The 70207-nt window shown below is 44.5% G+C and overlaps 4 protein-coding genes across 10 annotated transcripts; 2 read left to right on the forward strand and 2 right to left on the reverse strand.

Annotated features, from left to right (window-relative positions):
- Positions 1-727: 727 nt before the first annotated feature.
- LOC136943053 (polyribonucleotide nucleotidyltransferase 1, mitochondrial) lies at positions 728-7557 on the forward strand. The gene is made up of 28 exons (XM_067236198.1): positions 728-866; positions 1273-1333; positions 1455-1529; positions 1653-1758; positions 1865-1914; positions 2033-2096; positions 2224-2271; positions 2412-2525; positions 2730-2916; positions 3011-3062; positions 3212-3269; positions 3398-3494; positions 3618-3720; positions 4267-4337; positions 4428-4464; positions 4557-4623; positions 4733-4822; positions 5004-5057; positions 5175-5284; positions 5388-5459; positions 5546-5609; positions 5702-5785; positions 5898-5981; positions 6146-6252; positions 6386-6441; positions 6746-6824; positions 6992-7039; positions 7145-7557. Exons 1-28 carry the CDS (start codon positions 748-750, stop codon positions 7298-7300), a joined length of 2313 nt encoding a protein of 770 aa, XP_067092299.1. The 5' UTR covers positions 728-747; the 3' UTR covers positions 7301-7557.
- Positions 7558-7942: 385 nt separating this feature from the next.
- On the forward strand, positions 7943-15898 carry LOC136942808 (serine/threonine-protein phosphatase 4 regulatory subunit 3-A-like). Of its 4 annotated transcripts, none has more exons than XM_067235799.1 (15): positions 7943-8373; positions 9076-9131; positions 9313-9411; positions 9618-10241; positions 11236-11313; positions 11467-11583; positions 11809-11925; positions 12022-12153; positions 12277-12379; positions 12736-12777; positions 13058-13216; positions 13379-13688; positions 13905-14056; positions 14402-14607; positions 14813-15898. In XM_067235799.1, the coding sequence occupies exons 1-15, from the start codon at positions 8232-8234 to the stop codon at positions 14909-14911; spliced, it is 2436 nt and encodes an 811-aa protein (XP_067091900.1). In that variant the 5' UTR covers positions 7943-8231; the 3' UTR covers positions 14912-15898. The 4 variants fall into 4 exon arrangements, with proteins under 4 accessions (XP_067091900.1, XP_067091901.1, XP_067091898.1 ...); XM_067235800.1 differs by having other exon boundaries at positions 14483-14607; XM_067235797.1 differs by having other exon boundaries at positions 11809-12153.
- A 746-nt stretch (positions 15899-16644) lies between these two features.
- Positions 16645-25284, reverse strand: cfap36 (cilia and flagella associated protein 36). 4 transcript variants are annotated; one of them, XM_067235802.1, is made up of 11 exons: positions 24968-25284; positions 24184-24248; positions 23916-24017; positions 22222-22336; positions 22042-22129; positions 20496-20649; positions 18463-18538; positions 18182-18354; positions 17916-18071; positions 17594-17686; positions 16645-17083 (listed from the first exon to the last, which is right to left on the reverse strand). In XM_067235802.1, exons 1-11 carry the CDS (start codon positions 25068-25070, stop codon positions 17000-17002), a joined length of 1209 nt encoding a protein of 402 aa, XP_067091903.1. In that variant the 5' UTR covers positions 25071-25284; the 3' UTR covers positions 16645-16999. The 4 variants fall into 4 exon arrangements, with proteins under 4 accessions (XP_067091903.1, XP_067091902.1, XP_067091906.1 ...); XM_067235801.1 differs by having other exon boundaries at positions 18436-18538; XM_067235805.1 differs by lacking the exon at positions 17594-17686.
- A 1655-nt stretch (positions 25285-26939) lies between these two features.
- Positions 26940-47493, reverse strand: LOC136942811 (inactive phospholipase D5-like). The gene is made up of 10 exons (XM_067235806.1): positions 47384-47493; positions 36479-36612; positions 32311-32497; positions 31625-31733; positions 31228-31355; positions 30283-30480; positions 28886-29022; positions 28609-28774; positions 28368-28458; positions 26940-28216 (listed from the first exon to the last, which is right to left on the reverse strand). Exons 1-10 carry the CDS (start codon positions 47387-47389, stop codon positions 27900-27902), a joined length of 1473 nt encoding a protein of 490 aa, XP_067091907.1. The 5' UTR covers positions 47390-47493; the 3' UTR covers positions 26940-27899.
- Positions 47494-70207: the final 22714 nt, after the last annotated feature.

Below are 70207 nucleotides of genomic sequence, written 5' to 3' on the forward strand. Positions count from 1 at the left end.
GAGAGAAATGTGCTGACACTAATCTGTTGCCATAACAACTGCAGTCTCCCTTCCATGGTTGTATCATCACTTCCTCTGCTCATCCACAACCCTGCTGCTCACACACACCTCTGACTGTCACACACACCTCTCCTGGCCCGTTAGGTGTCTATGTGAAGGACAGCGAGGAGATGGTTCTGACACAACGGACAAGCCGTATTAAACAGTGTGAAATGCAAACCCCGTTACAGAGATTATACTGATGTGTCAAATTACAATGTCAAGATGTTATGATACCCAAGTGTTTGCACCCTGGTATCTGAGAGAATACTCATGTAATGCACAGAAAACCATTAATGACTGCACCAAGTGACCATCTAGGAGAGAACACACGAGTGAGTTACACAGCTAAAGCTGGTGAATGCATGCTGGCATGTGAGACTTTATGATGGCGCCCCCTTGTGTACCTGTAGCTACTTGCATGTTCACAAAATTGACCAAAAAACACGGTAGGACCACAGCAACAAATGTGACTTTTTCTAAAAGTATGTCTCGAGTCTAGACATAATGATAAAGCATTAAGTCATTTTAAATAACTTTTTTCTTTATTTTGGCGATCCACCGGGATTGTCCAATCATAGGGCACATGGCAACGTGGTTCCGCACATGTGATGAACTGTCATGGAAGCCCCCATGCGCAAAAATATTGTGTGAAAGCTAGCTGTAGCTAATTGTTCAATCGAATATTGTTTTTAACACTTCCTAGATATGAGATATTTACTTAGACTTGGACCTTCGTTAGCCCGTCTAAATGTACGGTTATGTCACCAAAGTGTGTGGAGCAGTCACGGAACGATACGAAAAGTGGGAGTGGATTTGGGGGAGAAGTAAGTTCACACTATCTTGCCAGGCTGGCATCATTGCTATTTTAGTAAAAATGCCAATAGCGTTATCTAGCTAGCTAGCTAAAATCGGTTAGGCACTGATATTGAAGACAAGAGAGACGAATTGTTACAGGACTCTTTCAATTTCATTTACTTTTTGCGATTGTCCTTCACGTATGTGTACAAAACTAACGTCACCCAGATTGAGGTGAGTAGGCTGGCCATAGTTCTGAAGGTGAGCGAGGCAACGGTTAATAACATGAAGGCAGTCTCTATTTCAGAGAGTATCCCAGTCCCTGCAGGCTGAGTATCAGTGTCAGACTGTCAGAAGATGGTATTAAGGCGTTTAGCTTTAGATTTACTGACTAATGTATTGTCTCTAGTTAATCATATTTCTTCCCCTGTGAAGGAAACTTGAGATCTCCACTGGTAAATTTGCCAGATTTGCAGATGGGTCTGCAGTGGTTCAGGTACATTGCAATCCTTGTGATCCTTTATAGACATTTGACAATGTGCATACTACCACATAAAATCGGCCATGTTTGAATTTTAATGATGCGGTATGCTTTAACCCACATTTCTCTCCACCAGCTTGGAGACACTTCTGTGATGGTGACAGCCGTCAGCAAAACCAAACCGTCCCCTTCCCAGTTCATGCCTCTTGTTGTAAGTTAATGTTCCCAGCAAAGGTTGTGATATATAGGGTACATGACACGTGTCTCTCTCATGAAGATTTATCCCTTAATGATTCAGTTCCCTTGACTAGAGCTTTAACTTTGTGATTGACAGGTGGACTACAGACAGAAAGCAGCTGCTGCTGGTAGAATCCCCACTAACCATCTAAGACGCGAGTTGGGCACCACTGAAAATGAGATTCTGACCAGTAGGCTTATTGGTGAGCGTGCAACAACCAAAGCCAAATACTGTAAATAAGCCCAACAGATGCATCAATGCTGTTTTGACTTAAAGTTGTGTTCCTTTTCTTCATTGTCTTATCTTAGACAGATCAATAAGACCCCTTTTTCCTGCTGGGTATTTCTACGATACTCAGGTGAGGCTTTAAATGTTTAAATGTTAAACCTGTGTTCAAGCTTAGTATGTGATGTAGTATGTTTATTTGTGTGAACTGCAGGCCCTGGATTGTGTCTCTCCGTGTGTTGGAACTCTAGGTGGTGTGTAACCTGTTGGCTGTGGATGGTGTCAATGATCCAGACATATTAGCTATTAATGGAGGTGAGGAGACTGACTCATTTATTAAATAAATTAAATAAATGAATAATAGAAAAATAAGAAATAATTAGTAGGCTACTTCATTTGTTTTTGTCATAAAAGGATTAAAAACCTTATTTCTTCCCTGCAGCCTCTGCTGCTCTGGCCCTGTCTGATATTCCTTGGAATGGACCCATTGGTAAGCTTCTGGCACAGGAACAACATTCGGGCTTCTTAGATAACCTGTGTGAGGGCGGGACGGTAATTTAAATCATTGATTGGGATATCATTACAAATGTCAGAGTCTAATAGTATGGTCTGTGATCTCCGGTTGTTCAGGTGCGGTGCGTGTTGGCCTGGTGGAAGGAGAGTTCTTGGTCAACCCTACACGGAAGCAGATGTCCTCCAGCACCCTGAACCTTATTGTGGCAGGAGGACCCCTCAGCCAAGTGGGTTAGTCCAACCACGTCACCTATACACCCCCTGCAGTACGCCCTGTGCTTCTTTTAGTGGATTTTATGAGTGAGATCTATATTGCTGTGTATCCTGAATGGCACATACCACATATTAAACACATCTTAACTACCATTATACTCGGAGGTCATGCCGTATTGAGTGTCTAAGCGTCTGATCTCTATCCACTGATGTGTGTGACAGTTATGATCGAGGCGTCGGGTGAAAACGTGTTGCAGCAGGATTTCTGTCACGGGGTCAAGATTGGGGTCAAGCACACCCAGCAGATCATCCTGGCCATCCAGCAACTGGTACGAGAGCAGAAAGTGACCAAGCGCACCCCTCCCAAGATGTTCTCCGCTCCCCCAGAGATGGTGGAGCTTGCACGACAGTAAGACCCTTTATATGACGTGCTACCACTGATATCCAAATCAAATATGTCTGAAGTGATGGTTATCTGACACATAAACTGTTTGGGCTTTCAGATTAGCTTATGAAAAGATACGTGCTGTTTTCACAGATGCTGAATATGATAAGGTAAGTCTTAATGTCTATTCCACTTTTAAAAAATCGATTAGGCCCAATGCTAGACGACACAGGATCAGTGGAGAGCCAGTCACTGATCCTGTTGTTATGAATAATTACATTTTTTATGATCAGTAATTGATTTCGAAACATACTTTCAGATTGCTAGAGATGAAGCCATCAACAAAGTCCGTCTAGAAACAGAGGAGCAGATTAAAGGTACTCTCCGTCCCAATGACTACTTTCCACATTGTATAGAAGGTGCCATTTCACCGAACAATGAGACTAGATTGAACTGTTTTCTAATTCCAGAACTAAACATTTGTATTGTCGTCTTCCCTCTGCAGAGAAGTTTCCTCAGGCAGATAACTTTGAAGTCATGGAGTCCTTCAACACGGTCTCCAAGGATGCGTTCCGTAACCTGGTGTTGAATGAGTACAAGAGGTAAGCAGTTTCGAATCACATTATGCTTTTTTGTGTGGCAAACATATGAGAGCAAAACACATTGTTGTTTGTAACATGGAGGTGAGTGTTGTTGTTGATGCTGCTCACCTATGTATGTTGCAGGTGTGATGGTAGAGACCTGACTTCATTGAGGAACATCTCCTGTGAGGTGGATATCTTCAAGCCTCTCCACGGATCAGCATTGTTCCAGAGAGGACAAACACAGGTAAGCAGTGTTTCCCACAGAATATGATTATATTTGTGGCGGTAGGCAACCCCTGCCAAAAAACGTAGAGCCCAAAATGTTTTGATTGCAACATCCGGGAATACCAAAGATTGTTTGCCTCAGACCGGACCTCTCTTCTAAGACTGGACCTCTCTTCTCAACTGATCTGCATGAATACATGTATGACTGCCTGCAGCTACACCTGGATGAGAGGGTCTGAGGAGAGAGGTCTGCAGTTGGACCCTACACGGAGAAGTTACATGGTTTGATTGCATTCAGGCTCAATTGCCTTACCTATCCTTGGTATTCCGGATGTTGCAAACCAGAATCTATTCGGCTAGAATCTTTTCGGATTGAATCTATTCGGATAGAATCTTTTTGGAAGCTTGATTTTTGTCTTTTGATTTTTTCACTTGTGTCCACTCCTGCTCTGCTAATTATCAAATGCTGATTTTACTCTTATGTGTTTCCACACATAAGAGTACAATTATCCAACAACATGTCTGACTGGTTACAGCCATCTTAATAATGCTTTTGACTTTGCAGGTGCTGTGCGGTGTGACATTTGACTCGCTTGAATCCAGTGTTAAAACTGATATAATCACTACAGCTTTAAGGTAAGGTTGAGATTAATTCATGACACCATAAAACGCTCATTTGTTGAACACTTTACATTATGTTGCTGTGATTCTCTCTTTTCAAAATAGTGGAATCAAAGACAAAAACTTCATGCTCCATTATGAGGTGAGTATTACTTGCGCTCTGTACGATTTTACCACTGTTACTAACAAACAGCGATCTGTGGTATGATGGAAACCGATCCTTGTTTGTTTCAGTTCCCTCCATATGCAACCAATGAGATTGGAAAGATGAGTGGAATGAACAGGAGAGAGCTGGGTCATGGTTAGTGCTCTGAAAGCAGAAGTTCATGTGTGGAACCTTGTGTAGCGGTGTAGTTCGTGGGTTGCCATGGGCACACTCCTACAGCGTTCTGTCCTCTGTGTGATCCCAGGGGCTCTGGCAGAGAAGGCCCTTAGACCGGTCATCCCTAAAGACTTCCCCTTCACCATCAGAGTCACCTCAGAAGTACTGGAGTCCAATGGTAAGTTTCATTGGGGCTGTCAGAACCTGTTTTGAAGTTGCTGTTATCAGATTGGTGTGTGCCCCATCTCTCCCTCTTACCTTTGACTTCAACCGATCTCCCTCGCTCCCTTTCTATCTTCCTTCTACCTCGCGTCTCTCCTCCCTATATCTCCATCTGCCCTCTCCTGGATGCTCCTCAGGATCCTCATCTATGGCATCTGCCTGTGGAGGCAGTCTGGCCCTCATGGATGCAGGTATGACTGGACTCTAGATGTGTTTAATTCGATTGGGTTCTGGATTGGATCTTGATGTAGCTATTGCGACTCATTAGCGTTTATAGTCAGACCAACGTGTACACATCTTTGTTTCAGGCGTGCCTATCTCGTCAGCCGTGGCGGGTGTAGCTATAGGGCTCATCTCCAAACATAACCCTGAGAAGCCTGCAGAGATCCAGGACTATAGAATATTAACAGACATTCTGGTGCCCTACATCTCAAGTTTTCCTACATTTTGCTTGTGTGTCCGATTTGTGTTTTTAAGTATGGGTGTCTCATTTAATTGACTTGTCTTCTGTATCATAACAGGGAATAGAAGATTACCTAGGAGACATGGACTTCAAGTTGGCAGGAACGAGCAAGGGCATCACTGCCTTACAGGTACTTTTGATCCTGGGGCTGATCGCTCTTGTCCTCTCAACAGTGGGTTCATTTCACTGCAATCTTTACATCTGTTTATTTCCTAGGCTGATGTGAAAATCCCAGGCTTACCTCTGAAAGTGGTTATGGAAGCTATTCAGCAAGGAACAGGTCAAAGGCTGTCACAATTTGAATAATTTCTGGATAAGGGCCATCTTCACTTTTCACCAGACATTGAGGCTATCAATTTAATTGTGTTACAGTGGCCAAGAAAGAGATTTTAGCCATCATGAACCGTGCCATTGCCAAACCAAGGGATACCAGGAAGAGTAATGGCCCTGTTATAGGTAAGACAGACTGGCTACAGCCTTGACACCTTATTTGTTATTTGTGTGGTCAGATAAATTGTTATTTCTTGTATTTTTTCCTGGTCATGTATTTTTTTGTGCGTTGTTATAGAGAATGTCCGGGTTCCTGTTTCAAGAAGAGCCCGTTTTGTTGGACCAGGGGGCTATAACCTCCGCAGGTTACAAGCCCAGACAGGTAACTTTTTTTTTTTTTACAAATTTCTGACCTAAACCACACAAATACCTCTATCCAGTACAGTACTTTCCATTATTTCATTTCAAATCAGTACAATCATAAAGTAGGTACGTAGTTATTACAACCATCAACCTTTTGTCACTTGATTGTGTCCTCTTGGCCAGGTGTGACGATAAGCCAGGTGGATGAGGAGACCTTCTCTGTGTTTGCCCCGACGCCGGGGGCCATGAGCGAAGCCCAGGAGTTCATCACAGAAATCTGCAAGGATGACGTGAGTCACAACGCCACCTGCTGTGATGGAGGAGCTACAGCACCGTCACGTGACTGCATTGGCTGGATTTTCACAGCCATCAACATTTCTGATTGACATTCATTAATATCATTATGTATGTTTCCCTTGCTAGCAAGAGCAACAGCTGGAGTTTGGAGCTGTTTACACTGCGACTATCACAGAGATAAGGTAAACAATTGGTTGTAGTACTTTTACATTTAGTCATTTAGCAGACACTCTTATCCAGAGTGACTTACAGTAAGTACAGGGACATTCTCCCCGAGGCAAGTAGGGTAAAGTGCCTTGCCCAAGGACACAACGTCATTTTGCGTGGCCGGTAATCGAACCAACAACCTTCTGATTAATAGCCCAACTCCCTAACCGCTCAGCCATCTGACCCCCCATACATACATCTGACCCCCCATAGTACTGAGTACTTGATAATGTGATATAGCACATTCTACAAGTTTACAACCCCGTCTCTCTCTCACAGGGACATTGGTGTGATGGTCAAGCTGTACCCCAACATGAGTGCTGTCCTGCTCCATAACTCCCAGCTGGACCACAAACGGGTAAGACTCCACTCTCAGTTCTACCAGTAGCACAGGCTGCATGGGTTAGGTTGATCTTGGTGTAATTTCATTCTTCTTCGTCTATTCACATAAGGGTAAGAATGGCATTTTGGTGTTTCAATCTCTACTTTTTGGTCATACAATTATGACTTTTTCTATATTTTCAGATAAAACATCCGAGTGCTCTAGGGTTAGATGTTGGCCAGCAGATACAGGTATGTGTCACTGTAGAAAATTGTAAAACATACTCAGACTTGAAGCTGTTTACATTCCATTTCACCTGTTGAACACTGAAACTTCTTTCATGACACCGCCAACAGGTAAAATACTTTGGACGAGACCCAACAGACGGACGAATGAGGCTTTCACGGAAGGTGTTGCAGTCCCCCGCGGCAACCATTGTTAAGACGCTGAGTGAGAAACAAAGCATCTCCATGGGAACAGAGAGTGACGAAGCTGCCAACCCCTCCTCGTGACTCACCACCTTCTCTGAATCAGAGTAGCCTACTTATGTATATAGATACATTTTAGGATTTGGACTGAATGGTTAATACATGGTATTAACTGAATGGTTGAGACATGACCTAATCTTCCTCTCTGCCGAGACTAACTGTATCACTGTTTTTACACACAAACTGTATCCTTACAAGGTTTACACTCAATTATGTTGAACCCAGCATCAATCGATTGAGCATCGATTGAGCTGACTTGCCTAAAACACAGTTTTGAGTTGTCTGGGGGGGGGGGGGGGGGGAGTCCATAGACATGTATTTTTGTTTGCAGAAGTTTGTGAAATCTTTTCAAGTTCTTTGTTTGTACCTTATGTATGTATTTTATACAAAAATATAAAAAAAATCTGTAAAATCGTGTACCATTTCTTGGCTGTTCAGATTGTTTCAGTGAATTTGATAAAAAATACAGAAGGGAATTGTTTATATGCACCAATACGTAATAACTAAAGAACAAGCTTGAGTTGTTTGAAACGGGGATACATTTTGCAACATCAGTCCATCCAGCCACACTCATCGGCTTCCGTAGCCCCTCAGAGGAGACCCCGCGGCGGTTGCGGCTTGATTGACGTTGAGGAAGAAAAAGACACAAGATCGGATTACAAGATGGCGCTCTGTGGACGCTAGTGAAGAGGCCGACGTAGTTGTTGTGTCCTCACTGTGAATTTTACTGTCAGATATCCGGCCTTCTGCGGGAATAGTTAAACATTTTCACTATAGTATGCTCGCGAATTAGGGTGAAGTTTTCTCTTATTATCGTGAATAACGTTCTCATACATATGTCTGGAACATGCGGGTAGAAACAAAGTTTACAGCTCGAGGATAAAACACTATTTTAGAGAGAGGGTGAAGTAGCTCTTCAGCTAGCTCGCTAGCGTCTCCTCTCTACTAGGCAACCATGTCGGATACTCGGCGGCGAGTGAAAGTATACACTCTGAATGAAGACCGACAGTGGGATGACAGGGGCACTGGACATGTATCGTCAACATTTGTGGAACGACTGAAGGGAATATCATTATTAGTTCGGGCTGAATCTGACGGTGAGTTTCCAACTGCTAACATGGCTAGCTAGCCAATGTAGCTACTGTTAGCATTTAGCAACTTGATAGCCATTCTAGGCTAACTCATATTAGCTAGCTTTTTGCTAAATAGTTGACTAACGTTAGGTGTCGTGTGACTTGTAAAGTATAGCGCTTGTTTTGTTCTACACGGAACATTTACTAGTTAACTAGCTAGGTAGTAGTTCGTTTCTACCTTGCTACGTTATCTAGCTTCATCTAGTGACTAGTTGTCACTACAATCCTGCCGTTAGCTAACACGCAGGCCTCAAATTTACCAGCCATCGTTAGCGAGCCTACTTGCTAGTTAGCTCTAGCTAAGTTCTTGTAGTTTAGCTCACTCACTTTGTCTTAGGTTATGGCTAATTAGGTTGCTAGACTGTTCAGATGGACAACTCAATGTTGTGCTACTTGGATATGTGTAGCTCGGTAGTGTAGAACTGTTCCACACATTTCTACAACCTAGTTACAGTACCCCTTTAGCATTCTACTATGGGCATCCGTTTTGTTGCATTTTTTTGTTGAAGCTTTGTGTTTTGTGTCTATAATGAAAGCATCATCGTTGATTGTCTATAACAAGCTAAGCTACGTGCATATTTTTTTGGTTACAATAGCAAGCTTGGGTCGTGAGCATATCCGTTGTTCCAGTAGCTGAATCCACTCCATCTTACTCTTATCTTTCAGGCTCACTTCTTTTGGAGTCTAAAATCAGCCCAAATACTGCATATCAGAAACAACAAGTGAGTACTCACTCTTTTATGGTACATATATCATAAAAGTGACTATGTCACTTCTATGATCCAAGACTTGCCTTAAAAGACAGAATGATGGGTATGTTACAATAACAAGACAAGAGCCCTTGTTGTAGGTTCTTTGAGAAATGCGTGGCTTATAAGGGTTCTAATTTGTCTTCTATTTCAGGACACCCTCATTGTTTGGTCAGAAGCAGAGAACTACGATTTGGCTCTCAGTTTTCAGGAAAAGGCTGGCTGCGATGAAATCTGGGAGAAAATTTGTCAGGTAAGAAGGGAGATTTATTATTTCTTTATGGTATTTTTATGATACTTGTGGCTGAGCGATTACATAGGCCTTGAAAGAATGACAATCAAGGTATTATACATTTTTCCTGTCTTTAAAATTTTCACTAGATCTTTCTATACTGTCTATTCTCCCAGTCAGTTGAATTGATCTAATCCGTGAGTTATTGTGTTTCTTGTGCTTTCCAGGTGCAGGGAAAGGACCCTGCCCTGGAAATCACCCAGGACCCCATCGACGAGTCAGAGGAGGAGCGCTTCGAGGAGATGCCAGAGACGAGCCACCTGGTGGAGTTGCCCGTGTGCGAGCTGACCCGCCTGGAGGAGATTGCAGACCTGGTGACCTCGGTCCTCTCCTCACCCATCCGCAGGGAGAAGCTGGCCCTGGCTCTGATGAGCGAGGGCTACATCAAGAAGCTGCTCCAACTCTTCCAGGTGTGCGAGGACTTGGACAACCGGGAGGGACTCCACCACCTTTATGAGATTGTGCGTGGGGTGCTGTTCCTCAACAAAGCGGCACTGTTCGAGGTGATGTTCTCAGATGACTGCATCATGGACGTGGTAGGCTGCCTGGAGTATGACCCAGCACTGGTGCAGCCTAAACGTCACCGCGAGTTCCTCACAAAGACGGCCAAGTTCAAGGAGGTGATCCCCATAACGGACTCAGAACTGCGGCAGAAGATCCACCAGACGTACCGGGTGCAGTACATCCAGGACATCATCCTGCCCACGCCGTCCGTCTTCGAGGAGAACTTCCTGTCTACCCTCACCTCCTTCATTTTCTTCAACAAGGTGGAGATTGTCAGCATGCTGCAGGTGAGATTAGCGGAACCTAATATCCGTATCATTAACCTTTGACAGCTCTGATATCTTTTTACAAGAATTTGATCGTATGCAATGTGGTAGTGAGTGGCCTGTTTGTTTTTGATTGTTTGTTTTTGAATGTTTGAGTATTAAAAAAATGTATGTATAATGTCCTTGCAAAACCCAAGTTCTCTGCAATTTTGATTGACAGTTGTAAGTGATAAGACACTGTAAAATGTGAAGTCATATTACAGAACACTTGCAGCAGTAATCCACTTTCTAAATTGCTACTTAAGTATGATAAGAACACCTTGGTCAGTACCATTGATTTATCCCAACTACAAATGATTGAGCACAAAGCAATCAACAGTCTGATCTCTTGCAAATGTTAATGTGGCTTAAAGACTGATAACACAAATGGATCTTTGTTAGACAGTCATAGTAAGCATTTTGTGGTTCAGGTCAAAGGCCTTCCTTATAACATGTTTTGCCATCTGTTGCTTTATAGTGGTGATAAGGTGTTTTGTAGTAGCCTAGTGATTGTGGTAAATACTGTAACCATTTGTTGTGAAGGGGATTTATGTAGTAGTCAGCGTGGACTATAACCAGCAGTACCTCATTGATATTAGGTTGAAATGTTAACGCAACCAGTGATATTAGGTTTACAGTGATGATGTGGTCTGACTGACATAGCTACTTCTACACCAACACCAGTTATTAAGGATCATGACACTGATCTCCAACTGTGATGAATATATTATTCTGCATTAAAAAACGCTATAGCCACTCATCTGGCTACTGTCTCTGGATTCTGATCGTAACTTGACCGTAAGAACATTAAACGGTTTCAGTAATAATGAACTAAAGACTAACATGGCCTCTGTATTGTTCTGTGGAATTGTATGTCTTGGTAACCTCTCACAACACCAGGTCCTTCACAGCCTGTACGTTGGAGACCAGAAGGGCCAGCGACGGTAGTTTAACCCCCCTTTTCCTTGTGCCACAGGAGGATGAGAAGTTCTTAACGGAGGTCTTTGCGCAGCTAACAGACGAAGCCACAGAAGACAGTAAAAGGAGGGAGCTCGTAAGTCCAACCATGTCTGACTGGAGACTCCAGTCCTGGTCTTAAACAATTTAAAGGGTGTATGAGTAATGAATGATACAATACTGTAGAGTGACAGTACATTTTCTGTTCATGAATGTTTCCCCAGCTAACCTTTTTCTTTCTTGTGTACAGGTGAACTTTTTCAAAGAATTCTGTGCTTTCTCACAAACTTTGCAACCGCAAAATAGGGATGTTTTCTTCAAGACTCTGGCAAACCTGGGCATACTTCCTGCTCTTGAAATAGTCATGGTATGTGAATATGCGAGGAACCGTATCAGTTAAATCATTGTGTAGCTGCACGTTGTTCCCACTAAATTTAACCTGTTTATTTAATGGGTCTAAACCAGATTGACTAAAAACGGTCACGTTGCAAACCACTTACCAGTGACGGCATGTGACTCACTAACCCTCTCACTCGTTTTTTTCTTTTCCTGATTCCCTCTTTCCTGCTCTCTCGCTCCTCCCCTCCCCCAGGGCATGGATGATCTGCAGGTGAGGGCGGCCGCAACAGACATCTTCTCCTACCTGGTGGAGTTCAGCCCCTCCATGGTCCGAGAGTTTGTCATGCAGGAGCCTCAGCAGACAGACGACGTGAGTAGAGACATGGCTGCTGTTTGTGTCGACACACAAACCAGGGTTTCTTTAACATCTGGATGTGGCCTGACTGATGGCATGTGTGTTCCTCAGGACGTGCTGCTGATAAACGTGGTGATCAAGCAGATGATCTGTGACTCTGACCCTGAGCTGGGAGGAGCTGTGCAGCTGATGGGGCTGCTTAGAACCCTGATCGACCCAGAGAACATGCTGGCCCCCACCAACGTGAGGACACCCCCCGAAACACACACACCCACACCTACTTTCTGTCTCGGTTTCTTTTCTATATCTCTCTTTTGAAAGACCAATCGATTTCTAAACCATGGTGTTACGGCTCTATCCTAACAGAAAACAGAGAAGACTGAGTTTCTGAGTTTCTTCTACAAGTACTGCATGCAGGTCCTCACGGCTCCTCTGCTGGCCAACACTGCAGATGAGAAGAACTCTAAAGGTGAGTGGGGACTGGGCTTGGTTGCTGTAGTTTATTATTCTGCTGCTGACAGAATCCAAGGTTGTTTTGTTGTAAAGAAAGTGCACTCGAGTCACATTGTTGAAGTTGGAACTCTCACCAGTGTAAAATGTGGAAGGTCCTAGAAAGAAAATGAAATTACTTTGTAATAGACCTTCCCTTTTGATTTATTGTAATAAACCTGCTAGGCTTTTAGTAGAAGTCTTATAAAGAGGCCTGCACATATTTTGTGATGTCTCATAACATGGACCATTATGTGAAACACCTTTTTAGGTGCAGTGATCATATTTATCCTTGCAAGTTTGTTCCTGATTATTTGTCGTACTTTTGACTTCCAGATTTACCAGAGGGTTCCACTAAGATCAACCCAGTGTGTCCAGGTAACTGTCTTGAAGACCATGTTTACTCATATCCAGCTTAGTATCTGATGCGTCAGGTGGCTGAGCGGTTAGGGAATCGGGCTAGTAATCTGAAGGTTGCCAGTTCGATTCCCGTCCGTGCAAAATGACTTTGTGTCCTTGGGCAAGGCACTTCACCCTACTTGCCTCGGGGGAATGTCCCTGTACTTACTGTGAGTCGCTCTGGATAAGATCGTCTGCTAAGGGACTAAATGTAAATGATGCAGGGCTTGAGTTAAGAGATCCTCTTTGTGTCCTGTAGATAATTTCCAGACGGCCCAGCTTCTGGCGTTGATCCTGGAGCTGCTGACCTTCTGTGTGGAGCACCACACGTACCACATCAAGACCTACATCATGAACAAGGACCTGCTCAGGAGAGTCCTGGTGCTCATGAACTCCAAACACACCTTCCTGGCCCTCTGTAAGTACCTGACGGGCGGTGGAGAGAGACAGACGAGTTTAGGAAAATGTTCTTTCTTCTAGAACCTTCAGTGGTGTAGCTCTTCTGGGGGAGGGGTCTACAACATTGTTTCGGCACCATACATGAAGCTATGTGGAGCTGGTAATCATGGTGTGTTCCCAGGTGCCCTGCGTTTCATGAGGAGGATCATAGGACTGAAGGATGAGTACTACAACCGCTACATCATCAAAGGGAACCTTTTTGAGCCCGTCATTAACGCCCTGCTAGACAACGGCACCAGGTACAACCTCCTGAACTCGGCCATCATCGAGCTGTTCGAGTTCATCAAGGTGGAGGACATCAAGTCTCTGATCGCCCACATTGTGGACAACTTCTACAAAACCCTGGAGACCATCGAGTACGTCCAGACCTTCAAGGGGCTGAAGGGGCGATACGAGCAGGAGAAGGACAGGCAGACACAGAGGCTCAACAGGTCAGTTGGGATGAAGGGACTGGGGGGGGGTCTTTGTGATGGACGTGAGGGTAGGAGAAGCAGAGATTAGCGTCACTGCTTTTGAACCGTTCAGGTACTTTATAACATCCAGTAGGTGTTTACGGTCCAGTTATGACCGCCACCCAGTCCAGGAAGAACACCCTGTGTTAGTGCAGCATGTCCAAGTTAGCTCTGTGTGTGTGGTCTGGTCTGCAGCCGGTACCGCAGGGATGCACGCTCACTGGACGAAGACGAGGAGATGTGGTTCAACGACGACGAGGATGATGAAGAGGGCGAGGCCGTGGAGAAGAGCAGGCCAGAAGAAGACTTCCCCGAGAGCTACGGAAAGTATATGGAAGCCAAAAAAGGTGAGTGTTCCTCCTCTCTCTCTCTCTCTCTCTCTCTCTCTCTCTCTCTCTCTCTCTCTCTCTCTCTCTCTGTAGTTCTTGTTTAGGGAGGGGGAGGGTCTGCGTGTTTGTGTAGGTCACCTGAGATGTTTGTGCTCTAGCCGAACCCGTCCCAACGCCAAACCTTTCAGTGGCTTGGACAGGTTGACTTAAGCACAACCTCAGATGGGTTTTCCTGAACTTTGTTAGCGCTGGGCAGCATTCCATTCCTTGCAAATATCCCTGTGCTTTTTAAAGCTCCAGTCTCAAGCTGGCGTGCCCTGCCGAGTGATAACGGGTCCTCCTCCTTTTTTCGTCTCTTTGCAGTTAAAGAGAGTGAGGACAAAGAGAACTTCCCAAAGCGGACCCAGACTGGAAGCTTTAAGTTTACCTTGTCTCATTCTGCAGGGGCTGCCAACGGAACCAACGGTGCCAACGGCAAACCGGCCGCCACCTCCCCCTCCTCCGCCGCCACGCCCAACAACGGCTCCTCAGCCAAGACGGCAGCGCTGCCCAGCCCGCCGGTGGTCAAGGTGAGCCGGCCTCACACGGGCTTGAATATGCCTGGCTTTCATTCACCGCCATCATACTGACACACGGCTGCAAATGTTTTTGATACTTGGTAGTAGCTTTGCACGGGAACTGCCCTTTTGACCTCTGTTAATATCATCCCGTAAACCTGGAAGTGTTACTGTTGGGATGAAAGGAATGGTGACCCATGTTCTCTGTGTCTGACAGACCGGGCTGGTCGGCCTGGTGGATTATCCCGACGACGAAGACGAGGAGGACGAGGACGAAGAGCAGTCGCCGCGGAAACGGCCACGCCTGGGGTCATAAGCGGGCAGGGCGCGTGGATGGAGTCGTCCGGTCTTTGGTCGGCTAGCCTGCCGGTGCCACTGTCTGTCACACAGTCCCCCGCTGCTGGAGAGAGACAGAGAGACCACTTCCCAACTCCTCCGTTCTCTTCCCCTCTCACTGACCCTACCCTCCCAGCTCAGCCCCTCGCCCCAACACACCCCCACCCCTTTATTCTCCCTTCGGTACCCAGCCCCCCCCAACCCCTCCCCCACTACCTGGCCTGTGGACCAGAGAGGCTGAACAACAGTGCCAAGGTGTCTTCCTGCTCTGTCGCCACGACAACAGGGACGCTGCACTCACTTGACTCACCTCCCCCCCCTAGCGCCCCCCCCAGACCTCAGCCAATGGCTCCATGGTGGAAGAGGAAGCAGCAGGGGCTGATGGGAGAGAAGAACCAGCCAGCCAGTCAGGCTAGCAGGCCTAGCCGCTTAGTAATGGAAGCTTGATTGGCTGAATGTGTGACCCCCTTACAATTACTGTTCATTTGGGTTGGATGGAGAGAAATAGGTAGACAGATATTCAGAGACAGGGAGAGAGAGAGGGAGCACGTAAGTGGGGTAACAAACAACCATAAAAGAAAAGGACAACTAACTAACCGTCAGAAAACAACAAGTGGCTGGGTTCTGAGGAGTAGGACTCGAGCGTGGAAGCAGGGGCCAGCCAAGGCTCAAATACACATGGGACTATTTCAGCCAGGAATCCTGTACTCATGAGTTTATGAAAAGGACTGTACAGATGTTAATTTCTTTTTTCTTTTTAATCATTTGCCCCTTTACTGATTTTAAAAGGGGAGAGCTATACCTGCCAGTGTGTTCTTTTGTTTTTTTTTGTTGCACAGAAAAGGTGGGGCCACCATTCAACTCTTTTAATTCGATCATTTGATCCATTGTAGAAAGCAAGAGTTGCAAATGCTGTTTTTAAAAATAACATGTAATAAACTGCAGTAAAGTCACTTTTTGCAGCCCACTCTTGAGGATGTCTGGAGTTTGTGTGTATTCAGTGGTCTCTTGACAACATGGCTCCTCTTCTCACATGAGCGACCATGGGTCTCTGTTTAGAGCTCCATGGTTTGTGTGTCTTGTTTTAAAAGAACACAGTCCCTTCTCAGTGGCGTCAACCTTTCTATAATCCCAAACCATCCCCATGTCATTTCCCTCCTGTACATGCTTGTGTAGATCTGAGAAAATTAAGGTGTAAGTAATGTCAAAATACGATTCATATCATTATCTAGCTTGCACCTTTCTGATCCTTTTAGATCTGTACAGATGTGATCAGTAGTGAGGGTCAGGGGCTGGTCTGTGATTAAGGGTTAACTAATGCGGCGTTCCAGAAGCTACTCGTGTTGGGTTGAGATTAACTTGGTGCAAGTGCCAGCTCTCCATGAGTCTGAAAACCTCTGCAATCCTAAATTGAAGTAGTGGTGGTTTTAGACTTACGACCATTTTAGACATTCCCATTGACAAAGTATAGTTTTGAGAGGTGAGACGGCTGCTAGGCGGATGAAAGCGTTTCACTTCGAGGGAGTATGCAGCTAACACAACAGCTGTCGGTACCCAACATGTTAACCCATTTCAAGTTGTCTATAGAGACTGTAGTTATCGTTTATTTTCCTCCATGACAATTTTGTACAAGTGCATTTACTACCACTATCCTCCATTCTAAACATTTGTATACATTTGATATTTGATAAGTTGTCAGATTAAATGTGACCCTGGCATTAAAACTTGTGAATCTACCTTTTATTTCAAACTAGAGAACTGAAGGTGTTCGACCTCCAGGAGGATGGGAGACCCTCCTATCCCAGGTTCCGTTATAATTCCCTTCATCAGCAGGTCCATAAATTATATCTGAGGCATACATGTATAAAATTGTATTTATTAAACTGCATACATCATATTACAGTTGGTGCATTATTATACCCTTTAAGACTGATTTTTAAATACTGCATTCTTACGATACAAACATCCATTGGCCCCTTCTTAAGCACATAGTCCCTCAGCTCTGGTGCTCTCAGTCCTGGTAAGACTACAGTTGCTCTTTAAAAGTATGCACAGCTGCAGGTCAGTGTTATTTCTTGATGACCTCCTCCTTCAGCTTCTCAGCCAGGTGCTTCCTCTTCTGCAGCTTCTTCTTCTCCTCCACTGAGATCTCCTGCGAGGAGGAGGAAGGGGACAGGTTTGAGTCTCGTGACTCGTCAGTGGCAGCGTCTCACTAGCTGGTTTGGGCTGCTGCTAAGGCACTCGGCACACGGGAGATGGCACTCTGGATCTAAACGTGCTTTAGCCAACACGACACAGACTGGACCAACTTCATTCACAACGTAAAACAGTGACAAGTAAACTGAGGGTATGGCTTCAGGGGGAAAAAAGCATCTGCTAAATGAACGCATTGCATTTTCAAGCCAATGTGGCTGTTGGATTAATCAGTAATTGGTCCTGTTTATCTACCAGACTACCTCATGCCTACACCAGTAGGCCAAGACTAGTCTATCTAGTATACCCTATACACATCACACATGGGTGAAATCCTTTTACACCTACAGATTCATATTTATGCAGTTCAAATCAGCGTTGCCAGTTGGCCACAGCACACAACACTGAGGCCAAGGCAGCCATTGCTGAACTAGGGGAGGTAGTCACTCAACACAGACGATGAGGTCACCTTCGGCTTGTGCCCCCCCCCAGGGGAGTGGCCGGGCTGTGAGGGAGAGACAGTACCCGTACCAACCGCCCCGTTCCTCTGGGGACCCCCCTCCTTACACAGGCAGGCAGGGAAACAGGGAGAAGGACGAAATGATAAACAACTCAATGAGAGGAAATGGGAACACAATCAGATCTGGCTGTTACCAACAGGCAAAAGCAAGAGGGATGACGATTTCAATAGAGAGAAAACAAATAAGAAAAGAAAAAAAAGAAATGTGACCACTAAAGACCGTGTGGTTCCTTCCAGGTGTGTGTTGCGAGCGTTTGTGTTGCATTCTTACCGGTGTGGTCGGAGCGGGGGCGGGGGTTGCTGGCGGTTCCTCTGGCGTGACAGATTTGGGTCTCTGCTCCTTCTTCAGCGCTTGCAGCTTGTCTCTCTGCTGCCGCAGGTACAGCGCCCTCTGCTGGAGCTGTTCCTGCTGCGCCATGGACAGCTCCTGGAACACACACCGCTCACTGCTTTCACGTCTTCAAATACAAACAAGTGTTGCACATAATGTTCAATTTGTAACATTTGACCATACATGGTGTACGCAGCAGGACTCACAGTATATGGCTTGGAAATGCCTGCTTCCTGGCGGGCCGCCTCTATCCAGCCCTCTGCTGCCTGGCTGCTGGAGATGCTGGTCTTGTCCCTGGAGCTGACCGGAGGGTCAGTACCCTTCACTGGAGCTCTGACTGCTGGAAGAACCTTGGACTCCACGGCTCCACAGGTCGACTCTGTGCAGGAGACATCAGGGTACCAGGTGAGGAGAGGAGAGGGTACACGAGAAGAGAAAAGAAGTGAGGAGAGGGGATTACCTGTTTGTTTACAGTGGCCGGATGTACCTGTTTTGGCTGAACTCTTCTGTCCTCTGGCTCCCCCTGACTTTTCCGCCTCTTTCTTCTGAGGGGCACCGTTCATCTACACAAAAGGGCACACATGGCATCTATTTCAGCTCTCTAATCCAGTCTGTCCTGATGCACTCTAAAGGAGATCACCACCCAGGGTTACAAGGTGGCCCACTACGACAGGGTTCTACTGAAGGTGTACACATGTTTGGCTCTAGCATTACGCTACATCACTAAGGACAGTTACTATGACAATGCCACTATCAGGACTCCTCACAGAGGCTGAGATACAATAGTTGCACTGCTAGCATACAGAACTGTTCAGGGCCAGTTACCGTGCAGTTTCCATTCACAAGAGGGACAGGGGCTGGAGGCTGGGTAGCAGCCCCGCTCCCCTCAGCCAAGGGCTTAGCATGAACAGCATACAGGGGAGTGAATACAGACCCAGCACAGAGGTTAAAATACAGGCTAAAGATCAGAGAAGTGCATCATCCAGATTTCATGTTCCAACCGAGGGGGGCTGTAGCTGTCTTGGTGTGTGGGGCTGCATCAAATACCCCTTTTGCTCTGTTAAATTGCTGCACTAGTCCACACTTGACCGGTGGGGATCTCATTCTATTATGACTGTAACTGTTAGCTGCTCCTGGCATTCTCTAATCCCTGCTCTCCTCTCTCTGTCTGTCCCACCCACACACATCCCTTGTGGTGTGGGGGGTTTGAGCTGTCAGCACCTGCCTGGTCGTCGGTCGGCCAACGCTGGACCTGGTCGCAAGTCTCCCGGTCCTGTCCTACATCTATAAAGTTGAACAATGGATTTTGGTGTTTCAAAACCCATTGACACTGTATGACTATGTTTAGCTTGTGTTCTTCCCCTCTCTCCCACCAACTGTGTCTGGAGGAGGGGATCCCTCTCTGAATTGCTCCTCCCAAGGTTTCTTCCATTTTTTCTCCTGTTGAGAGTTTTTCTGTGAGTTTTTCCTTGTCTTCCTTAAGGGTTTAGGTTGGTTGAGGGGCAGTTCTATGGGCGTATGTGAAGCCCTCTGTGACATGCTTGCATGTAAAAAGGGCTATACAAATACATTTGATTTGATCATCCATATGTCGCTGCAGTGTTTCCCACAGACTTCTTATATTTGTGGCGGTAGGCATGGGCGGAGCCAGACGTAGTACGTCTGATGCGGGTGCGCATTGCGTGCGCAAAATCGTTTTTGGAGCATAATGTTATATTTGCCAAATGTATTTAACAATTATTATATTTAACTTGAATGTATCCGACACATCTGTGCACAGAATTATGATACTCCTTTGTGAAGCTTGAATTTCTTTTTTTAGAATTTTTGTGATCTGAATTTTACTGTCCAAATTTGAGCAACCTTTTTTTAAACATAAAATTAATTCATATTTCAATTTTAAAGAGGTGAATTCAAAACCAACAAATTATGTGGTTTTGCCAATATTAAGTATTCAATACCTTTTAAATTCAAAACATTAGGTATCTGAATTGCTTCCAAAGGCTATTTACAGACGGGTCCGTTGTAGTGAGAGAGAGAGAACGCGAGCAGGGCAAGAAGGAGCTGAATTAATCAATGCGCTGCGCGCAGCTCTACAATCAAATGTTTTTTTGTTGCCATGTTAAACTGTAAAATAAAATCTATGGATGGGAAACACTGCAGTGCACTTTTTCACTGCCCCAAATTGTACTTTTCAGATTAGCGGTAGGGTTAATGTTATGGTTAGGGTTAAGAGTTCTCGACTGTCGTGGGATTTATCGTCGGTCTGGCCCTGCTACACACCTCCCCCCATCTCTCTTGCAGGCCGAGACTTAAGGTTAGCCACAGCCCAACCCGACCCTTTTTTAGGGTTGGGGTTTAGGGTTAGATGAAATAGTAATATATTGAATTGACCCCAGTCCACTCCATAACATTAACAGGGCTACTGTAAGGATAAATAGTTTATTGCCACTTTCTTCACTGTTCCTCCCACAACATGCAATGTTGTTGCACGCTAATGCTACGGATCTGGTAACTCACCTCAGTGGTGTTTGTTTGCGGAGTCGGGGCGGGATTACGGACATTGACGGGCTCTGGAACCGGCCTATCAGCACAGCTGCTGGAAGTGGAGCCGATCTCCTCTTCCAGTAGCAGTTTTCGAGACATTTCCTCTTCATACTCTTCCTTTGACCTTCTGCAGACACAGGCAGACACACAGCAGAGAGAGGGAGATAAAGGATGGGGATGCCACTAGACCTATCAAAAAAGAAAAAAAAGAGGATAAAGCAAACCATGAACGAAGGTGGCAAGGGGAATGAAAATCACCTCTGATTGAAAAATGAAAGTCCTGGTCTTAACTAAGCCAGCAATGCTCATTGGCTAGGTTTTTATTGAACCTGCGACCTCTTGATCTACAGTCAAATGCTCTAACCACTGAGCCAAACACTCCCCTCTTTCTGCTACTAAAACCTAATAGCAGAATGAGCCCAGGGTGTGGGTGTGATGTAACCACAGAGAGCCTTTCAGAGCAGCAGTAACCCCAGGGCATGGTCTGAGTCATCCCCTGGTTGCCACTCAAACAGATCTCTTAATTTGATTAATTAGCTTAATACGCCTGGGAGGAAACTTCCAGACTTTCCATAACAGAGGATTTGTGGCACCATACCCGACAGTCACAGCCAAACTGATCCCAAACCAAACCGCCCCCCCCGTAGGCACGTTCAGCCACTTGAGTAGCTGAGAGCCAAAATGAGGTTTGAGGCATGCTAGCTACACATACTAGCAGGTTCCTGTCTGCCTGACCTAACCATCTCTCTCCTCTGAGATCTTCACCAGCCAGTTGGAGATGGCTCTATCTCAGAGAGCTCTCCATTACGGCTGCTGGCCTCAGCTGACCATTGTGTCACTGATCTAATGACTGCATGAGAGGGCAACAGAGGACAGAGCATTAAGGCTGGCGTCACCTCGGCCTGAAAGTCAAAGACCTGAAACACCCCCTTCACTACTACTCAACATGAACCTGGCCATGCCCACACAGGTAGGATGGAACAAGGGGGAGAGAGCCAGGCAGACAAAGGATAGAAATACTATTTTCTCTGTTGGCTGTGCAGTGTAAATCCCTCAAACCAATATTGGTGAGATCCTAAGGAGCTTAACTGGCCCAGGTCGCTATAGACACAGATATCAGCCTGGCATCTCCAGAAGATATCCTATAAGACCTAAAGATCCTACTAAAGCAGAAGACTTGGGTCAGTGTCCTCCCACTGTTAGAGTGAGTCTGCGGGTGACATGCTTTTAAAGAAGAAAAAACAAGCAAAATAGTAAACATGTTGTACCCCACCAGTGATGTGATTCCCCCCTTGGGTCAGTCAGTGACCAGATCGACCCCTACAGGCCCTGGGTCAACATCACAGTGTGACAAACTAAGGAATACACAGAGACCAATCCATAGTGCTTCCTTCCCAATTAACAACAACCATTACAACTAACAACCCCCTTTGCAGTTATTGGATACAGAGGGTGGGCCTAGCTTTACGAATGCCTGCTCGGTGGGACGACCTGAGGTGGAGTTGAGTTGGGCACCTACCTCAGCACCTCATGTAGGATCTTCATCTCCTGCTGCTCCAGCTCAGTCATCACATCCAGCCCGTCGGTCAGACACTCAGGCAGGGCTCCTACACACACAAACACACACACACACACACACACAATTAGTACAAAATATGCTTAAGTGTGTGTGTGTGTGTGTCTGTGTTTGGAACAGTACCGTTCGTCTCTTTGATGACTCTGAGGGCCTGGAGTTGCAGCTCCATGTTCTTCTGCACCATCAGGGAGCGGAACATCTGGAAGTCATCAGTGGCTACAACTGGTTGGAACACAGTCTGCAGGACAGACAGCAGGACAGTTCACTGACACTCCTGACAGAAATCACCTTCTAACTGTCAGACCGATCTTTGCCCTGGCAACGTTGCTCAGGCCTGTGAGGGATTAATAATAAGACTATTTATATAGCACATTTCATACAAGAATTGCAGCTCAAAGTGCTTTACATAAATACAATAAAAACAATAATACAAGTGATAAAAGTAATAATTAAAATAAAAATACAAGCCGCAGTCTTTGTGCTATCTCGAGCCACAGTCTTTGTGGTTTCCCAATATAAATAAAAATGTAACTCATTAAAAAGGAGGCTGGTATTAAGTTCTACATCAGTAAGTGCATCCTGTGTTGAGATTTACGAGTATGACTCTTGGAATAGTCTTGACTGTGTTTGTTTGGCTAGGTGTCACTGCCCTCAGGGCTAAGCAGTACAGGGCAGGGCATGGCACCAGATCAGGGTTTGGCTTGGCACTTAACTCCCCTTGGCATTAAAACATTAAGACTGCCATCTGCAAACTTAACCAATTACTAGGGGTTCACTTAATTGACCTCACTTAATGAAAACCAATGAACCCATCCCATTGGTGCAACTGTGAAGGCAAATACAATGCACCTCAACTACTTTCAAGTAATTGCCACATGCATGCATTTGCCCACATTGACTACAACACCAAGAAGCTGCAAAGTGTCTGCAGGATGGGTTTCCACAAGCATCCAGTAAACTGGCAGACTGATATCCAATGTGTCCTTTGGCATAGACAAGAGGAGCTGAAAGTGGGTCACCTGAATTCACTCCCTATCTCTCCCTGGGACTGAGGGTTGAGGCCTAGGCTACATCCTGGATTTTCTTTGGGCAAGTTAATCACAACTGAGAGCTTTATCTGGCAGCGGCCAACCAGGTAAGTCCCACAGGACATCACTGCTGCCTGCCCTGGCTGAGACTAAGTATCACTCTACAACAGGAATAGCTACTTCAGGCCTCAGCCCTTCCTTTATCTGAGTAACCCAATTCAGGGCTTCCCTGCCAGCTAGCTGAGCTAATCCTGCTATAGATCAAGTTCTCATCAGCATGCGGCAGATTGCCTTGACACTGAACGAACCATACTGAGCCACTCATTAAATATCGGCAATTCTGATATTATGGATATCAGAATTGATATCCATGATATCAGAGGAAGGGTGGGTGGGGGGTGGCTCTTGGGAAGGAACAGTCAGTTTTGAAAAAGGTGCTGCAAAGTTCAGGGGATGTCCTGTGTCTGCACATCTGAGAACAGCTCGTCAACACATCATGACATCAACCCACCTACATGGGACACAGATCTTGTCTCAACATGCCTAGACGTTAGAAACGTATTGCCTAAGGATAACTACTTCCTCACTCTTTCGTTACCAAGGACCTACAGAATACAAAATGTATTTCTCCAGACAATACTTTTTGAGTGGCATCTTGGCATTTCCCTTGATATATTGCGATATCACTTGCCAACTATTCTTATTTATGGATTGCTTTTCCTATGTCGACCATTCCACCAAATTGATGGAAGTGGGGGAGTCTGTAAATAGTGTACAGTAGAAGCTTACCTGTAGGGTCTTGGACTGAGCAAAAGGGGAAGAGCATGCCGCCAAAAACTGCTGCTCATTTATGCCAACTTCCTGCATGTAGGTCTCTAACAACTTTTCCACCTGTGGAGAAACATAACAATTATATATATAACAAGTATAGCCCCAAACCATGTCAGTAAAACATATTATTGATTATGTTGACCTTGAAATGACTAAATCACCATTATTCTCAAAACCCCAAATTCCCTTTCTAGTTGTGTTTAAACTTCTGTATAGGTCCACTTACCAAGTGCTTGTACTGCTCGTGGATTTCTGTGTACGTCAATTTGTTTTCATCTTCATCATCAAAAACTGAGAGAAAATGTACTTGAATTAGCCATGAATTTCGATGAGATATGCAAGCTTTCCATCAAGCTATTTATTTGGAACCAGTGAGTATTAGTAATGTGTATTAACCTACGCCTGGAGAAAATAATTAGGCAAAGTACTGTATGCAAGTAAGACAGTCAAGCCCCATAACGGCTTGTCATGTCTGTTATGGCTTTACTGTATATGGCAACTGTAGCTAGCTAGCTACATCAACGTTACTTGGTTGGCTAGTTTTGGAAGAATAATTTTGTGCATCAACAGATACTCCTTGGTATCTGAAGTAACTTCAAGGACTATTTAGCAACCAGATCACTTCCCAGATGGCTAGTGTGCTAGCTCAGTCTAAGCTAGCTTGCTTATAAACCGTGACTGTTACGCGTGCCAGTGGCCTAGATAACTGAAAAAGTAAGGAATTTAACGTGGGAGAGCTAATTAGCTAGTCAACTTTAGGTGTTGGTTTATCTAATGGCCAGCAGTAACTATCTATTTAACGTTACTCACTTTGAGACTCATTCTGAGACTGAAAAGCCCATGTAAACAACACCAGGCAGCACCTCAGCAGCAACACAGACCCCCCCGCCTCCATCAAAACACCAATGGAAGCGTGAATGCATAGATTTGCAGTTTGGTAGCTACATTACACGCTGCAACATTTATCCAAGGCTGAATTTTAGCAAAGAATGCAGACATAGGTTTTGTACCTGTGCATTTGTTTTCCATGAAGTCTGTAACGGGAACAACCCATTCAGGACTTCCCAAGTATCCTGCAATGCTTTCCACGACCCACTCGCTGTCCTCAGCCATGTTGCTCGCTGTACTGTAACACCCTGCTATGTTCTTTAGCTAGGACAAAGCGCTCAACTTTTAAATTGTACAGACATGCACAATGCAAGTCGAAGTATACAGACATCTGTTAAGATCTTGCTAGCTAATCCATACCAGTCTCTGTAGTGACATAACCTCCAGAAAATCTGAAAGAGAAATGCCTACTCATGAATTTCGAATTGGTCAAATGCGTTGACACATAATCGGTCCCTATGGTAACCGATTACGTCAGGGATTTTGCGTTCTAGAAGGCGATGATTGGCCTGCTGCATGGGTGATGAGAAGAGGGGTGGAAGAGGAGAGAAAGAGTAGTTGGTGACTTGTTAAAAACTACCAATAGGCTACAAATACAATTATATACATTTACGACTTAACTCTTTTAATTCGTTTTGTTGACTGGTGTTTATGGATAATTTTTCTGTCGTTCCAATCTCGTTGGAGTAGAACCACATTGAACATTCCGTTATGCTTATTCTATTGTTAGATACAGAGTAGACTACAGTTACACTCTGTCATTCCCCTCAGGAATTGGCGGATCTCTTTTTCCTGAAATTCACCACCCATATCCCTAGTCTGCCCCACGTTAAACTTCAGATAGTTTAGTTTAAACCACTCAACAAAGTCCTCAAACAGGTCTCAGTGTGAAATGAAAATAAATTACAATACAAAAGCAGTATTGCATTTTTTATTAAGAGTGAAAAGGAAATGTAGGCCCACCTTTAGATAGGTGCATGTATCAACAAGGTCATACAATAAATAGTCATTCATTTGTGTTTCTTAAATATACATATTACAATGTTGGTAGACGGTTTGGCCTATCATATATAGCTCATAAAGGCAGTGCATGCAATTAGTGGGCATGCCAAAACTCTGCAAAATAAAGAATACACAAAAGCAGTTTGTATAGTGTATACTCCTAGGTCTGTAATGCTTGGCTTTAAAAAGCCTATTGTATCCACGTTGTACATGAAGTAAGGGTTTTTGCGTCAGGCACATACTGTCCCACAGGTGGCAGTCTGTGAACAATGTTCAAGAGAAAATAAATATATAAATAAATAGAAAAAACCTGTCTGAACTGACAGGATTATCACACTGTGGGGCTGGTCAAAGTAAGCTTGACCACAAATCAGTAATAGAAAATAAAACGTAATTAATACGGAAAAGTGCCAGGAACAAGGATAATATCTGTTTAATGTATGTGTGTGCATGTCTGCTTGTGTAATGTGTGATGTGATTTTAAGGCAGACACTTTTCTCTGTCCAACACTAGAGGGCAATAGTCAGTAATCAGCCGTGTGTAGATGTAATGGTGGGATGTCTGGGCTACACCCTAGTAGGGTTTGCTCTCTTCTTCTATGGTGATGTTGGAGGCCACAATGACACATTGTTGGTGGAGTAGAGTTAGTGAAAGATACTGCCTATTTGAAGGTAAAAAGTAGAAACATCAGTGGGCTAGTTAGTGACTATACAATGACACAACCGTTCTTGAACAGACTGCTCAACGCATTAAATGTTCAAGTATCGTGTGTATCGTTTGTCTATTTAGACACCAAAAATGGTACATTTGAGTATAACATCATCTACTAGTAATTGCAGAACAATTCGGTTTAAAATCTGAACCTGTGAATTGCAAGTGCTGACATGGAAACTGTGAATCTGGAACTGCCATGTTAACCACTGTGTTATTCTCACATTGCAGACCTTGTCCTTTGCCAAACTGGCAATGGTATCAAGGTCTAATGAAACATTCATTGCATTGATTTGATCAACCGAAGCCCACTCCAACTATTCATGCATAACTGAGCTACAGTTGTCCCTTTGGATTAGAGGTATTTACAACAAAAAAAAATCGGTACTCTAAATCAATTTACACCAAAATTAACATACAAGACAAAATATGCATTGAAGAAAATAAATTTTAGCCTGCATATATGTAGAGAGCCTGTAGAGAAATCTAAAGTAACCTAGATGCCAACACTTGTGGGCCAGATGAGGTCATGGCATCATAATAACCATCTCTTATTATTTTCCCATTAGTTTGTTTGATCAGCTGTTGGGACCAAACAGATGGGACCAGGTCATTGGGACTTGGCTGAGGAGGTTGGAGAGGCCTTAGAGATAAAGAGAGGGCTGTGCTGAGTAGATTATAGAGAGAACATTCATTGGCCAGCACAACCCACACCTGATCTCCAGTGCTCATATATTCACAGTAGCATACTCATAACTCAGAATCGTAAGTGTTTACGATTAAGTGATACATTACTATACATTCTACTGGGTATGCTAGTGTGGATACAGTGAAAGAATAACAGCATTTTCTGTATAGCTTTAAGCAACAGATTTTTTTCTGATCATAAATTCCATTCCACACACACGCTGTGTAAACAATTTTGGAGTAAAACTTAATGAAGGATTTCCAAACACACACACACACGGTTGTAAGTCATATTAAAAGGTTAAAAGTAATGAATGTCATTACTGTTAAAATGTATGAAATCATGTTAAACAATTATTTGTAATCAATGAGGTCCACCATTTCTCATCCAGGGGTTGGCCGTTAATAGGAAACACATATATTATAAACAGATGGGTTGACAGACATATTTCATGACCAGTGTCTTCTTTCTATGTTGGTGTTTTAAAGAGTCCCATTCCTCTTTCTTTGAAATCCACTCTGGCCCAAAGCTTTAACAGACGCTTCAATGCTATTTTCCAAATGTCACTTTCAGCAACGCCTTCCTTATAGGTCTCCCTCCAATGCTAAAAACAATACCATGGGTAAGGAAACTGTTCCTTGGATCCCTCATGGTCACAGAGAGCCATTGGAGCTCTTTCTACTCCCACTGCTCTCCATTGATTGGCTGGCTCCAAGAAATGCCATTCCATTGTCGGTTGGAATCTGGATAGCTTTGAGTGGTGCTAACCGGTTGATTTGATGCTTGTTGCAGACAGGGATCTTATTGGACTGTAGAGTCCTGGTATACTGGGAATACCAGTCCCTGTCGAATGTTGCCCTTATCTGGTCCACTATTGTTAAGTTCTTCTGCTCCATACCTTCTTCTTGATTTATCACCATCCCCGCCCCCCCATTGAAGGCAAACTCGTTACCCACCCAGTCCAAGTTTCCTATATGGGGACAAGAGATGTATGTAAACAACCCTGAAGGATAAGCCATTGAGACCAGCTGGTATTTGACCAGTTAAACAATCAATGTTATCCCCTAGTTTACGGTGGCAAAAATACTGTATTGATCAAACTTACTGAGAGTTGGGCTTACCTATGTACACAGCCTTGTCTGTGACCATGAACCTGTTGTGGTTGATTCCACGTACTGTTCCATCCCACTGCTGACTTGGACTGAAGAACTTCTACACAGAGTGAGGAACACAGAGACACATCAAGACGTGAATGGAATTTAACAGGACAGAAGAACAGTTGGCAGTCTGATGGTTCGGGTATCCGGGTAAGAGTGTGTGCAGGTGTGTTGGGTTTGAGTCTGGTCTGAGTCATGAACTCACCACCTCCAGTGAACAGTTGGTCTGCTGCATGCACAGAGTCTTCAGAGACCAGACAAAGTTGAAGGTCAGGGGGTGAGTCTGCTCCCAACAGCTGACCAGCAGACGTACTCTGACGTTCCTTAAGATCAACGCCTCTCTCACCATCCCGTCTATACGGGACCAATACCTACCAGGGACAGGAAAGGGCCTCATTGTTTGTGTATTGTGTGTCAGTGTGTGTGTTGGCATAGATGTGTGCCAGTGTGTGTGTGTGTTTGTCTTTAAACCTCTCACTGACCTCTGTGGGTTGGTGTTGATGAGTGGCAAGTAGTCTGTTATGGAGATGTAGATGAACTTTCTAGCCTCCTGGATGACTCTGGAGATGGCCTCCAGATCTCTGGTCCTGTCCTTAGGACACAGAACCTCCGGGGAGGTCTGGAAGCACACAGTCACACAGCAGGTGGATTATATTCAGTTTGACAATCATGTAAATTAAATCAAGAAAAGGGTTAATCTGGGGTCAAAGCGAAACCCTAGCATTGCCAGTGCTATCGCATGAGTGAAATTCAATTTGTTTTGTTGACGTGGCTGCACTTTACATTTACATTTAGTCATTTAGCAGACGCTCTTATCCAGAGCGACTTACAGTAAGTAAGTGCCTTCCTTGGGCAAGTGCCTTGTGCCTTGCCCAAGGACACAACGTCATTTGGCACGGCCGGGAATCGAACTGGCAAACTTCGGATTACTAGCCCGATTCCCTCACGGCTCAGCCACCTGACTCCCTATTTGTTTTCATCGCCACGCCATTGCTATCTTCATCCTCATCAACATCTCCCTCTTTTAGATTGATATCTGTATCATCACCTCTCTGAATTTACAAACTTCTTCAGATTCATTAGTATTCTTACCACATGCTTTCTGCAGTGTCTCTCCCAGGAACCGAGCCTGTGTTATTTATTTTAATCTCTTTGTCTTTCCTTGTCCAAGAATTGCCTTACTAGATTAATAAGGAGTGGAGGGCTTTTCAGTGTGCGCTTGGAATTTGTTTTTTGTTGTGTCAGATGAGGTGTGGTTTATGTGTGATTATGTGTGGGCGCGTGTTTACATGTTTGTGTGTCTGTGTTTCTGTAAGAACACAACAGTACTTCATATACCCACTCCATCTGTGAGACATAGAGGGTGTGTGAGATGAGATCCATGATGGAAGACAGGATGCTATTTGCTATCGATCCATGGAATGATGAAGGTATTCCCAGGGATTTAGAGATGTTCATCGACTGCTGATGGCCAAGCAACATTTACACCCTCCAAGCATATGTTTCCTACTGAAGCCTGTGACATCAGTCATCTATTGCCAACGTTCCTACACAGCAAGGACCTTGCTTATTGTGAGCAGGCCTGCAAAATAGATTTTTATTTTCCTGACACCTCTTATAAAAATGATGACAGCTCTGGTAGGATGTTACAGAGATTTAATTCTTATCAGAGCAAATAAAAAGCTAAAACCGGCAAGGTTCATGTGGCTATGCAAATATCTCCACCATTTTAATGATACAGACAGTTGTTATCTTAGTTTTATTAATATTATCTACCATGTGTGAGATATATTTTTTGCTACAGTGGGATCATTTGAATGTAAAAATGTAAAAAAAATCATAAATAATTATACTGGAGGATAAAGGGTGAGCCACTCACAGAGACGTAGATCTCAGCCTTGGTATTGTTGAGGAGAAGGGAGAGTTTCTCATCTTTGTTGTACAGAGCGTACAGCCTCTTGGACCAGATTGAGGGGATGAATTCCTTGTACTGCAGCTGCCAGTACAGGTTGAACACCCTGTGGAGATCCAGGGCTAGACAGCTGCAGTCATAGATGATGATACCCAGCTCCTTCCTCTGATAGATTCCAAAACAACATCAGTCAATATCCAAGTTGGATCATGAATGAATTAGATCAGAGCATTTCCCACTGACAAGGCCTCTTCTCTCTCTCTCTCTCTCTCTCTCCCTCTACCTTTCTCCCCTGTCTTGGACACCCTCTCCTCCCTTAATTCTCCTCTCATCCCCCTCCTCCTCTCCTCTCCTTCCGTACGTATCCCTGAACTACACGAAGCAGCGCTCCTGGCTCATCCAATTACGAGGCCTTTCCCGATGCCACAGCAACCCCCAGGAAGTGAGAATCCACAGCACTTGTTCTTTCCACTCTCTCTCTCTCTCTCTCTCTCTCTCTCTCTCTCTCTCTCTCTCTCTCTCTCTCTCTCTCTCTCTCTCTCTCTCTCTCTCTCTCTCTCTCTCTCTCTCCTCTCTTATATTTCCATTTCAAAGAAATGTTTCTCCGAAAAACACCAACAGAATTTGTATGAAACGCAATATATTTCAGAAAGGGATAACAGATAGACAGGGTCAGGCCAGGTACACAGAAAGGGGTCTGAGATTAATGAACCACTAAAAATATTCTCATTGCGTTCACACTCAATTAAATCAGCAGTTTCCTTTCTCGCTCTCCTATTGGGTTGGCATATTTTTCATCAAACATAAACTCAAGTTGCTGTTGTATTATTTCTGCTTGTTTGAGTATCCTGTGAGAGTGTGTTGTCTGTGTGTGTGTGTGTTTGCTGAACTGGGTCAGATGTATCTAGGTACCGTGGCCAGGGAGCGCCAGTCCATGCTGCCACTGCCGATGTACATGTGCTTCCTGTCCACCACCCAGAAGGAGGAGCGGAGCTGCCCTCTGGTTAGGGTCGTCATGTTTACGTAGTGAACGTCTGCACCTGGAGAAGGAAGAGAGAATGAGGAGGGGTGGAGGCAGTGAGGGGTGGAGGCAGTGAGAGGTGGAGGGGTGGAGGCAGTGAGAGGTGAAGGGGTGGAGGCAGTGAGAGGTGGAGGCAGTGAGAGGTGGAGGGGTGGAGGCAGCGAGAGGTGGAGGGGTGGAAGCAGTGAGTGGTGGATGGGTAGAAGCAGAGAGATAGGAGATTCAATGCAACATTGTCATGAGATTGGATCTATTACATACAACGGGCTATCTGTTGCAATGACTCACTGTGTCGATCAAGACTCTTCAGCTCGGCTGACTCAATCATCCCACTAGCTATCTTCAGGTTGACCTTCTTAGCCTTTAGACCCAGCAGTTTGTACAGCAGAGCTCGACCCTGAAAGAAACCACATTAGCCATTTGGTTCAAATTACATTTAGCAATATGGTAGTCGCTAGCCAGCTGGCTGGCGAAGACATGCACAGGCTGGCACACACACACCCAAACCAATGAACGTACAATCTGCAGTCTGCAATATTGTTTAACTCTCTGGTCCCCATTCTATTGTTATACCTTAAACCCATGGTTTCTTTCTGAGGCATGCTAGAGACAATTGCCGCCGGCTCCAGTGATTAGATCTGCCCAGACTGCAGCCCCCAAAGAGCACTGCCATACGGAGCCATTAGACCAGACACATCCCAGCTTCACTAATGAAACACACACAGACACATACAGCTCTGTCAAAGGAGAGACGGAGGTTGTCCAAAACCTTCATTCAGCCAAAACCAAGTGTAATTTGAGCTATCCTCAGTAAAAAGCAGTGATATTTCACTAGGCCTACTTGTCCATGGCTGCAAGCTGTTTGGTAATGTATGAGATTGGCTTCTCCATAAACCTTTGTATCTAGCTACCTTGGGTAAAAAATAGAACAATTCCATATCTTGGAGATGATTGTTCCCACAGCGTAGTCTCACCTGCCTGGCTGAGGGGAGGAAACTGGATTCATAGTCTGAGGTGTTGAGGGCCCACTGAGGTGAGACGATCTCCACAGAGCGAGTGGCCAGGTTCAGCAGGTTGTGGAGCCCCACCGAGAGAGGCACGTGTGCTGTGCCATTGTCCAAGAAGGAGATGTCTTCTGGAATGTTCTCCACAAGCACAACCCTGTTGGAAAACAATACTATAGACATGTTTTTGCTGCATCAACAGTGATTAGTTTTCTCTGACAGGCCCAACGTCTTTGTGTTGAGATGTTTTTGTCACAAACTAATGGCAATTTAATTAACTCAACTCAATGCTTAAATTGTAGCACTGTGCCTTTCATAAAGACAAATGGCTTTTTCTCAGGGTTGTAAATTGAAAGCTGAAAAGCAGGAGACGGTCTATTAAAGAAAAAAATAATAAAAAATAATGAAAAACTGTAGCACACATTGCAGTGCAGTTTTAGTCGAAAATAACCAATTATATATTCTCTTATTATCTACAGTGCCATTAAGAACGTGGGTAATGGCCTTGAGATTACATACAGTGTAAAGGAGGTCATTCTAATACACTTTCACCTATGGCTTCCCTTCTCAGCAAATAGGTTGGGAAAACACACTCCATTTAAACATTTGGGCGATAACTTCTGTGTGTCTTGCAGTACATACATTAAAAACTGTATGCACAGCACGCACAAGCCCTGGTGAATACGAGGCCTGCCTTAATGTTTGCAGTGCCACTTTGATATGTGAACAGGCACCTGTGAGTTGGAATTTAATCAGCTTTGAATTCCCTATGAAGCTATACCGTGTATCCATTTCATAAACAGCAGGAGCATGCTGCGTCTGTACTACTGAAGCCATGAGGCCCTCTGAGGGGAACGCTTAGATGTTCGGTCCAGGCATCATGTCATTAAGGTAATAGAGGTGTTTTTCAGGCCCTTATGGATCAGCAAGATTGGTAAGAACACCATAAACATGTTGGATTTACCGTGACAACCAAGTGTTTCAGACAGCCAGCATGCTATTATCAAGCCTGAATGCTCACTGCTGTATCCAGCCCGCAATTGATTCATTCTGATCCAGGGGCTGTGCCACATTCTTCATGCTGAGAGCAGGCTCGATACGGGAGTGAAAACATGCTAAATCATATGAAGCAGAGGAGCTGGGAGTAAAGTGATTGGTGAACGCTGTAGGCTGCGGGGATCAATTTACTGACTGGCTGATTCAGACATTGCATGGATGAAATGCTGTTTCTTCCTATATGTGAAACAAACCTGACAAGAGTGGAGATGGAACGTCTGGGAATAGATTATTCATATTGACGTATTTTAGGATTGGGGATGGGATTAGAGATTTGGGAAATCAACTTGGCATCCCTAACATGCAGTACTGGATTTATTCTTGTTGCTTAAAATTAAGTAGCCTGACAAGGGAAGCCTAGCATGGGCCCAATATAAAGATGGATTTGACAAGATTACAACAAAGATTTACAGTCCCACAATGCATTCTGCTTCATTTGGAAAAGCAGGAAAGACAGAGCATTAACTAGGACAAGGCTTCTACGTGTTCTATTGAAACTGCACAGATGTAAAAATTAGGGGCTAAACAATAAGGTGACATAAAAAAACATGTCAATGGTATTGGTGGAGGAGGGGGAGGTAATCCTATTCAGATAAAGGAACACAATCCATTTTCCCAGGGATATGATGCATGGGGGCTTGGGGTTGTTAACCAAAAGAGAACAGGTTTATAAGTGAGAATCGGACGTAGGATTCCAGAGGGAATTCATTGATTCGTGAACAATCAGTGAACCTTCTTCTTCTGTCCTGCGTGCAGTCAGGGTGTGGTTCCCTCCCGGCGCCTCACACCACGCTGCTGGAGAAGACATTTTTCTCCTTCAACCCAAATCTAAAACTTTTCTTGTCAGTGGAATGACAATAGATTTCCTCCCACTCTTCTGCCAGACAAGGTGATTTCCCCACAGTTTACTCTCTGTAGTCGATCACATCCTCCTATAAACAGTTGCTGCGTAGCCTCCATTAAGTCCTCATAAGACAGGTGATGGGCAGAGTGTGTGTGGTGTTGAATCGGTGTGGGCAGGCTCTCTAACCAGGATGCAGCTCAGTGGCATGTTGAATAGTGGAAACTATTCTCATGGCCTCCAAGGGACTATAAGTGTCCCCATGGGTGAGTAGAGATGCCAAGAATTGATGGTGGTGTTTTCATGCCTTCTAAATGAGAACCCAATAAAGTACGTTCCGGGGAGTATGCAAATGAGACAGAAGGACAATGTGTTGTTGTGCATTGTTTTCATGATTCCAAATGTGTTCTTTACTGCTTGACAGAGTAATAACTCAGCTGCAGATACAGAGACAGTAAAGGATAGGAGATCATTTTCAGAAATATAGTGGAGCGGTGTCAGGTTTTGACACTGGATATATCCTGGCCCAGCCCGGGCCTTCTGGTGAGTTATACAGTCGTGGCTGTAGCATCCCTACACACCATCCATCCAGATCTCTGCTTGGGTTCTAGAATAATGATCTGAGTGGACAGAACAGGGGTCTGGGCTTATCATCGATGGCACAGCTTTATTCATGAACCACTCCATGTTCTTGTGAAACATGTTAGATGGATCCCAGGTAATGACAGCCTTGAGAACATGTTGAGAATGTGTTATTCAAGTCTGTGATCGTAACATAGAAAAAGTGTGCAAACCTGTGCCTACTGGTGTTTCTAGCTCTCCATCCACACATATTGGAGTATTCGGTTTCCTGCTTTCAGCTACCTAGTTCTGAATCAATACCAACCTTCTTATCTGACATCTAATCCTGAGCACTGAGCTGTATGGCCAAGAGACATCCATCACATAGTTCTTTGGATGCATTTAAACTGATCTGGTAGAATTTCTTATAGACTCATGTATTGGAAAACAATATGGTTAATGATCCATGATAAATGAGTACAGGCCCCTGTTTGATTTATCATTTACAATCTTCTATGTAACTGCTGAATGTGTGTTCTGAATAATACAGTGTGTGACTGGGTGAGTTAGGTGTAACAGGTATGAGGTAAGAAATATTTATTTATTGTAGGCCTCTGTCCCAAGCTATGTGTGTATGGTCTAACAAGACGTTCCCTGGAGTACCAGTGTCTCCCGTAAAATCTGAAGGTTCACATGGAATGAAAACAGTGTTCAACAGTGTTCACCCCTACACAGTAGCCTTCTATATACTGGCAAATCCCTCGATGGAGTTCTGTATTTACAGTACATACAACCTCCTCATCTTACTTACAGCTTTCTCTAGAGAATCCTTGATGAAAAGAAAAATCTGCATCACAAAATCCTAATCTGTGACTGAAAGTAAAGGCACATTATGACAGGAGGAGTTTTCCTGTGTGAAGTTAGGGAGAGAAATGACTCTGCCACTCCACTACTGATACCACTTCAGGACAGTACATTGACCCATTTAGAGGTGTGTGTCTCTCCCTTCTCTCTCTCTCTCTCTCTCTCTCTCTCTCTCTCTCTCTCTCTCTCTCTCTCTCTCTCTCTCTCTCTCTCTCTCTCTCTCTTTGTTTCTCTCTCCCATCTCTCTCCCCTCTCTCCCTCTCTCTCCTTCTCTCTTTTTCTTACCCCACTCTATCCCCTCTCTCTCTTTTTCTCTCACTGTGTCACTTACCCCCTGCATCTCCACCCAAAGCCTAAGGGTACCCATTGAGAGAAGAATCAATTTTGACTTTACAAGTTGGAATTAAATTTCCAGCCTTCATTGGGGCAGAGTGATGTTGGACAGATTGCTCTGAAGGGTAGAACCAGAGACAGAGAGCCTGGTAACAGGCAACTAGAGCCTTGGCTGTAATGGATGTGGAGGATAATATAAGTTGAGAGAGGGAGGGAGAAAGATTGGGAGGGAGAAAGAGATTGGGAGAAAGGGAGGGGGAACAGCTCAGCAATAACCAGCCTCATCCCTCCCCACCACAACAATCTCACAACAACACACATCACACACATCCCCATCACGCAAGGCACTTGACCTCAGTAGCAAACCTGGGCCCTTACCTCCACGTGAGCTTTGTTTTTCACGATGGATGAACACAGATCGCATAACTTAACACAGCAGCTTTTGGGGTGTAAGAAGACAGTGTTGTTTTCTGCAGACCTCACCTGCAGTTCCTGTTACAGTTCTCCTCTGTGATGCCGTCCTCGTCGCCCCACAGGTCCACTGCTGAGAAGATGAGGGCTAAGAGGATGGCGAAGCAGCACACCAGTGCAAAGATCACAATGCATTTCTGCTGAGACTGCAAGACAGAGGAACAACACATTGTTAAATGCCTACATGGTTATTTTCACTCCGTCCCCCCGCCTTACCCCTCGGCCTCCCTAGCCCGTTCCCCATGCCTTAGTCTAGCACCATTTATTGCAAAGATCAGCAAAATATAAACTGATTGTAAGATAATTTACCTTGGGGATTTTGGACACAACAATTTGCAATACTATGGAAGTGACTCTGAAGATATATCATTTTTCCTTGCTTCAGAGATATTTCTAGACAATCTGAAGTCATCTTTGCTTGGCTCCATTTTACCAACATTATATGTTTTTCCGTATGCAGCATGAGAACCCACAACAAACTGGTATTTTTAGCCCCTTCCCTGACATAATTGGGCTGGATCCAAAGGGTAGAGGTCATGGCAACCCCAATCTGAAAGGTAACAAATGGCCTGTCCAATTCAGCAGGAGAGAGAGAGAGAGAGAGAGAGACAGAGAGACAGAGAGACAGAGAGACAGAGAGACAGAGACATCCGGTGGACAGAGACATCTTCTGGTTTGGAGTCCCAGAAGTCTCATGGATATTAACAAGGCTTAAATTCAAATCAGACAGTGTACACCTATAAATAATATTGACATAATTTAGAGGTGTCAGAGAAGATTTATGACTAAAATAATTTCACATGACCGTAACTGTGCAATTTAAAAGCTTTGCATGTCTGTTTAATGTAAAATTGACGTCCCAGAGCTAAGTAATTAATTAGAAATGTCAAACCTCTCTATAAAACGATACAAAATATTTTTAAATGGCATGGTTGGAGCCATGCTTAATGACACTAGGACACTGGAGCCTATTGACACAGCCAACTCTCACAGGCTTGATATCCCACGCACCACTGACCTCCTAACACCATGCCACTACAGCATTTCTGCCTTCAAGGTGCAAAGTACATGTGATTTATGCATGAGCTTTGAAGCACGTGGATATGTGTGTGTGTGTGTGTGAAGTGTGTGATTACAGTGCATCACAGAACAGGAAGCCAGGGGGTCAGAGTGAAAGTGTGCTCTTGAGACTTGACCAGTGTCACATGACACCAGAACAGGACCATGGATCGATAGACCCTCCAATTACAGGAGTGAGTCTGTCTAACAGCCACCCACTCAACAACCTTCCACCCTCCCCATAGCCTACCTATTCTGTACCAAACATCAGTCTGTACTGATACAGCCACATGAGCATCAACATACACCCTGGCACAAATGCCAAGGACATGTCATGACGGTCTACATCGAACCAAAGTCCCCATGTATACACACAGAACAGGAAACCCAACAGCTGCTCAGTGTCTGTTGTAAAAGCTCCATGGAGTCCCAGTGGAAAGGGCTGTTGGCACAGTTTACGTCGGTTGGCGCGGTGCCCGACAGATGAACAGAGGTGAAGGGGAAGCCAAGCCTTGACAGACTGATACACACGCAGGGATCTGAGGCAGTGAGACGTGTGTTTGATAGAGGTCATATCTAACACCTTACAAAAGATTGAGTGTTGGCCGAAATGTTACAAAGTTATGTCTGCAGCAGCGTGTTAGCTAAGAGAGAAGTTGGCGCAGGATAGACGCTTTATCTGCCTAAAGTGTTTCATAGTCCCTGCCAACGAAGCAACAAACCGAGGACACAACGGGAATAACAGTCACATTTTTGACAGCAAAACTATACGCTAAAGAACATTTAGGATACACTTCGAATTAAGCTGCTCCTATACATTTAAACGACTGCTGTCAATGTTGTTACCTGCTGAAAGAATAGGATGGAAAACTTAGCCAAATCAGGGAGTTATTAACGGAAGGGAAATGGCACAGTCTCAATTAGCGACACTTTCATTTCCCCTCCTCTATCAAGGCTCCGGATTACCAAGGACCCACGCTGTTTGACAGAGAGGCAGAGGATAGCAATTGTGAAACACCACAGGCAGAAAGAAATATACAGTGATGTGGGCACAGTATATTCTCTGCTATTTCTTCCCGTTAGGTCTCATAGCACTGCAGCTCCAATGTGAATGTTAACATGTACAGAAAAACAAAGCTTAATTGTCTTGATGCAACGATGACAAATAACCTATGTTTCGACAGGCTGGTTCAGGCTGGTTTTCAGAGGAGCTGAAGGGAGGTCTAATCATTTGAGCACATTATGCATGACGCAGCCTGATTTCCTTTTCCCTTTGTAGTGGATGGAGATTCAGTTACACAGGATGGTGGGAACAGCTGGGCTCATTTGACTTCAGCCATTCAATGACACTCACTATACACAGCTCACTGAAGGCAAGGGTCCAGAACCATTCTGGAACATGGAGGCTTCAGTCACACTAGTGCTGAGTTAGGGGATCATGGGGGGGGGCTTTCTACCCAGCTTGGAATGATGAGTTGTTGGACTTGAAACAAGACTTTACAACATTTACATTTAGTCATTTAGCAGACGCTCTTATCCAGAGCGACTTCCAGTAAGTACAGGGACATTCCCCCGAGGCAAGTAGGGTGAAGTGCCTTGCCCAAGGACACAGCGTCAGTTGGCATGACCGGTAATCGAACTGGCAACCTTCGGATTACTAGCCCGATTCTGTCACCGCTCAGCCACCTGACTCCCTACAAGACAGTGAGCACGATGTTTGACTTTAAGATTCATCACCAGCACCCTCGAGGCCAGATAATTCCTCCACCCAGAGTTTAATATGAGGGAGCCTTCGCTGGGTTAATCACATTTCATAACAAGCTAATTGAGGTAAGCGAAAAACAGAGCTAAGATACATGGTTTCTCTATACTGGGCTTGTTGTGTATGGTACAGCAGATGGCACACACAAGTGTTCAGTAGCTGAGATTCAGTCACCTAAAATATCTCTGCATCACTTCAGCGTACCCCAGAGAACGTTTACTCATAAAACGCCATGTTGACCTGTCCTCACAAACATTAACATACATGCTGTTGATCGTGTTAAATTGTGCCTAGATCCGCAGATTAGCAACAGAAAGTGTGTGTGTGTGTGTGTGAGCACGCGTGTGCATGTGTATGTATCTTTCACAGATGTGTCATATCACACTGTGACCTTCAGCACTCTGAACACACACATTCACACACCCATCACACACACACACACACACACTGTCTCTGATGCACCATTATGTCAGTTCATTCCCCCTAATTGATGGTAGAGAGAAGAGACCTGGAGACATCTTGGCATCTAGCAGATCAGGATTTGCCCCTTAGCACCACACGTCTGACAGCTGCACTGCTGAAGGTGCAAGGACCCATACTGAACTCAACGCGGAGGTGATAAAATTCCTTGCCAGTAACATTCTGTAAATAAAAGAAATGTGTGTATGCTCGTATGTGTGAGAGAGGAGCGTGGAACTATTACAAAAAGGTGTGTGTGGAAATTAAACACACAAGGTCAATCCGTGACACAGAAACTCGACTGAGAGACAGGGGAAAGGTCCACAAGCTGTCTTAAATGAATGGTGTGGAACATCTAGGAGAGACAGTGTTTTATTAAATACTGAATTATAAATAAGACTGAAATAGAATCTTTTCCAGTTTCACAGTCTTTGAAGGTAGCAGTTCGCGGTGCTAAATCTGTTTCTTGAGTACTGTTTAGGATATCACATTTCTCAAGCTTATCCCTTTGACAAGTACAAATGGTCTTGGAGCAATGTGGGAGAGGAGACGGTTCCATTTATCTCTCCATCTCTAAGGAGGAGAAGCGAACAGTGATGAAAAGAGAGGAGGAAGTCCAAGCTGGGTCAGGCTTATGTGTATAGATATCTAAAGATGCAGGTTAGAAAAGGGGTGGAATACAATGTATATTAAATATGGTCCACAGCCACGATAAACCGCTGAACTGGTAAAAAGTGAAAAGAAACAGTTACAAATGTTTACTAAAAAGAAAAACAAAGATATTTGAGCTGCTAATCTGAAATTCAGTGTAGTTCAGGGCTCTTTACGAAGCACGAATGGCATTTACGAATGCCATCTCAGAAAGAAAAACCACGTCTGTGCATCGACCAATGGATAATTCATTGTCCATCTTTTTCGCTTGCCACAGGAATATGTATTGCATTAAACCTCCAACGTTTCTTTCTACCTAATAAAGATGCTAGATGTCTGTGTTTTACATCTTACGCCATTGACTGAATTGACTGAAAGGCTTTTAAACCCTTAATTCTCATAGTTAAGTAGATGGATGTCTTATAAAATATATATTTTTATATATGTGGCTTGATAATGTTGACTATGTTTATAAAAAGCCCTGATATTCCTCTTCCAAAGCAAGACTAACCCGGTCACAGGCTCATTCATCAAACATTCATGCTAAGTGAGGTCAATATGTTCGCACACTACCGACACTATGAAATGCATAAAAGCTGATTGAATGATCAACAAACAGACTAAGGATTTCAGGGAGCATTTGAGTGTAGCTCGGAATGTTTATTTCCAAGTGTCGCTCTCGAAAGGAAAGCCAGTGTCTTGGCTAGCCTCCTTCCGAAAGCCGCTTCTCTACCTGTCTTCCATCAGAGGATGTTTGCGTTCAGCCTGGACAGGTTGAAATGTCCTTTGTTTATTTCTGACACTTCTAACAACGAGTTGGCACATGGTACCTTTACACTAAACAAGGTCTGTGTTTCCTCTGTCCCCCTAGCTGCTGGTTGCAGTCCCATAGCCCTTTCCTTCCACACTACTGCCCTTTCAAAACGAGTCCCAGGCTTTTTAGAGGAGCACGTCGATGCACTCGATCATGCAAGTCTCCTACACTGGGACATAGCACTCTTCTCAGGCCCGAGTCTTAATCCCAGTCAGAGGTTCTCTAAAGCTATGATCATCCCATCCACAGCTCTGCCATGGTACCTGTCTCTCCTCAGCCATGTCAAGTCCCGACAAGGCTTTCTGATGTTGTTTACATCATCTTGGCCTCCCAACAGACACGTTTGTCATTGCTGTCTTCATGCTTTCAGCCCCCCCAACCCCCCCACCCCACCACAATCCTCTCTCCAGAATGTTCTATCATTCACCACTTAAGCAGGGCATGGACGAGCCCAGTTTCAATCTGTTAGCAATTTGCAGATGAGAGTTCAATGTTGGCAGATCTATCACCAATCAGCAAGGGATGTAACAGTCATCTATACTTCCCCCTGTGGTTCGGCCATGAAGGTTGTTCTTTATTGTTCCGATTGAGTCCTGTTGCATGAGTTCTTGCTATTCCACAATGTCATGTTATCTTGTGTGTGTGTGTGCGCGTGTTTTTAACATTGAGCATTTTGAAAAGCCATTTACAAATTCAATTCAGCAACGTCTTAAAACGCAGCCTGTCTGTTCTTGTCCAGACTGTTATTGATGGGTGAGGGGTAGAGAGGCATGAACAAGCTGACAATGACTGTGACTAACGTCCTGTAATCATTGGAAGACCTTGGCTGCTTCTGATTGGTCCCTAGTTCCCATGTGACCTAGCGAATCAGAAGTGATTGATGGTGCCAATTACACCTGTTAGACCAGACAAATGATTTAAACCTTCAATGTCTGGGATTCAAGACTCAACGTTTCCTTCAATGCTTGATTGAATTTCCAGTGTATCCGTCCTAAATGTCCCCAGCTGTTGGACATAAGAGTTCTTAAAGTCTCCTTAAAGGAATCAGGGACCTTTTGTAATTGTAATGGCCAAAACAAAAGCAAACATAACCTAAATCAATCAATCTTCCACATCCACTATCCACAACACATATTCACACCAGTCAGGTCCCGTATTTCATGGTTGTGATCTCATTCCTGAAGGTTTACCAAGACCTTTTACCTGACCTTTCCAATTACCGCCTCGGCACATAAAAGGTCAAAGTCTTCCTCTCAAGACAAATGCTGGTGTTTGCCTTGCAGCAAAAACTTGTTGGGATGGAGGGAGGAAGTTAAATGAGAAAGTTAGATTGCAGAAGTACCATGCCTGTGTAAAGAAGTTCTTGTTTCTAATTGTGATCGTTTATGATGTATGTGTCAGTGGCGATGGACAGATCATGAACTCTAACTGTGATGTCTGACACGAGAGGAGACAGGATTGGTAAAGAAAGTAGAAATTAAGACAGACAGCAAACGAGAGAAGTGAGGGATGAGTCAATGCCAAACAGCTGAGACTCTGTTTATTCAAAGCATCCAGAATGATTCTTGATAGAGTACAAATTCACATTCCAAGCACAATAATTATAATCAAACATAGTTTCAGCCAGAGCTCTCTCTCTGTCGCCCTCACTCTCTCTCTCTCTCTCTCTCTCTCTCTCTCTCTCTCTCTCTCTCTCTCTCTCTCTCTCTCTCTCTCTCTCTCTCTCTCTCTCTCTCTCTCTCTCTCTCTCTCTCTCTCTCACTCACTCACTCACTCACTCACTCACTCACTCACTCACTCACTCACTCACTCACTCACTCACTCACACACTCACACACACACAGTATCTCTCCCTGGAAGAGACCCCCAGGGAAGGCATCTTTCTACTGAAGCATGTTGAGATCTCTGCCTCCCTGCCTCCCATCCTCCCTGCCTCCCATCCTCCCTGCCTCCCATCCTCCCTGCCTCCCATCCTCTCTGCCTCCCATCCTCCCTGCCTCCCATCCTCCCTGCCTCCCATCCTCCCTGCCTCCCATCCTCCCTGCCTCCCATCGTGTCTGCCTTCCATCCTCTCTGCCTCCCATCTTCTCTGCCTCCCATCCTCCCTCTCACATCCTCCCTGCCTCCCATCCTCCCTGCCTCCCATCCTCCCTCTCACATCCTCCCTGCCTCCCATCCTCCCTCTTCCATCTTCCCTGCCTCCCATCCTCCCTGCCTCCCATCTGCCCTGCCTAACAGTCTCCCTGCCTTACAGCCTCCCATCCTACCAATCCCTACCTCCCAGCCTCTCTGTCTTCCTGCCTACCTGCTTTCCCACCTCACCCCCCCATGATCCCCCAACTCAGCCCAGCAGTCCAGCACATTGATTTCAGCCAGCCTCCCTTGATCAATAAATCTATAAAATCTCCATTAGAACAACATGAGAGGCTCCATACATATCCAGTGCTGGCATGTAAGACAACTGACCCCCCTACAACCCTATAGACGTTCTACAACCCCCATGTATCCCCAGATCAGATGGAATCAGCAGGATGTAGAATTACACTGCTAGAGCTGAGGGTGTAAACTGCAAGATCACATCACTGCAGCCTTCGCAGCATACCAAACACACACACACACACACACACGACTACACATTCACACCCACATACACACACACACACTCAAAAACACGCACCCCCAGCCACCCATACCCACAAACCCACTCCCCTGCAAACTGAACGTGTCATTAAAGCCTTGCCAACAGCTCCTCTGTGTTCCCCCCAACAAGCTGCAAGGCTCAGTTAGTCCTTTCATTAGGAGACAGAAGACCAGGCAGAATAAAGAAGATAGAGACAAAGACAGATTCAATTAGGAGCATGTTTTTTAGTGCAGGAGGGATATCGTTCCTCTCACTTATTTTACTTTTGTAGTTCTACAGTGGGGGTTTAGAATATCCATAAAGATCTTCATCAGCAGATTGGATAACCCAAGGCATGGCCATCGATCAAAGGAGTATATCTATTTTACATATGAGAGTCTGCCTTGCTGAAAATGTGAAATGAGATGATGTTAATGTGGAGCAGTTGGGTTGTGTTTCAGGATGGGGAAACCACAGGGCAGTGAGTGCAGCATTAAACTCAAAACAGCAACGGACATGATCGCATTCTGGCACATAGACCGACATTCAGTCACAGCCTACAAGGAAGAATCCAAACAGGAAAAGTGAAGTTGATGTCAGAATAAGAAAATACCAGTGTTTTATTGTACTGTTTTTGTATGACTGTTAGTGTGTATTCATGTATGCATATTCTCCCATATGGGATGGGCCACCAAGTGGCATGACACAAATATGAAATATTCAGTCATTCCTTCATTCGTATTTGAATTGCTACAATACTGGACTGCATTTAGCTTTGGACAAAACACAGTCCTGGGCAGAGCTTTGCAACCTCAGGAAAGGAGACTGCGTTCTCCAAGACAGGAGGAGAATGGCACTGCAGATGAATTACAGCTCAACACCAGAACCTTGTCACTGACCTCTTTCTCAAAGATTTGTAGCTGGTCCAACTTTTTTTTTTTTACATTTCCAGACTTTGTGATTGAAAGTTTCCCAGAACAGTGTTGTTTTATGGCAGGGGGACAGGAGCCTCTTAAAGGAGAGGGTGATGAAGAGTGTGTGTGTGTTTCTGTGTTCTTGTGAATCTTGTCCTGGTTGGGAGTGAGAGATGAATCAACTGTCAAACTAAATCAAGGTAGTGACAGACACAGGAACACATTACACACACAGAGTGCGTGTAATGTGTTTGGAGAGAAATTGCATCTGGAAGTGCACACAGGGACAAATTAAATAGAGCATGAGCAGCCCCTGACCCTAGCAGAGATGGACTAAACAGCCATGCCTAATATGATCCCATGTGACATCACCTGCTTCTTCACACACTGTGATTGGAAACCGCTACTTGTGAAAGTTAATATTAATGAAAATAGATGACTCGTTATGTTGTCTCTTACTGTGAGGCTGAGCTTGACAGGATGAGATCTGAGAGCTACATTTGTCATCTCTCTGCCGTTCAGCTATTAGGGTGATGGTTCCAAACCACACCCACATTCTCTGTGACACACACATGTCAAGGTGATTGATTACTGTGGAACATCCATAGGTCTCTGTTAACAGTATGTGTGACTGGTTCTTGACCCACCAATATTAATTACAATGCATTTACTATTGCGTTTCTACATAGGTTCAACACCAATTTAATGTTGTGTATTACTGGAAAACTCTCTCATGTGATTTAATCCAGGGATGTAATTAATGCCTGTATAAACCAGACAGTTTGTGTAGCTGGGATCTCATTATCTTTGGAGGGCTAGCATTTGTTTTATTCGGTTAGGGCCAGTTAGCAGAGAAGGTGATAGATGGTGTGTCTCCATACTGCGGCTGGCCAGTCTTTTGTCTCTTTGTGTCTCCACCAACCAGAAATGTGATCTAGCAGCTGTGTGAGATATGTGGGATGTTTAATGAGAAGAGGAAGATACGGCCTGGCCAAAACGGACCCCTTTAAACTGCTTATTTTGAACATCGCAGTCTTTGCTGAAAGCGTTTAGAATGTTAAACAGAACCTTTCTCATCAATCAATATGACTTCAGCAGAATTACCATCTTCAGCTGTTTTAGAGACATGTACACCACTGAGACTGCAGTCTATATTATGTGTCAGCCCTCTCATGGGAATGTACATGAGAACGTGCTAAAGTGCTATAGTGTTAAAATGTACCAATCTGCAGAATTTTCTTTTTTTTGCCTTTTCTTTTTTGTACATTCAGCAAATAGGACAGAATTCTGCTCAGGGACCTATATCTCAGCATGGGGTCTGGGAAAGACTGCTGTTGTAATTTCAGTGTGTCCACACAAATACACACACACACACACACACACACACACACACACACACATGAACACAAACAGTCACGAACAGTAGAACAAACACTCACACGTGCAATAAACAAACACGGTGCCAGTGAGAGAGCTAAATGAGAATCTGAAACCACAGCCCTCGAGTAGACTGTTATCACCACATAACTGATGAAATCGACTGTTTCATTCGATACATCCTAGAATAAGTGGTTAGGTTTCCATGGGTACCCCTCCAGCTGTTTTGACTCCCCTTTTCCAACTGACTTTCTGCTTGCTTTGTTCTGTTAGCTCAGCGAGAGTCTCTCCGTGTTCCTGCGAGTGTGTGTGTGTATTCATGTGGTTGTGTGTGTGCCCCTGCATACAGATACTGTTTGTGAGAAGGATAAAGAGCGTCCATGTCCCCTCCCTTCGGGGTTTTGGGTTCTGGCTGACCACGCCGGGTGTCAGACATGCTCTGTGCAACCAGGCTGAAAGGAGTGACAGCCTTGAGGAGAAGAAAAAATAAGGGACAAACGCACTTTGCCCCCCCCCCCTTCCCCCAACCCTTCCAAAACTGCTAAGTGAGCTGTGACTTGCCAAAGACAAGGTTGTCAAAAACACTACACAATAACCCTTTTTTCTCCTTGAAAGTCTGACAGCCTGTTCTGACACACCACCCAAACCAGCCTGCCTAAACAGTATGTCTGAAGGGGAGAGACATATATGGAAATAATTGATGCACCAATGTCAGGTCTTTGAGAAGTCTCTATTAAGGAAAAACAGTTCAACTGAAAACTGACTGCTAATTTCATCTTCTGGAGTCCATCAGGTCAGGAGAAGTTATCTTGTTTCTTATTCAAAAGCCAGAGTTTCCCTCCAAAAACACAGCAAATCATCAATCAGCCTGATGGTCTTAGATAGCCGCCAAAACTAACACTAAGTAATTTCTTAGTGTTAGTTTACACTCACAGTCATAACACAGACCAAACATCGTCACAAACTGACTCACAGCCCTACGAGTCACATAAGATGACCAGAACTTTGCACCAAAACACATAAAGTCTACAAGCTCAAGTCATTCATCTGGATCTGCTGTTCAGGGTTTTGTTTATCCACAAAACCTTTTCAGAGTGTCAAACGGTCAGCTGAACATGACTGGAATCTAAAACATGAGCATACAGCTGGCCAGATGCCCAGTGCTATCTACCTGCAGATACATCCTGGCTGCTGACATGTAGACACTCTCCAGAGTATCAACTTCCTCTCACAAACCTGTCTGGAGTTCAGCAGAACTTACCTTCATGGTGAACTTCTATGACGATGCTCCTCTTAAAAGCACACGTGTGTGTGTGTGGAGGGGAAGTTGCTCTCTCTGTCAGTCACAGAGGAGGTAAAACACTTCTCTTCTTACTGGCTGCTGTTCTCTCGCTCACTCACTGGACACAGTCCAACTGAGAGGTAGGATGTGAAGTGTAGCGACAGGGAGACACTAAGCCCTGACATGATGCTATCTCTCTCTCTCTCTCTCTCTCTCTCTCTCTCTTCCTGCCTCCCTCCCTCCGTCCTTCCCTCTGTTTCTCTCTCACGCGCTTTCTCTCCTTCACTCTATCTCTCACTACCACCTTCTGTCTCACACAGTCTCACACTCTCTCCGCTCTCTTCCTTCCTTCACCTTCTTATAACTCTCTGTCTCTCTCTCTCTCCCTTTCTCTCTTTTACTGTCTTACTATGTTACACACTTTTCTTCTCTGGTTCACTCTCTCCCTCCCTCTTTTTTTAACCCCCCCCCGTTTCCCTTTCTATGTTTCTCTCTCCCTCTCTTTGTCTCACCTTCGCTTCCTCCCCACCTTTTAATGTCTACCTCACTGTACACCATCTCCCTCCTCCGAGTGTGTGTAGTAAATGTCCCGCCTCAATCGCTTTCTCTCTCTTTGTTTTTCACACACTTCTGTCACCCGCCCTGCACTTCCAAAAACAGAGAGATGGAAAGATACAGGAGACGGACGCTCCCCTTCTCCATCACACCCCTCCCTCCCTCCCTCCCTCCCTCCCTGCCTCCCTGCCTCCCTCCGCGCTCCGTTCCACTCTTCCCGCATCCTGTCCAATACTGAGCTGCCCTGCCCTGCCCTGCTCCTCCCTCTCTCCCCCTTCCTATGAGGAGAGAGCTGTGCCGTTTGTGTGTCTGACAGAGAGAGCGAGAGAGAGAGAGAGAGAGAGAGAGAGAGAGAGAGGGAGAGAGAGAGGGAGAGATCAGAGAGAGCTTGTATGTGTGTGCATGCATGTGTGCGTGCGTAAGAGATGCAGGCAGCTGCAGATTCAGACCACTCAATATCTAGGCAGATAAGGAACCGTGCGGTTCTGAATGGTCCTCACTTGTTATCAGACAGATATAGGCACAACCACTCTGAGTCAGGAGGAAAGACCAGAGACCTTGGCCGACACACTTGAAGACACATATTTTGTTCAAGGCTTCCAATGGCAAACATTGAATCACATTGTTCATCTTTATTTTATGTCAGTCCGAAACAGAGAGAGAAAGAGAGAAAGAGAAATAGAGAAAGAGAGGGACAGAGCAACAGAGAGAGAGTGAAAGAGAGTGGGTGAAATATAAAAATATAAATATTTTAACACCAGTTTATCTTGCTGCGGAAGCAGTAGTGCTTGCACTTCGATTACTATGAAATACTTGTTATAAGCACAAATTCAAGCATCATTGGCACTTTCGCCCTTTCAATGCACTCACTCACACATGACTTTATGCTATATATTGCTGTACCTCTCTACATGTATAATGTACTAGGTACATTATACATGTACATTATACATGTAGAGAGGTACAGCAATATATCTGTATACTAGGTAACCGCTGAAGAACCTTTATCAAACTGTAAATATTTCAGTACTCTACTAAACTCCCCAAAGAGGCCAATAAGCTTGGCTGCAGCATTGTAGTAACAAACAATCACCAGCAGAGGGCAACTCATCAGCACAAATGTATAACCTACCACATCTGCGTAGGTCTAGAAATGTAGTTATGCAGCCTGTCATTGTCTCTTTAAGGAAACACGTTATGGAGAAAAAAAAAATGGACACATTCAGTTGTGAAACTGTCATTTCTAAGCTAAACCCTGATGCTAACGTTCTTGTTGTGGAGGCCTGAGGTGTGCTGCGGTAGGGGGGCGGAGAGAGAGGCGCAGGAGTGAGGAGAAGCAGAGCGTGATGAAGTAGAGGCTCACCGCAGTGGACGCACCAGTGGGAAGGAAAAACATACACTTGTGGCCCTGAGCCAGGAAAGCTACAACTCTGATGACTTTCAATGACAGGAGGAGAAGAGAGGATGGACAGTGTGCGTCTGTGTTTGTGTTTGAATGGCAGAGACAAACTATGTCATTCCACAGCTGAGAGCCAACAGCTGCCTCAAGATCATGCGTTTGAACTTTGAATACGTTATCAAGACCTGCAGGATACAATAGATTTCCCTGTGTCTGAACTGAGGCCAAGAGAAGCTGTTGCTATCTCTGCTACATCTGCATTTTACATCAACAGCTTGTGAATAAATAACACAACTACAAAGCCACCTGAACATCTCTGCTCGCTGCCTGCACAAACTGAAACAGATGAAACTAGAGAGGATACAATTTCTGGGGAAATTGTAGGGTGTGCTTGCTTGCGTCGGTTGCACAGGGGTCTGTATATTTTATATAAAAATGCATCGGGCCTACTTATTATTTATAAAGATTACATAGATTTAAAAGCATCTTTTTTTTGCTGCTCATTTACAACTCAAAATACGAGTGAAGTGTAGAATGAAATATGATGTCTTCTCATTTCCCCTGCAAGAGGCAGCTGACAGGCTGAATCAAAACGAATACATTTGGCAGACCGGTGTAAAAATTGACCTAATCTCTATGACTTAAACGTCCTTTTAAGTTGTCCCTTCTCGTGATATTTTCAGGCATTTAGCCTACTCATATTGCATTCATTCATTAATAAAGAACCCCCTTTGAAGATTATTCTACGACTTTACCGGCAGAAGATAGAATCGCGATTCAAACAGTACCATCTGCTAACTGAAAATATGCCCCCAAAAACGTAAATAAGCTTGACATTTATTTAGTGGAAAATCGCTCATTCATAAAAAGCTCACTGGTAGCGATCATTGTCAGTAACAACGCAAAATGCGATATAGCCCTGTGTGGAGAAGCTGCCCCGGTAAATTGTACTACTACAGTACAGTACTAGACTACTGCTGTGTTCGTCTTGGTAGCGATTGCGTTGGTTGAATTCGATTTAACGTTCCGTTGTACGGTTTAGGCTGAAATTAATTATTTTCATGAACAGATTGACAAAGTTTAGGCCGTGGCAATGAAGTTCAGGTTAGTAGTCAGATTGTTTCAACTATTGAAAGACTTTTGAGTAAGGGGAGTGCCGAACATGTTCTGTCACCGTTTGACTTGAACAGCTGAGGAGTTTTTGTTAGCTACTCACACTAGTGTCTCGGGTAGGCTACAGCGTTGCAGTGAGCTACACTGGTTTGAAACCACAGGTAATGGTAATTTCACCAACAAATCGTTTACTAATGTCAGAATAAATCATATAACGAAAATGTATATGTGAGGAATGTTTATTTTAACGATTGAAAACAGATACATCATAGACCACTGTAGTATGTGTTGCCCGGGCAACACAGGCTAATGTCATGATGCTAATACTTCAGTGAAATAGTAGACTACCGTTTCCGAAAGTAGATGTACTTCCTTAATAATATCAGCTTATATTGTACATTACACATCACAATTGTGTGTCATATCACAAAGTAAAATGAGTAAATAGTTATCACCCTGGCCTCTTTTCTTGTGGCGTTTCTGCAGCTGCCTTGCAGTAAAGCTATAGTTAGCCTAGCTATCCCCCAAGTTAACAGATGCGAAGCCAAAGGTAGTCACGCGTGTTTTCGTGACATTATTGCAGACCGGTGTAAAAATTGACCTAATCTCTATGATTTAAACGTCATTTTAAGTTTTTCTCTTTTCATGATATTTTCAGGCATTTAGCCTACTCATATTGCATTCATTCATGAATAAACAACCCCTTTGAAGATTATTCTACGACGTTACCCGGCAGTAGAAGATGGAATCGCGATTCAAACGGTACCATCTGCTAACTGAAAATATGCCCCCCAAAACGTAAATAAGCTTGACATTTATTTAGTGGAAAATTGCTCATTCATAAAAAGCTCACTGGTAGCGATCATGGTCAGTAACAACGCAAAATGCGATATAGCCCTGTGTGGAGAAGCTGCCCCGGTAAATTGTACTACTACGGTACAGTACTAGACTACTGCTGTGTTCGTCTTGGTAGCGATTGCGTTGGTTGAATTGGATTTAACGTTCCGTTGTACGGTTTAGGCTGAAATTAATTATTTTCATGAACAGATTGACAACGTTTAGGCTGTGGCAATGAAGTTCAGGTTAGTAGTTAGATAGACTTTTGATTTAAGTAAGGGGAGTGCCGAACATTTTCTGTCGCCGTTTGACTTCCTAAACAGCTGTGTACTGTAGCTAGATGTTTTTGTAGTGTGTCTCGCGTAAGCTACAGCGTTGCAGTGAGCTACACTGGTTTGAAACCACAGGTAATGGTAATTTCACCAACAAATCGTTTTCTAATGTCATAATAAATCCTACAACGAAAATGTATATGTGAGGAATGTTTATTTTAACAATTGAAAACAGATAACGCTACATCATAGACCACTGTAGTATGTGTTGCCCGGGCAACACAGGCTAATGTCATGATGCTAATACTTCAGTGAAATAGTAGACTACTGTTTCCGAAAGTAGATGTACTTCCTTAATAATATCAGCTTATATTGTACATTACACATCACAATTGTGTGTCATATCACAAAGTAAAATGAGTAAATAGTTATCACCCTGGCCTCTTCTCTTGTGGCGTTTCTGCAGCTGCCTTGCAGTAAAGCTATAGTTAGCTTAGCTATCCCCCAAGTTAACAGATGCTAAACGAATGTTCTGGCAAAGGTAGTCACGCGTGTTTTTTGTGACGTTAGTGACGCAGTGACGTTAGTAACGTCAGTGACTGTGGCTAGCAAATTAGCCACCGTTAGCTTCACTTTTCGCCACAAAAACTTAACTTACGCTTAAACCATGCAACGGAACGTAAATTCCAATAGAAGCAACTCAATCGCTACCAAGACGAAACTTTTGACACCTACGTTGTCTATGTAGGCCAAATATTGACTGAGTTTTAGGGGGGCAAAAAGAAATAAAAAAAATAATAATAATATATATGTGAGAGAACAAAGGTTGTGCTCTCGCCGAAGGCTTGAGCACACCCAATAATTCCTGCAAACTCAACGGTGGACCCTAACACAATCACAGCAATATTCCACCAGAGTGAATAAATATATTTGGGAAATGGAGTGTTAAGAACATGCACTTACATTTCTTTATCCTGGAGGAAAATGAGTTGCAATTAACCTTGACACAATTCTTTACAGAGTAAGATGATTGGATTTGCATTGAAGTAGATCTAAAACACCAGTACCAACTGCTCCAGAGTTGCCAGGGACATCAAAACAAAGAGAGAGATAGCAAGAGGCAGAGGGAGAGAGAGAGAGAGAGAGAGAGAGAGAGAGAGGGACAGAGGGAGAGAGAGAAATAAAGAAAGAGAGAGAGAGAGAGACGAAGAGACGAAGAGAGAGAGAGAGAGAGAGAGAGAGAGAGAGAGGGACAGAGGGAGAGAGAGAAATAAAGAAAGAGAGAGAGAGACGAAGAGACGAAGAGAGAGAGAGAGAGAGAGAGAGAGAGAGAGAGAGAGAGAGAGAGAGAGGTTGAGGTCAGATCAACTGTCAGTGCCCCTCAGATGAGCAGAGAAGGAGGTTCAAGGAACAACAAAAGGTGAGGGAGGTTTACACCGCCAACACAGGATAGAAACATAAAATATGTTAATAAATATTGTGAGTCATTGTGTCAGGGTTGATATTAGTCCCATGATTCAAACTCAGACATAACGTCTCCTCTGGTAGAGAATGATGAACGGGTAGACGTCGTTCAGCTCCCTGGAGGCGGCGCTACGTGGGCGTTTGGGTCTGGGGTGTGGAGGCTGGTAAAGTATGTGTGAGGGCTGGCCTCATGGCTCCCTGCAGGGGCGCAGAACCCTGGCTTGACCAGGGAAGTGTCAGTGTGACCTGACTTAACAGGATCAGACTGCCCTGCTGCGCTCAGCCATGTCTAATCAAGACACACACAGATGACACACACACACACACAGACATGAAGACACACACAGAGGAACACATACACACACACACACACACAGACATGAAGACACACAGAGGAACACTTACACACACACACACACACACACACACACACACACACACACACACACAGACATGACGACACAGAGGAACACACACACACACACACACAGACATGACGACACAGAGGAACACACACACACACACAGACATGACGACACAGAGGAACACACACACACACACAGACATGACGACACAGAGGAACACACGCACACACACACACAGACATGAAGACACACACAGAGGAACACCTACACACACACACACACACACACACAGACATGCACTCATGCAGACACATGAGCAGACCTGTATTGTAAGGCACAGAAGCTATCTAAGCTAACTATACAATACGTATTCAATCCAATAGTACATTACAACCTGACTGTATAGAACTGTATAGAGTATAAAACCCCATCAAAGTAATGTGTGTGAGAGAGAGAATATTTTATCCAAAGCCTGATGGGCCGGTCTTCATCATTACTCCTCTCTGCCAAGGGGCTGCATCCAGAAATCTTTAATAGTGGATGAGAATCTGGCCTCTGGCAGAAATGACCAAAGGCTCCAGTCAACTGTATCAGCTCAAGGGAGAACGTACTCCCACTGGAGTAAAACACTGTAAAGAGCTGTGTGGAAATCAATGCGGCCCTGTCCAGAACAGTGAGTTCTAGAACGTAGTTGAATTATTTATGGTGAGAGCTAATAGGCCCGCATCCACGGGTTCTGAGAAGGCTTGCTTAATCAGCAGTGAGTAATGAGAATGTTCTTGTTTTTGTTCGTGTTGTTCACTCCTCCGTGTGTGAGGGAGAGTGACGAGGTGGCAGCCATGCTTAGAAGTGCGGTAGAGGGCAACAACACACATGGTATCTTGTACATTTGTATTTTTTGTAATATTTGTATTTTTGTATTTTTATATTTTTATATTGTAATTTACGGCAACTTATATTTTATTGTATATTTAATTCTATTCTAATCACACTTAGTACTGCTAGTTTATGTACCCTTAGTATAGTTAGTCCACTAATTTAAATTTTAGGTATATGTTTATTGTATGCACCTTCCTGCCAAAGCAAATTCCTTGTCTGTGCAAACTTTCATGGCGAATAAATCGCTTTCTGATTCTGATTCTGATGTGCACCCTACACACACACATGCTGCACACACACACATGCTGCACACACACACATGCTGCACACACACACAGACATTCTGTCACACATGCATGTATACACACACACACACACCCACACACACACACACACACACTCTCACACACTATAGGAAACATACAACATACAGAGCAGCAAAACACAGTGTTTCATGTGGTTAGTAGAGACAACAGCTCCATCTGCTGACCACAAGGTGATAGTGATCTGCTACGAAAGTCCTGTACCATAGATCAAGATAGTCCACAGATTCATGCCAGTGTGTCCTCTAAAGTCTCCCCCCCCCACCTCTCTCTCTCTTTCTCGAATGTTCTGCTTTGGCACTCACCTAGCAGGGGGTTGACTGTATCTGGAAGTATGCCTGGCTGGCACTAGAACCCAATCCTCCTAAAGTATCCCATAAATCACATGCACAGCTACCGTGTTCCTCATGTTTCATTCAAGGAATCATGGCAAGTCTCATGTCCTGATGCTCCTGATGTCGTGGGAAGTTTGGATGTAAAATAAGGGAGTCAAATGTTCATGGTTATTTACGTTCATTGCCAGGCTGCTGTTGAGGCTTAGAGGGAGAGAAGGTGTTTTAGTATGCCTGGTAAAAACCTTTCGTTTATCTCCTCCAGACACTAATGAGATGGGCGAGCGAAACCAGGCGCAAAGCCAAATTCCACGATTGATTCCTATTGGTTCCCTTGACTCGGGCTGTCTGTCAAAACCACAGAGGAAGACAGCCCCTCTGGGTATGGGTAACTCTACTCATTGATCATTAATTAGCCAATAAGATGCCTGAGAAACAAACAAGATCACCCGCTTGCACTTCACCCTGATGGGAAACTGACATGTTGTGCTTGAATTAAGCATACAGCACTCAAGATACTCAAGATTAAAGGCATATCCAGTTACTAATGGGGAAACATGTCACATGACAAATGAGAAAACAGTCATATAATAGGATTAGTGTGCGGTGAGGAAATATCATTCAATGCATTTTACAAATGTCAGCCAGCATCAAATAATGTAGCTCTGTGCTGCCTTTAGAATAAACCGGAAGAAAAGGGATTGAGGTGAAGGATCGACTCTTCCCCCAATAGAAAAGCAATAAGGCCTGATTTCATCTAATTTTCTTCTCGTCACTCTTTAAAACAGCTTTGGAGGAAGGTTTCATATGAGGAGAGGTCAGCTGGGAGGGAGCCAATGAGATGGAACTGTGAATCACCTTCACCTGGGAGTCCTCACAGCTGGATCAGCTCTTATTTCCCGGGGAAACAGATGAAAAGCAATAAGCCTCCATCAGCCAGCCGCCTACTGGGAATGACATTGTTGCCGTTGGGTTGAGTCGAATCTGAAGTACTCCCCTGTCATGGGTACATGTTTAAAGCTACGACTACCTCTCTAGTCATTATTTTGAATTGCTGACTTCTTTAAAACCCCACTTTGAAATGGAACAATACTCTTTAAAGAGTTGCATGAACTTTCCCAAATAGCATGAGAGGAAGAGCATCATTAAACCATGAAATTGGTTTGATGGATGCGGAGTGCATGAGTGCTCGTCTGTGGGCGAGGTGTGTGTGTGTGTGTGAGGGAGTGAATGTGTGTGCAGACATTAGTCAGAGCAGGACTGAGACTGCCGGGCCTGTGTGTGTGTGTGTGTGTGTGTTTGGTCGGGATGTGCGGACTGATTTACGCTCTTCTTCTTGGACGTGTAGAGAGGGTGTGAACAGTGAGACTGTCTCAGCATTTCCCTCTCATTTCATGAAAAATTTAACTCTGGATTTTCGTCTAGACCCAACAGCCACACTGTGAAGACCCACAGTAATACTTCAACATGCGAAGCTGTTCATGTGAAATTTACAAGGTTTAGTTTAGGCGTCTGTGTTTGTTTAAAAAAAGACTCTCATCTGGAAGGCAGAGCCGACCGCAGTAGGAGAATGACATGATTTATCACAGAAGATACCGGTACTTCACAGACCAGCAACCGGTCTACGGTCAATAGCCATTCTCAGACTGGCATTCCCATCAGACTACCTTAGAAAGCACAACAGAGCAACTCACTACCGGAGACCAAACAAACGTAAACGTCTACAGGCACTAGCACTGCACCACCAAACACTTATACACAACAAAAACAGACATTAACTCAATCAATATTTAGAAAGATGTCTTTCATTTTTACTGAAATTACCAAACAAGCATCCACCCAAACTATGCAGTGGCACTTAAAGCCCAGAGCTGCGTCTTAGTTGGAAACGACTATTGATCCTTTGGAAGTTTTGTACAGTAACTTTATAGAGAGCACTGTCCTCCCTTTCAATCACTCTGTCTGCCGGTCTTACGTACGTGTTCCAGTTTGTCCTTCCTGCGAAGCCACACGCTGGCAGAATAGTCCTGCTGTTGAACTGTGCTGTAGATAGCGCTCCCCACCGGGCGACCCACTGATCCAGCCACTGGCACTGCTAGCTGGTTGAAGCCCCCTGAGGGCAGCCGTCCGCCTGGGCGCACCTCCATCCTGGCCTGGGTGGAAGGGTCACCCTGGACACTCTCCTGGGGTGCCTGGAGAGAAGCCTGGATCCGCTTCGATCTTCCCCACTCAGACCCCCTGGGAGCAGAGGCTCCACGCTGGCGGAGACTGGAACTGGGACTGACTCGGAGATCCTGTGTGGTGTGTGTGTGTGAGAGACGCTGAGGCAGCCTTGTGTTGGAAGGAGAGATGGAGAGGAGAGACGGAGAGGAGACCCTCGTCTGAATCAGACACCAGTGGAATCAGCCACACTACTGTCAAAGAGGAGGGCGGGAGAGAGGGCGAGAGAGAGGGCGAGAGAGAGAGAGAGAGAGAGAGAGAGCGAGAGAGAGAGAGAGAGAGAGAGAGAGAGAGAGAGAGAGAGATAGAGAGAGAGAGAGAGAGAGAGAGAGAGGGAGGGAGGGAAGCTGCCATCTGAATCACTCACACTCACACACATACACACACTATGTTTCTTACTTCTTCCTGTCTGTCACCCTTTTACTGTCTCTTTCTTTATCTTTTGCCCTGTCAAGTCTGCTTTTCTCCTCACTCATATTGTCTTCCACTCTCATTCTCTACCCCTGCCCCCCCCCCCCCCCTTCCTCCTGTGCAGTGTAAAAGTGGGAGGGATATCCCTGGCTGTAGGAGGTGCCACTCACACACACAAACACACACACACACAGCTGAGCAGAGTGGAGTGGCGCAGTGGGGCTGCAGTTCCCTCCACTCACCTCCGAGCGTGTCAGAGGAGCTACACAGCGTACAGTCTCTCATTAGCATCCTAAGCATCTCATTACAAGGAAGGAATGGTGTCTTTACAATCCACTATCAAGTAAGACAAATACTGCTGTTGGCTAACAAATTAATCATGTACACAAACATACTTGAATTCTGGAGCTTTCCAATCCTAGATCTCTCTCTACAGGTGCCTGTTAAATCAGGTTAATTGGTGTACCGAACCATCTGGTTCGCTTGACCCGATGTTAGTTTCCTCAAGAATCACAATGACTCTTGCTCAGAGACTTGTTGCTCTTGTGGTTAGTGGTAACTGATTTAAATTTTTTGTACTCGCTGTGATATATTGTTTTTATTATTGTTGCTTGTTTTTTCCACAGGTACACTTGCACTTATAGCAGTTCATGTTGTTTAATTGTAACTTGTTTAACTACATGCTCTTATGGTTCTTCCCTTTGGCACTTACTTTGGATGTTCACAATGTGTGCTTCATGTTTTGGCTACTCGCTATGTTTTGTGGCTATCTTGTTGTTATGATCAGTGACCTATGCACTTTGTAAAGCTCTCTCTTGGAAGTCGCTTTGGATAAAAGCGTCTGCTAAATGAATAAATGTAAATGTAAATCTGTTACACTTTTAAAGTAGTACACAACATCTGGGTGTTAAAGACTGGACTGCTTTGCACAGTCAGTCATGTGTAGCTGAGTCACAGCAGTGATCAGTGCATTTGCTATGAAAAGCAGGTCTCAGAGCCATCAAGTCCTAGCTGAAGTCCAGAGACTCCGTACCGTACAGTATTCCACTCACACACTTTTCAAGGAAACTATCAGGCGGACCGGGGCTCCAGCTGCCATGCAGAATGCTGAATTCAGGCCAGTTTTTTGGACTGCATCCCCATCTGGGCTGACCTTCTGTCTGTGGTTCATTGTCTGGACTGGAGTTCATTTACATTTACATTTAGTCATTTAGCAGACGCTCTTATCCAGAGCGACTTACAGTAAGTACAGGGACATTCCCCCAAGGCAAGTAGGGTGAAGTGCCTTGCCCAAGGACACAACGTCAGTTGGCATGACCGGGAATCGAACTGGCGACCTTCGGATTACTAGCCCGACTCCCTCACCGCTCAGCCACCTGACTCCAAGTTCAGCCATAGATTACAGATAAGGTGGGCAGCAGAGCCTAATGGAAGAGGGATACACTCCAAAGAGAGTTGTTTCTGCTACTGCGAAATATCTTTCATCAAGTTTAGGCACGTGAATTCATCGTGAAAAATCCCTTTTCCAGGTGCAATTGAAGTAACGTGCTCTCTGCTTTGTGGACTTTAAACTTAATTGTCAGGAACGTCCGTTGTTCCTGGAAGTCTTGTCATTGGAGTTGACCTTTGGCAGATGGCACCAGCTGACATTTAGCTAGTTAGGCTCCGAGGGAGCTCTTTGAAGAGACCAAGGTACGACTTCAAAGTGTTGAGGTAAAGATTAGAAGGTTGGATCCCCTAATTGCTACTTTCAAGCCTTGTAGAGGCACTGAGGGATTAAACTTTCAAAGGTGAGAAAATACACTGTCACCTTTGTGAAGGGACAAAATGGCTGGGATTAGACAGAAGGATCTGTCTGGGATCTATTCGAGAACGGCAACAAACTCAGAAGCAGAAATCAGCATCGACTGGTGGAATAGTAAAACAATCTGGAAAATATCCACTGTAGTACAAGCCATAATGGTTGTCTTTAGATAAATAAATAAAAATACCTTAAAATTGTGTTTTTCCCTTTAAGTAATATCTTTAATGTACAATGCAATATGCATTTCTTATATCGTGTGTCAGGAGCAGATACAACATTATATACAAGTTCCTTACTGATTGCTGAATCATGTTGCTCTGCAGAGTAGTAATTATGCTGTTTGTCAAGTCTGTTCCAGTTATGCACACATCATGTTCCAATCCTAACTTCCCAGCCTGTACATTGTGATTTTATGTCTGCATTGTAATCATTTTCAGAAGCAGACAGGTACATAATAATTATTTTCCCTCTATGGGATAAGATTGGGTTAGAGATATGGCTGACCCTAACCACATTTGCTTTCACCATTCCACCGGCTCTCCATTTAATCTTGGAAATGGACAGACCAATGAACTCAACAATTTTGAGCACAAAACCCCTAAAAAAATACATCAGGCACCATGATTGAGCACTACAATCTATTTGACCTCCAGTGAGACACCCATCAATTTCTCAGCCAAATATGTCTAGCCAAAATCAATAGCCACAAAAACAATCATGCTGAGTTGAACAAAAGTACCTTACCTCCATTCATGCTCTGCGCCAGGTAGCTGCAGTCAGTTCTGATGGTTTATTATATGCAGAGACTCTAGCCTAGACTTGAGCTCTGGGATTAATTAAATTTATAACAGTGTGCCCCATATCTACCCAGACCTAGCTTTGAATTAAACAAGGTTAATTGACATTGTGTCCCTGATGGCGTGGTCAGGATGGAAGAAAACTCCATTAACTGCTTTGTGCCCAACCTGACACAAAGATGTAAAGAAACGATGCAAAAGTTCCATACGTTCTCATTACACTTGCTTCAAGTTTTAGTTGTGTTCACCTATAATACATCACAGTCCACCGACAGCTTGTTATAATTTTGCTTGTTTAAGATGCTCATCCAATTATCGGCCAAATTTGGCATGAGCTTAAAGGAAATGACAGTTTGCGTGTAGTAGCATGACTTATGAGTCTTTTTCAGAGCTGGTATTGGTCTTCGCTGGTCGTGTTTTCTCTCCTCTGCTCCTTGGTCCACAGGGCCCACTTAGACAGAAAAAGGGTGGTGTCAGACTGGGAGGTAACAAGGCCAGCGTCTTAGCAGCTGGCCTACAAAGAAACCTATCTCTAATACATCTGCAGTCCTATATCTAAACGTACCTTAGCAACTGTGGCATCCTATTTCTATCCACCTGGAGTAAGTATGGGCAATACATTCCTATTGGCTTTTAGTTCATACATAAGTGTCCTCTCCTTCCTGATGACTGGATTCTTGTTCAATGATTGTAATCAATGTAACCAGTCAATATGTCCTGTTGGAAGTTAAAGACTCTTGTAAAATGTTGCCACCTTAATCAGGAGAGAATTTTCACAGCACCATCCTAAACCACCTTACACTTGTTTTACTGGGGTTAGTTGTGGATGAAGGTGTAGGTGGTGAAAATGTAGTCTTGCATCATCACTGTGTCTTCCTGTCTGGGGAACCTCTGTAATTGGAGGACATCTAGTGGACACAGCTTGTCAGTGCATCATGTGCTTCAGTTGTGAATTAGGTGGTTTGATAATGTGCAGGGAAACTGAATTAGCGGTTTGTTATGTGATAGTTTTGTGAAGGTTTACAAAATATGTTCGAAAATAAGTTCAGATTGTTTTTTTAAAGGTTTAAAAAAATATATATATATTTTTTTTAGCTTCACAACCTGTGTTACAGTAACTGTGAGTGAAGTAATACAGTACAAGGACGCTTGCTCACATCCTGATGTTGTTATGAGGAGGAAAATAAATATTTATCTGTGGAGAGACACTGAGGATGTGGGAGGCAGTACTGTGGCTGGCTGGGCTGCGTCATGGTCTAAAATGGAAATATCCTCGGATTTTACGATGCATGCTTTTGTTAGCATTATCCGCTAAACAGCTCAGAGAACCTGATTTGAACTAATACCACAGAAACGTTCCTGTAACTTAATTATCCTCTCCTATAGTCTCTTCTCTTTGTTTCTCTTCTCTCCTCCTTTCTCCTATCCTGTCTCCTCTCCTCTCCTCCCCTGTCCTCTCCTCTCCCTTCTCCTTTTCCCTTCACTCCTCTCCCCTCTTCTCCTCTCTTCGCCTTAACCTCTCCACTCTCCTACTCCTGTCCATATATAGGCAGCAGAGGTCGATGAACAGATGGCCTAGTGTCATCATCCCTCTGGGCTGCTAGGAGTCCTAGAGCAGAGTAAAAAGCATATTCATCCTCACCCTTCATGGCTCTTCTGCAACAGCACAACTGAAAAGACCAAAATGAGAGCTACTGTATTACTGTAAATGATTTTGTTGACCAATTATTTTAAACACTATTTAACTATTGCCTCTGAGACTTTCGCAAATGTTATCTACCCTGTCTGGCTTTTATGTGACCTGAATAAAAGTCAAAGGGGTCAGATGTAGAGTGACTGTGTGACTGGAAAAACTGGAAAAGTGTGACCTGCAGTGTGGCTTTATGAACATGTGAGGGCGCCAACGAGCAACATAATCCCCCTAGCCACCAGTAAACAATTCCATCAATCTCTAATCATTAAAAATAGTAAAAATATAATGTTATTCCAGGGAAGACAGAGAAATTGTTTCCTACTGTTTATGTGGGTTTAGGCTACAGGAGGTAACGGTGTATTTATACTATCAGACATACCTTTTTATATCTGGTCAATTGTATATTTAACACATTCCTAAAATAGCCATTCCTGACAGACAAAAATATAATCATTAATTAAATGAATGATGTTCCTGTGAGCCATCTCCTGTGTGTATGTTGGTGTGTGTTATGGGGCGTTATCATTACGTGAATTATAATACTGTTTTCAGATTAGTGTGTGTGTGTGTGTGTGTGTGTGTTTGCGTGTGTGCGTACGTGCGTGCTTACGTGTGCCATAGCCCTCGCATCCTCTTCCATTAGGGTCGAGCAAAGACTGAGACAGTGAATGTAATAGCCTATGTGGTGGGAGTATTCTATCATAACGAAGACTTGTCTTGTTTTCCGTTCTGTCCATTCAACAAGAACATTCTGTGCTGTCCCTTTAAATGTGTAGTTTTTACTGCTCATGCTCAGAGCAGAGCGCAGGAGTTTCCCCCGTCAGGAACCAGCTGTGAGCGAGCCGAACGCGAGAGCATCATCACGCTAGCGGGAGCGGGAGGGGGATGCTGTTCTTCCTCTGTGGATATCGCAGTCTCTGACGGCCTGGGATGAAGGATTACAACAGCATTGCACAAACAGCACACCCTCGTGTTTACCAAATTGTCGAAAACCTAAACGTGGAGATAGAGCACGAGCTGGGGGCAAACTTGGACTGTTTATTGTTTGTGCTGTGTTGTCCCGAGCTTCGAACCATTCTGAAACCAGTGGAAGTGGAAACGGATTACTGCATGATCTTCTATCATCATAGTGGTGATAAAGTATGGTAGAAGCATTTCAGACCTATCCTGAAAGTATGTCATCAGTGGCTTTGTTTGGGCTAGTAAGAACGATATTAGCCTTTCCTCGATAATATTATGGTTATAAATGATTGCAGCCTTTCTGTTGTGTACGGTAGAAAGAGATGTCATCTGCCACAATTTGCAGGCGCGTGCACACGACTGTTTCGTGTTTAGTCATCCCGTAGTCGACTTTTAACAGCGCGGGCGAGACAATTGGACATTGTTAAACAGTGCACCATCTAAAGGCATGATTAGTTCACCCCGCCAACTGTTTATTTACCACCTAAAACGAGACATTTTATTATAATCAAACCACGAAGTAGTAAGGAAGCCACCTCCTAAGAAAAACGCCACAATTCCACAATGGGCAGGGATGGAGGAATTATGCATCTATGCACTTTAACAAAGTTTTTAATTACTGGACCTCACAATGTCAGAAGATGTTTAGTGGCATTCCTTATGCTTTACTTGGTGCTCTTCACGGAAGCCTCGACGTCGAAGACGTGTGACAAAAACTGCTTCTCTGGGAAATGTGTCAATGGTACCTGTTTCTGTGACCAAGGCTGGGTCGGAGACCAATGTCAACATTGTCAGGGAAGATTCAAGTAAGTCACTTTCACACCACGACACATCTGGGACAAAGAACTGTTCTTTTTTTTTTAAGTTGACATAAGCTCACATACTGTTTCCACCATACGATACTGTCATAGTTTCTGTTTCTTCCGATATGGTACCTGGTCTGAAGGAATTGCAAGCATGTTGGTGTTATCTTTTGTTCTACATCCTATCCCTGCGACACGCCGTACGTTACGGTGTCTTTGTTATCATTGTTGACCACAAGCCGTGATCCTGTGTGATTCCGCCGAAGGATGGGCTCAGTCCGCTTAATCCTCTCTGGGGAACCATATAGATTTCCCAATCAGATAGTTCTGCCACCGTCCATAGGAAACGGGGTTGTAATATTAACAGACACATTTTAAAAGGCTGATTTTGTCCATCCATTATTGATGCTGCTCATTTAACGTGTATGTATTGATTGATGAGGAATGGTAGGAGCAATGTGGTGAACAATGCCCTCTGTAATTGACTAAAGTGTGCAGTGCCTCCATGCCTTGTTTTACCTTTGCTGGACTGAATCCCGAGGGGTTTGCTTTGTATTTGAGGTGTAGAGTTGGCCTACATGTGAAACTGCTGACCTCAGCATGATCCAGTCTGATTGATCATGGGTGGTAAAGAGGAACGCCTCCCCTGTGCTATCTGAGGGAGATCAGGTGATTCACAACCTCCATCATCCTGCCATGTTCTCACCCCCCCCCCCCCCCCCCCCCCCCCCCCAAGAGAGACCGCATAATCAGAAGGGTGTCTCAAAGCCATGTGTGCCAGTTATGGGCAAGAGAAAAATGGCGTATGGCCTTTGCCTGGTATATTGCGAATGGGTCTGGAACCCCTAAGTTCACTTTTTCGATTTTTAGGGGAATGATCAAAGGGCCGGGCAGATCAAAAGTCCTCTGGACGCAGTTGGATAGATACAACAATTCGAGCAATGAAACGTCATCTTGGTTGTTTTACTAAAATGCCACAATGACGGTCTTCATTACAGTCAGTGTGTTAAACCTTCCTCATTTCAGATGAACGGTTGTGATTGACCCGACCTGACTCTGGTCGAAGGGAAATCCGTTTGAACGGGAGCGAGGCTAGACCCATCTGCCAGAGCAAATAAAACATGAGCTGGCAGATTCATCTGGTTCCCAGGCCTTGTGCCTGGAGGTCTGATCTGTGAAACGCACATACATGACCAAAAATGGTCAACCAGCCGAATTTGTGGAGTTGTATCGACTCCAATGTTTCTCAATTGTGTAGGCCTACTTGAGATGAAGTGGTTGGTTCTTTTCTGTTGCCTGAGTGGTTCTGTGGCGGCAAATCTCCAGCCCCTCTCTGGCTGGCAACCACAATGTCAGGAGGGAGATTTCAGAGTTTGGCAGACTTGGACCAGCTGGCTGTGTTTGTCTCATTGATTTTGTTATCTGTGCTTTTATTGCTCTGTGGTTGTTGCCTTGTGCCTCTTCTTGGCTGTCTGCCTCTCTTATTTGTCTGTGTGTCTCTGTCTGTGTTTCTTTCTCAGTCTGTCTATTTCACCCTCATTCTTTCTGTGTCTCTCTCTTACCGTGTCTACTAGATCTGTTTCACTGTATTTTGTCTGAAGCAACCAGGACCAGCCAGACATATCCTGCAGTTAACCTATACATCAATTATTCACACCAACAAACAGCATCACTGTTTCCAAATACAAAGAGGCTCGCGGCTTAGCAGCGATGCATTCAGAGGCCAAGTCCTGTTTGCTTGTGTGCTTTCCTCACTCAGGAGGTCAAGTGAAAGTTGTTGAAATATTGTTGTGAGTGAAAGATGACTCTGCAGAAGTGCACTTTGTTAGTATCTTATCTGTACTTGAGGCATTCCCCATCCAGTCCCGAGTTATTGTGACTTCCAGCAAGTTGTCTTCTTTTTACCCTGCTCCTGCCTTGGTGAACTACAGTAACTACATAAGTTTTTTTGTGGTCACAAAGTACACAGTTTAAAGATAAAATCGCTACAGGCAGTGAATGTGTTTTCTCTCGCTCGATTGAAACGGCGTCGAGCGTATAGACTGGTAATAATAATGCGCGGTGTTGTTACAAAGTACACTTCTGATGTGGTGACCCATAAACTCGATCCCTCTTAACAAGCCACATTAACATCCCTCCTAATTAGATTCTTCTAGAACCTCCGTTCCCAATTCAGACATTCCGAGTGAACTTGTTTCTTGGTATCTTCAAATACAGCATTTGGTTACCCCCATGCCCCCTGAAATGATCAAACATTGCAAGTCAATATCTTTGAACAGCTACAGGAGTCTGGCACTGAACCAAGAGTGTGGGATTTAAGAAGCCAACTGAAAATGATTAAACAGAACTGCTTTCTTAACAGCTTTGTGAAGCCCTTCAAAATGGGCTCTTCCGACAACAAAGACAGCATCAGCTCTGACACCAGCTCATCATGGGCGATGTCACTCCAAAGCAGGATGGTAGAACACTGGGGAAGGTAGAACAATTCTAAAACAGTACATGATTCGATACGTATCACAATACTGGGTGTACGATACACTATGTATCACGATATTTTTAACAACATTTTTTATGAAACAAATTCAATTAATAGATTTATTTCCAAAACATTAAACATTTGTAATAATTTTCTTTGTTGTACATACAATTTAGTTCACTCAGTTCAAGTAATTTCTGTGAATGCACGCATGACGCAGGTGCAGAGTAGGTCGCGTGTCGGTAGCTCAACCAATAGGATCAAACGGACATCATTTTGTAAAAATATTGCCGCAACTCTACGATACGTATTGTGAAAATTTTGTATTGCGATATATTGTTTCACGATATATTGTTATACCCCTATAAAACAGTAGCAGCTTGTCAGTTGCTGTTTAAACAGGGTTTATTAGGAGCCGAGATTATGCTCCGCACAACACTGAAACAAAGTCTATTTAACCGTTTTCAAGCACCCAACACATCAAGCGTTACAGACAGCCCCGCCTGAAAGCGTTCCCATCTAGCCTTCATGTGTCCTTCAGCTAACCAGGCCTTTGTCTGCTTGGACTGTTCGCCCGTCTCCCTGACAGGAGTCTACTGCTATGGAAACCAAGCGAGCGGAGAAGCCTGAACGAGTTGCTGCTGTTGTAGCTTTGCCTTCCATCTATTCTCTCACTCGTTCCTGCCTCTGAACGGTCCTGCCTCTGAACGGTCCTGCCTCTGAACGTTCCTGCCTCTGAACGTTCCTGCCTCTGAACGGTCCTGCCTCTGAACGTTCCTGCCTCTGAACGGTCCTGCCTCTGAACGTTCCTGCCTCTGAACGGTCCTGCCTCTGAACGGTCCTGCCTCTAAACGTCGGGGCGATGCCAGGGTTGTTGCACCAGCACCCTGCGTCCCCCCCCATCTCCCCATACCAGCTCCCAGTCAGCCGAAATGGCCCCTGACTGAAAATGCAGGGATGGAAAAGGGATTGGCCAATGGGTTCACTCCACCTTAATGACACTTGATGGATTCTCTCATGGCGTTGGACAGCTGGAAGTCGTGTGTGTATTCGCGCTCTCATGGGTCTGTCAGTAACTCACCAGATATTAAACAGCCCGTCAATATCAATATCACCGGCCTCAGTGCGGACAACAACCCCGCTGTCTGGAAATGAAACCGCGGGGGGAAGTGAAGACTGTGGGGATCCAATGAATCTTGCGCCGTGTTGAATCTGATGCTGATAGATGAATGGCACAGTAGATTTGTAATCAGAAGACTGTATGAAGATGCAGACGGCTTGCCTGGTGGACTTGCTGACCCTCCACAGTGAGACGGATGGTAAATGCTTTGTGTGATCCGTCGGGATAGCGAGGCACGCTGGGCCCGAGCCTCAGGGTAAGCTGGACCCAGCCCTGAGTGACCACGGGGCTGGGATTCGTCAGATGGAGACAGGCTTGTTCGCATGGGACCGAGGAGGAAGCCGTCTGTCTGATTTTCACATCAGGCAAAGCTCAGCTACATAGTTTCGTTGTCTGAACACATGGGAGGGACCCTCTTACATCACCAAACATGTGTCTCTTTTGGTGTGTGTGTGTGTGGGTGTGTGTGTGTGTGTGTGTGATTATGTGTATTTAAGCTTTAGGCTGTGTGCTCTAATGATGATACAGTTTAGTGTTTCTGCACAGTGAACTTGCCATAGCAGGCTATGCTGGGCTGTTTGTGTGTGTACACACATTCATGTGTGTGTACCCATGCGTGTGTGTGTGTGTGTGTGTGTGTGTGTGTGAGAAGACACAGTGGATGGTGGCCATCTGTCCACAGAGTGAGTTAATCCTCTGATGATGACACACACACGTGGAACTGTGTTTTCATATGAGTCATCCCGCTCTCTCCCCCGTCTCTGGAACTCACTACCACCCCAACTCAGAAATATTGATTCATTCCCCCATTTCAAATCACAACTCAAAACACATCTCTTTACTACTGCCTATTCCACGTAATGTCATTTGCACTGCTTCCTTCTGTTGTTGTATTTCTAATTTTTCTGCTGCTTTTAATGTTTTTTTATATACCTCTGTACGATGTCCTTGAGTGCCGAGAAAGGCGCCTTGGAAATAAAATGTATTATTATTATTATCCCTTCCCTGTTTCCCCAGAGTTGAGACACTCTTGTGGTTCTACATCAGTGACTGACTGTGTGCTCTGGTGACATCATCATCGTGGGACCAGAGTGATTGAATACTTGTTTTGATTCTAGACGGTAAAGCACAAAGGCAAAGCAGAGCTTTGCAAGTTGTAAAGTATGCATACTGTAGACTGGTCTGGTGCATGATCATCTTACTGTCTGTCTTGGTATTGTCATCAGTCAGTCAGTAAACCAGCCAGTCTCCTCCCCTCTCCTAGCTGTCTCACCTCAGACAGTTGTACTTCACAACACAATAGATTCTGTCCCCAGTTGATGATGTCATGGCCTCTCAGGCACGCTACACAAAGACCCGACGATCGATGGTCATTTGGCCCGGCGGGTGGATGCTACGGCTTGGCCGCGCGTTTACCGTCCTCATTCAGCCGGTAGAATAGGCTGAGCCGATCAATTAAGTGGCACCCTCCAGATTGTAGCACGAGTGTCAAGTAAGATGAATTTTTATCCTTCTTTAATGGAGCAGGCCAATTATTAAGGTGCTGAGAGAGAGAGAGAGAGAGAGAGGAATCGATTGGAATAAATGTCGGCTACAAAGTGAGGTCATTGTGTTTGCCCTTCTATGTCTCTGTCCTCTCAGCTCCCTCCTTTTCTGCTTCTCTCCTTCTCTCCCTATTCTGTGTTATTATCCAGATTGGTATCAAGGGAAAATCTTAAAGAGAAGTCAGCGTTTTCCATTCAATCCATCGCATCGTCCTGTCTGCGTTTTTTCTTTCTAACCAGCCTGTGTGCAAAGTTATTGTTCAGCCTCGTCTTAAGTGTGGCTTGTTATTTAGCAGTGTATTCTGTGAGTCCTGTTTGGTCAGTTGTGTGTTTGTTATTGGACAGAATCTGGACGAGGATCTTCTCCAGGCGAGGTCAGAGAGTGACTCTGTGGGCCGCTGGGGGAATGTTGACTCAGGGCTCTGCCTCCTCCACAGGTTCACCAGAGCTTTTCCTTGCAGGGAGCATCTCTTCTTTCTCATTTTCTCTCCCTTCCTCTTTGTTTTGTCAGTCCCCCTGTCTCTCCCTGTGTCCAGGCTCTGTATCTCTGTGTCTCTGTCCCCTTCGCTGTCATTATCTTTGCCTCACTGACTCTCTTTCTCTCTTGCACTCTTTCAACATCTCTTTCCCTCCCCCCATCTGTCTCTGTCTCTGTCTCTCTCTCTCTCTCTCTCTCTCTCTTTCTCTCTCTCTCTCTCTCTCTCTCTCTCTCTCTCTCTCTCTCTCTCTCTCTCTCTCTCTCTCTCTCTCTCTCTCTCTCTCTCTCTCTCTCTCTCTCTCTCTCTCCCTCTCCCTCTCCCTCTCTCCCCCCCCCTCTCTCTCTCTCTCTCCCCCTCTCTTTCTCCCCCTCTCCAGGAACTGTGGAAACACCAGTGAGAGGGTTAGTGGTTCACTCAGAGTTCAGAAGCAAACCTGGTAGTGAACTAAATGATTAGGGAGTAAGTAGGTCCTTTGTATTCTCTCTCAGTTCTGATCTTTCTCTCCATCCCCCTTTTTCTCTCTCTTTCTGGCCCCCTTTTTGCTACCATTGCTCTACTAGTTGTCCTTTGTTGTTGACCAACCTCATACAGTGCAGCCTTGGAAATGCATTTCACAGTGTCTTCCTAAACTCAGTGTTTACGCAACTGATTTCATAACCTGAAAATATTGTGGTTCTGGTGTGTGTGTTTGTGTATCTCTGTGACAGACTGGGTGTGGTGGGTTGAACTCCACAGTTTGGTTTGATTATTTGCGTTCGTCTCCTCAAGTTTATTTTTCTTCTCAGACTCTGGCTGTGGTCTGACGTCTTGACCTAGTAGAGATGTTTAGTCACCAAGATTTATGTGTGTGTGCGTTTGTGAGGACTCTTCACAAGTTGAGTCAATATTAAATGACGTTGGAGAGACTTTTCTGAAACATTATCTGCAACGGCTTGTGTGCTTTTTGACCTGGTGTCC

This window comes from Osmerus mordax, chromosome 5, assembly GCF_038355195.1.
Source record: "Osmerus mordax isolate fOsmMor3 chromosome 5, fOsmMor3.pri, whole genome shotgun sequence".
NCBI classification, from domain to species: domain Eukaryota; kingdom Metazoa; phylum Chordata; class Actinopteri; order Osmeriformes; family Osmeridae; genus Osmerus; species Osmerus mordax.

What these genes read in the sequence shown, in the direction of transcription:
- cfap36 (XM_067235801.1), bottom strand. Translation starts at nt 25,070, where the DNA reads ATGGCTGAGGACAGCGAGTGGGTCGTGGAAAGCATTGCAGGATACTTG. An exon ending in CATGGAAAACAAATGCACAG is followed by an intron (nt 24,249 to 24,967) that starts GTACAAAACCTA and finishes ATTTTCTCTCAG; the next exon opens with TTTTTGATGATGAAGATGAA. An exon ending in CTCAGTCCAAGACCCTACAG is followed by an intron (nt 22,337 to 23,915) that starts GTAAGCTTCTAC and finishes TCTGTCCTGCAG; the next exon opens with ACTGTGTTCCAACCAGTTGT.
- LOC136942808 (XM_067235797.1), top strand. Translation starts at nt 8,232, where the DNA reads ATGTCGGATACTCGGCGGCGAGTGAAAGTATACACTCTGAATGAAGAC. An exon ending in AGATGAGAAGAACTCTAAAG is followed by an intron (nt 12,380 to 12,735) that starts GTGAGTGGGGAC and finishes TTTGACTTCCAG; the next exon opens with ATTTACCAGAGGGTTCCACT. An exon ending in ACACACCTTCCTGGCCCTCT is followed by an intron (nt 13,217 to 13,378) that starts GTAAGTACCTGA and finishes GTGTGTTCCCAG; the next exon opens with GTGCCCTGCGTTTCATGAGG.
- LOC136943053 (XM_067236198.1), top strand. Translation starts at nt 748, where the DNA reads ATGAGATATTTACTTAGACTTGGACCTTCGTTAGCCCGTCTAAATGTA. An exon ending in GTGTTGAATGAGTACAAGAG is followed by an intron (nt 3,495 to 3,617) that starts GTAAGCAGTTTC and finishes TGTATGTTGCAG; the next exon opens with GTGTGATGGTAGAGACCTGA. An exon ending in GAATATTAACAGACATTCTG is followed by an intron (nt 5,285 to 5,387) that starts GTGCCCTACATC and finishes GTATCATAACAG; the next exon opens with GGAATAGAAGATTACCTAGG.
- LOC136942811 (XM_067235806.1), bottom strand. An exon ending in ACTGGCGCTCCCTGGCCACG is followed by an intron (nt 30,481 to 31,227) that starts GTACCTAGATAC and finishes GGAATCTATCAG; the next exon opens with AGGAAGGAGCTGGGTATCAT. An exon ending in ATCAACACCAACCCACAGAG is followed by an intron (nt 28,775 to 28,885) that starts GTCAGTGAGAGG and finishes TGTCCCTGGTAG; the next exon opens with GTATTGGTCCCGTATAGACG.